At 40.6% G+C, this 60,948-nt stretch overlaps 4 protein-coding genes across 4 annotated transcripts; all 4 read right to left on the bottom strand.

Moving 5' to 3' along the window:
• Positions 1–240: 240 nt before the first annotated feature.
• LOC139300233 (Na(+)/H(+) exchange regulatory cofactor NHE-RF2) lies at positions 241–29,757 on the bottom strand. The gene is made up of 7 exons (XM_070923255.1): positions 29,494–29,757; positions 27,857–28,153; positions 21,846–21,860; positions 8,357–8,569; positions 1,532–1,685; positions 796–914; positions 241–697 (listed from the first exon to the last, which is right to left on the bottom strand). The coding sequence occupies exons 1-7, from the start codon at positions 29,698–29,700 to the stop codon at positions 539–541; spliced, it is 1,164 nt and encodes a 387-aa protein (XP_070779356.1). The 5' UTR covers positions 29,701–29,757; the 3' UTR covers positions 241–538.
• Positions 29,758–37,988: 8,231 nt separating this feature from the next.
• Positions 37,989–43,704, bottom strand: LOC139300078 (somatostatin receptor type 5-like). Its single transcript, XM_070923060.1, has 4 exons — positions 43,433–43,704; positions 41,201–41,929; positions 40,685–41,095; positions 37,989–40,508 (listed from the first exon to the last, which is right to left on the bottom strand). The coding sequence occupies exons 2-4, from the start codon at positions 41,882–41,884 to the stop codon at positions 40,425–40,427; spliced, it is 1,179 nt and encodes a 392-aa protein (XP_070779161.1). The 5' UTR covers positions 41,885–41,929; positions 43,433–43,704; the 3' UTR covers positions 37,989–40,424.
• Positions 43,705–51,695: 7,991 nt separating this feature from the next.
• On the bottom strand, positions 51,696–52,547 carry LOC139300773 (myeloid-associated differentiation marker homolog). Its single transcript, XM_070923958.1, has one exon. The coding sequence runs from the start codon at positions 52,545–52,547 to the stop codon at positions 51,696–51,698; it is 852 nt and encodes a 283-aa protein (XP_070780059.1).
• A 2,181-nt stretch (positions 52,548–54,728) lies between these two features.
• Positions 54,729–56,054, bottom strand: LOC139300644 (myeloid-associated differentiation marker homolog). Its single transcript, XM_070923799.1, has 2 exons — positions 55,788–56,054; positions 54,729–55,319 (listed from the first exon to the last, which is right to left on the bottom strand). Exons 1-2 carry the CDS (start codon positions 56,052–56,054, stop codon positions 54,729–54,731), a joined length of 858 nt encoding a protein of 285 aa, XP_070779900.1.
• Between the last annotated feature and the right edge of the window lie 4,894 nt (positions 56,055–60,948).

Genomic DNA, 60,948 nt, shown 5'->3' with positions numbered 1-60,948 from the left:
GTCCATGATGATGGGATACTGTTTTTTTAATAGTTGTTTATACTTACTTTAAATATAAAAATAAGCTCATTAGCTTGAAACAAGTTTCTAGGAATGGGGAGAATGGGATGATTAAAGTAGTGAACAAGTGATAGGGATTGAGGCAAATGTGTGAAAACTTGCTTGCAATACTCCCATCTGATAGACGTACATGTATGTGAAGCTTTTTAAGATGCTCTTTCTTCTGAACAGTGTGATTTTAGCAAAGTATGCACAGTTTTTGCAGTCAGTCAGCGCTTTGACGAGGAAAAATGTGGCTGTTAAGAGTCTCTGAAGTGGCTGAAAAAGTCAAATCCATTGTACAACTTTTTCCTTTTGTCACATTTAATTCCAGGAACAAAGTATCTTCTGCTGTATGGGGGATCTTGGTTCTTTCTCTAAGAAAAAACATGATCTAAGAGGGACGTTCTCCGACAACACTAACTCGTCCACGCCGAGGGCTACAAAGAGCTCTTATCTCTGTCCTTTGGTGTTTGAAGTGTCCTTGGAGGAGAATGTCTCAAAAGTTGCTGAACAGCTCGTATTTCTTCATCCAGTCCATCTGCGGCGCCTTCTTCTTTTCTTTGGCATGGACCTTCATCTTCTCTTCTGCTGCCGTAGCGCTTAGGCCCATCTCAGCGAACGGGTCCAACAGCCGGCCGCCCTCATCATCTGCCAGCTAGACAGGAGACATTAATGAAGATGGAAAGATGTTCAGGGTAATGACTTTCATGTGAAGGACCAAACACAGCACCAAATATGAATGCCCACACCCACCTGTGTGCTGTTGCCCTGGCTGCTGAGGTCGGAGTGTGTGGACCTGATGGACTGTGTGGTGGAGCTGCCGTTGATCTGAGGGTTGTGGGAGCCGTTGGATATGGACGGACCATCGTAGTCTGAGAAAACAAACAAACAACGCATGCAGAAGGCGCTGAGTGAAGAAAATATTGTCCAAGCCCATAAATTGTTGTTTTACACTCTCGTATAATCTTCATAATCTTTATACATAGATCATATTCAAAGGAATGCGACGTCAGTCAACAAATGGAAGTCTTGCAAGGTTTGTTGTGATGTACTTTAAGGTCTGACAATGTTTCATCTTCATCAATTCAGGAATCATGGAGAGACGAGAGTGAACGCAGTGAGCGTAAAAACATTTTGGTGGAGGACATTTGTGGAGAATAAAGTTTCCAAAGTAACTGAATGGTTATGATGTAGTAATGTATATTTTCTTTCAAGGAAATTAATTTGGAAATCAACAATTGCTTATAAACTCAAAACTCAATTAACTTAACTGTAAAATAAATAAAACTTTGTCTCTGTTTTCCAGTATCTAGTACCAAATTACATAGATCTTTCCAGGAAATGTTCTTAAAAAATGATGGACCTCTAAAATAAAAACCTCGTTCTTTGCAGTAAAATACGTGCTATCACTTCCTAATATGATATGACCACAACCTACTTCAAAGCTCAGATATACGTAACACATAACCTTTTGTTAGTGCAGTCGTACCTTTGAGATGGCTCACTGTGGGGACAACGCCCCTCCTCTTGAAGTGTTCGTCTGTGTCTGGGTCCACCACCAACAGCCAGGTCTCATCGCCTCCTTTCTTTATGAAGGCCACCACCTCTGCATGCCGCATGCCCTCGATGTTCACACCGTTTACCTGGAGAGCACAGAGACAAAAAGGAAAGGGGTTTTGGTAGGAAGGAAGGAGATATTTCAATTGTTTTGTAAGTTCACTGTTATATCTCTACACAGTATTAGTAGTAAAACATGGCTTTAAGGTGATTTTATATGCCCTCTGCCAGCCATAGTGGAGGTCCACAGGGATTTAGGCACTGTCTGTTGAAAGCAAAAGCCAAACAAGGTTTATTTTTGCATCAGTGTCTGCTTACTGAGAGTAACAATCCCACTTCATTATTTTAAAAAGTAATCTTTTCCATGGGGCATAGATAGTTGACAGTGTCTGTGAAGATGTCCACAGCAGGGGGGTTTCTCTGGGAGGCATTCTCCAAAATACAAAGACAGAGACGAGACATAATAATACTGAGACTCCAAAAAGCCCAAAAAGGCTGAATACATGAACAATACCAAAACATGTTGGCATGGTTGACCAGTACTGACCCACACCAACAAGATTCGGATTTCTGCTGGGGACTTCAAAGCAACCAAATCAGATTTTTCCAACTATAATCTCACCTGAACTAACCTACTTCAATCCCTCTTTGTTGACATACTGGATACAATGCTGAGAGCCTGTGCTACCTCAGTTGTCCAGCAGGTGGAGTTATGGAACAACGTACTGATTATACACTGTTCAACTTGACTCTCAGAGCGCCTGCACCACTCAATGTTACTCAAACTCGTGTTTTGAATTGTGAATTCTTGCAACATCGATTCAGGAGAGTGTTAAGAACAGCTGTTCATGCAGCTGTATGAGTTATGATTTACAACATTAAAAGAAGGACCTGCGCTACAACAATCAGAAAACAGAGAGGGACATAATGAATATGTGTGCATGCGACTGACCATCTATGTGTTACCTCTACCCCTAGCTAGCAAAACACAATAGCCTGTTATTGCTTGCTCTTATCTGGATGCTGCGTGCGTTTGGAGACCTGCGTTTCAACAGCTTTGTCTAGACTTTGGCTTCTCTGAGGCAGGTAGCTTTGCGCCACGCCAAGTTAATGTTGGTACACAATCAATTATTCATAGCTCTCCTGGGCTCCGGCTATTGTGTGGGTTTCAGGTGTCAGAGTCCTGAGGGTGAATTTGTTTAAAATTCACTGCTTATGACAAGATGGGACTTAGTAAAGCAGAGGAAGAGAGATCAAAGTGCAAACTCTAAACTAAAATGAGCTTTTAGCTCTTGTTTGTGGGTGAGGAAAATGGGGTGAAATAAATGTAGAAAATATGACTGTAGGCAAATAGGTGCTTTCAGGGAAGAAAGGAAGAGAAAACAAGATCAAGAGAGGGAGAGAGGAAGGAAGGAAGGAAGACCACACTGTAAATGAGTCAGAAGAAACATGAAGGAAGAGTGGAATCAACAGATGGAAAATCTCTAACATATCCTTTCTTCCCTGCTCTCATGACAGACAGATAAGACAGACAGACAGGCAGGCAGACATATAAAACAGACATCATCAGTCAGCCGGGGACACGGACAGACAGTTTGATACAGAGAGAACAAGCATCTTTGTGTTCGACCAAACAACAGGTGTTGTGTCATGTTTCACAGCCCTTCATTAACAGTCCATCCCACACAAGACAATACACTGTGCTCTCTGCCCACTGGGCTAATTAATACACGGTGTAGGAACAGTACAGACGCTTATTTCTCATGTGACTATTCCTCAGGGAACCTCTTGATACTAGTGTGTGTTTAAGTGTGTGTCTCATCAAAGTCATGGAGGGTCCAGCCACCTGAAGTCCACAGGCGCATTTTTGATGTGGTTCGTGTGTGTGTGTGTGTGTGTGTGTGTGTGTGTGTGTGTGTGTGTGTGTAACAGCAGCCACAGACTAACCTTGGATTGATCAAAACAAACAATTTCAAATCTGCACATCTGTGAATGACACAAGTGACTTTTAACTCCTCGGTCTCCAGTTGAGCTTTGCAAAGAATTAGATGTGATTTAGATGTTGACATGAGCTGAAGCCTGTTGAAACCCCAGGACATTGTTAAACAAGCTATTATAGACAATGCTTTATCTATAATTCAGCAATTCAACAACTGCACAGCATATTTGTTGCCTCAAATTAAATCAGAAACTGATTTTGGTAGATAAATTAGTGGGAATGTAATGTTCCCATACCAACTGTTATTTTTCCAGTGGAAAGAGTGAGTGGCACATTGATGCCAAATCAAGAGTAGAAAGGTTTCATGGTGATGACTCAGCAAAGGACACCAGTTCTTGGTTGAAATGATGGATATAGGTTCTTGCCTGACCACAATTAGAGTAAGACTATGAGTCTACAGCCATGCTAGCCGCTCTGTGAGGCTGTGCTGAGGCATAGCGGTGCTTTGAGCTAAATGCTAATGATGAACATGACAATGCTAATATGCCAATGCTAAAAAGGTATAACGTTTATCATGTTAACCATCTTAGTTTAGTGTGGTAGCATTCCAACATTTGCTAATTAGCACTAAACACAAACTACAACTGAGGCTGATGGGAATATCATTAGTTTTGTGGGTATTTGGTCATAAATCAAAGTATTGGACAAATTGAAACTTTGACTTGCAAGAGGAAAGTTAAGGTATCACCAAAGTTATTACAATCCATAATGAGGGTGAAATGAATGTGTGTACCAGATTTTATAGCAATTCATCCAATAGTTGTTGAGACATTTCACTTTTAACTACACATGTGAACCTCATGGTGGAAAGAGGACCAAAATCATAAGGATTTATCATATGTACAAGATCTTGTGCCAATCCATCTAGCAGATACTCAGATATTTTACTGGATAAGTGAAAAATGTGACGCAGTTATTGAGATATTGGACGGACCGACACTGACGTCCCCAGAGCTGTGATGGAAGTATGGTTAAAAACAACATTTCCGGGTGTGTGTGTTGTTTTTTGTGGGCTGTCATGAAATTAACCTCAAGCGTGTGTTTTGGGTACTATTGAAAAGTCAGCATCATGTTCTTTGATGTCACCCTCAAGTTTGTGAGAGGTCCAGAGTATGCACTGCTGAGCGCAGGCGGAGCAGAGAAACTGATGAGGCATTCACTGGTGTCATAGCTTCTGCCAAGCTGAGCTCTCACTACAAGCTGCTGATACACCTCCAGCGTAATGGGGCGTGGTGAGAGAAAGAGACAACGAGAGACAGCGAGAGAGAGAGATCTGTCATGGTTGTTCACCTCTCTAACAAGCTGCTGACAGATAACACAAGCGCTGTCTTGACGCATGGTCAGAGACGGTTGCAATTATCAACGTGTAAACACATACACACACACACACACACACACACACACATACACACACACACACCGGTCCCAACTAAACAAGAATCATTTTCTCGATTAATTGATTAACTGTTTCGTCTTTAAAATGTCAGACAATAACAAAAACTGTCCATCACATTTTCAATATGACGTCTTGAAATGTCTTGCTTTAATAAGATAAGATATTCTGTTTGTAATGACATAAAACTGATAAAAGCAGCAAATCCCCACTTTGGAGAAGCTGTGTTTTTTTTTTTACTATTTTACTATTATCAGACATCTTATTTCATTTCTATGTAATTTATATTAAGATCTTTGCTTTGGCAGTGTGAGCACATGTACATCATGCAAACAAAACTCCTCAACTTCATCTGTGTGTGTGCATGTAAATGTGATCCTCAGTTTATGTCTCCATGGAGAGTTGTAGGGAGGTGGTGGACTGTTACTGTCACCAGTGACCTGCTACAGGATGTTCCCACACACTCTCACCAGCCATCTAATATTCCAGTAGAGCATCAGAAGATCATCTCTTCTGACGCCAAGATTGCCACTGTAGTGTGACCAACAACATTTTGCCTCTTTCTGACTTTTATTTTGATTTTGAACTGCAGCTCTGCATAGTGGTCCTGATCATAGTTACAGGACCAGAATGATGGTTATTCATATTTTGTTCCATTAAGGACATATTGTCCACAATTTATATTTCAACCATTTCAAGTATATCATAAAGTTTTGACATTTTTCATACCTTACAGGCTGAAGTTGGCTTCCATTCATTGAGTTCACTAAGATTTGAAAATCAAATTGTGATTACCTACATTTGTTGGTGATCCTGTAGATACAGCGAACATTTCATCATCTTTGTGATGTCTCTCTAGAAACTCCAACAGCTAAGACTCAAGAGTTTGGCTGCTGAACAGCAACATCTTTACAGGAATGGTTTGACATGTAGGAAAATACGCTTATTCGCTTAGTTAGATGAGAAGATTTATACCACCACTAAGCTAACTGGCTGCTGGTTCCAGCTACATACAAGTGAGGGGTATCGAGCTTCTCATCTAACTCTCGACAAGAAAGCAAATAAGCCTGTTTACCAAAATGTCAAAACTATTGCGTTACTGTCTTCTGTGTTTGATTTTTCAACAAAATATCTTAATAAAAACTGTGAAGGATTATCTAACTTTCAAGTCTCTGCAAGTTGATTTTAAGATATTTTATTATGAACTGCTATCAAATGGAACCAACAGATGCCTGGAAGGTAAGAAGTTAGTCAAAAAAAATGAGAAAATTGTCTAAAACATCCAAAACCACAAGCAGGTTCCTTTACATTTTGGGGGGTCCTAAATGAACTCTGTCTAACTTTACTATCAGATCCTGGAGTCCTGTTTGGCCTGCTCTGCAGCCTGGTCTGGATCCTGATGTACAGCCAGTGAGGGCAAAGGTCATGGGAATGAAGGGTGAATGTTGTGTGTGTGTACACTCTCATGAAAAACTGCTTATAATGAAAATGATGATATTACTGCCAGCATGCTTTTTTTTTGTTAACCAGGGGAAAGTTGACTGAACACCCACACTCTTTCCTTTCATTTCCTCACCCCTATTGAAGATTTAAATAAATCACCTTCAACTTTTATGAGACTTAAATTGCCACTTAAATGTATTTGGTTCTGTGTGTGACAGAGACTTTGTGATAGTGTCTTAGTTTACCGTCTGACACTCTCTTCTTTCTTGTCTTTGTATCTTTGCTCTTTGCTGCTTTTTCTCTCTTATCCAACACGCACAGTCTACCTCCACTTCTCTCTCTATTTTATAAGAAGAGACATAAACACCCATCTCTCTCCCGCTGTCAGCTCCTGCGATCAGACTGATTTATAACTGACTCCCCTCTCGCCCATGACCGGCCTCTTCTCTCTCTCCAGCCTGACACACACTGAAGATTGAGTCCAGGCTTCAGGTCTGGTATCGTTAGAAACAGGGGCCTGACAGCAGACACAAGTGTGACTCCTGCTGTTTTAATTACAGCTTTAGACTCTCCTAATAGCTTTGTTCTAAGCAAAAGCTACTTTTTTGGACCAATGCAAACATTTGAGTGATGAAGCAGTTTGACAAAATCTCTATATAGTTGGTCCTGATGATCTAGAATCATACACAGATGACTGATCTTTATTTGCACTATTGTTGGATTTAGTTAGTCTCCAGCAAGCTTGTGCATTCAGCTGTTCTCTCTCTATCTTACATCTTGTTTTGTGTTTAAATAAACAAATAAATGAGTTACATTAGCAGCCAATAGCTACTTTCACTGGAAAAGGGTAGGCAGAACTGTGTGTTGGTGTGTCATGGAGTAAATGCTCAAGAGGTGGACTTCTAAGCGTACATATAGATTTATTTGGAGGTAATGGATTGAATAGTTGTGTGGAAATGTGGGCACGTGTGTGCACTGTGTAGGCACACAGCAACACACACCTACAAAGATACAGAAAAACGTCTCCAAAGTGGCATGATGAAGGCTTACAAGAGGCCTCTCGAGGGATATTCTCACACCAAGTCAATCATACAATTCTCTGACATGTACCAGACTAACCCAGAATCATTTATCAATAATCACCTCATTAGTGTGTGTTCATTTTTCATGATCTACATGTCTGCATGACAAGACTCACATAATACTCACTCACTTTTTACTAACCAAATTCCTTCCAGCTTATCAGCACTGCTGTGGAGGTTCCCCCTCACCCCATTAACATCTTATTATGTACACACATAAAACACTCCGAATTGTTCCACCACCCAGACACACACACACACTTTGGGGGGTGTAACGCTGTATCTGTTTATGTCACACAAACATCTGTAATTGTATCTGTATTCGGACCTGCACTAGAAGTTGTTAGGAAACATCTAGATTGCTTAATTTTCTGTGTTAAATTGTTTTCTATTGCCATCGATACTCCTCATGTGTATGTATAAGTTTGACCGTTACAATATTTGAACCACCTAAATGTATCAAACAATAAAAAACTGATTTGTAATTGAACCCCATATAAACAAACTAAACAAAAAAGAAAAAGGAGGTCTAAACTAAGTCTAAATAAAAGCTGTGTACCTGTTAATGGTCTTAGTGGAAATGAACACTGGAAATAGAACAGGAAGTTTTCATAGTCAGAAGCGCATTGTGCCATATCGCATGCATTTTCTTTACATAATGGGAGGAGGCCCAGATGAATGTAAAGTTGGTCTGAAGAGTTTACAATAAAAAAATGAGAAAGCTATTGACAGAAATCTGAAAAGCTCCATTGGTGTGTTTTTGCATGCAGTTTTTGGTGTGTTTTTGCATGCACTATTATTAATATTACTGCAAAAATTCTGCTCCTCCTTCCGTCCTACCTCAATCAGCCTGTCTTGTGGCCGGAGCCCAGCGCGGGCCGCAGATGATCCCAGGTCCAGGGAGCGGATGTACTGTCCGGGCCGGGATCGATCACTGTGGAGGTTGAAGCCATAGCCCGCCTCGGACCGCACCAGGTGGCATAGACGTGGAACGAGCTCGGACGGGTCCACTTGGGGCCGTGACTGGGACTGGGCCTGGGTGTGGGCATCATCCTGGAAGACAATGACTTTAATAAGTGAAATGATCCTTTTGCATGTTCCTCTCAAAGTTCAAACTAAAACTGATTCGGTTCAAGCTCGAGTTGTAATGCTTGCGTCGTGGTAATAACTTTGGTTATTTGGTAATTTTTTCTTATCAACAAGTCATTGTGTACAAACATCACCAGTATGACTCAAATGAAGCAGTGTGCTCACATAACATTGCATAGTTCACCATTTATAAAAGCAATAACATATTTTATGAAGGGAATTACTATCCAAAGTTAGACAACTGTGGTTCAACATTAGAGTAGGGAGAACAGGGTAATATAGGTGAAATATAAAAAAAGGTTCACCCGTCAGTTCATGATGACAAAAAAATGTGAAAGAACCACAAGAGCTCCATGGAGAGATACGATCACTCTCAGCTGGAAGTAGATATAAAACACACCACAACATTGGTATTTACATTGCTTAAAAGCCTATAAAAGAGGTTTAAATGGTGCAGCATGCGTAGAAAGATTGAGGGGCATTCTACTGTCTGCATGTGAACACAGCAGGTGACACATAGCTTTGCTATTTAGAACAACCACCTTTCAAGCCCGTGGGGTGAAAGTTTTACACAAAAAATGTGTGTAGAGTGTCACTTCAAGGCACTAATGGTTACTGTATTATAAAGGAATGCAATTCTACTGTGAATGAGATAAAATACACCTCAAAGAATCTCACTACCTGTACATCATTCTTTGTTAGTTACAGATTTATTCTCCTTTTTATGTTTTCATTTTGCAGTGTCATTCAGTCATAGAAGAGATGTTTTTATTAGTGTATTCCTTTCTGGAGGGAAACTGTCCATTTGCAGCACATCACTGACAGCTCTAACAGCCTGCATGAAGACATTTATAGAACCTGTATAATTGTGCCTCGAGCTCTCCAGTGTGATCACACTGAATCTCCACCTACACACAGGAGAAAATGTGCAGCGAGCGGGATGATAGCTGGTGGCCAGCTCTGTAACCTCAGCTGATATTAACTGTAGAGGTACCAAACAGGTAGCTGGGAGTGGGTGTCAAGTGACCAATATGACCAATATGAGTCTACATTCAGTACACATGTTGTGTGCACAGGACAGATCTTCAATTGTATTACGCAACATGAGAAGTCTTTTGTTTCCACTGCATATGTGAAGCTACCGTCATGGTCCAGCTTGTGCCTGCTAAAAATACATATGGAGTATGTGGGCAGGGTGAGAGAGAGAGACAAAGGTACTGTGGTGTGTAGAGAGGAGAAGATGGTTTGTGATTTATTCTGACAGAAAGAAAGAGGACAACTTTTTTTAAAACTGTTTTTTTTTTAACTTATCAGTAATTTCTCCGAACTCTATCTCCCCTTCAACTTCCTGTACGATTGTTGCAAATGCATCTTAGGAATCGTGGCTGAGCCTCGATCACCACAACAGTGCCTCCAATTCTACCCCTCAACTGTAAAAACATATCACAGATGGCAACATATAATTTCAGGCACTGAATTCTTTAGGGTACTGTAGCAGTCATCTAGGCAGCTTGCCCTGAGAAGGAGGGGGAGAGAGAGAGAGAGAGAGAGAGAGAGAGAGAGTAACAACAACTCCCTCCTGATCCTCCTTTTCCTGGCTGGAGAGGAAGTGCCTGAGTTGGGCGAGAGGGGTAGATCTTCCAAGGGAGAGAAAAATTTATCTAAAATGAAATGTATTAGCATGCTGGGATCTCGGCGAAAGGAGAAAAATGACAGAAAGAGGGAGAGGAGAAAGGGAACAAGCAAGGAGGGAGAGAGTGTGTGTGGGAGGGACAGAAAATTAGATGCAGCGAGAGGATTGAGAGAGAGTTCAAGAAAAGAAACCGTCAAGTTAAGTGCATGCAGAGAAACACAGCAGGCGGATAAACAGAGAGACACAGAAAAATCAAGGCGACAGAAGTTTCCAGTTAGTGACGATGGGGAGGGAAAGAGTTTGCAGTGGAACTCCTCTAACATAAACAGTGAGAGTATAGCACAGCTGGGAGTCATTATGTGGGGGAGACGCAAGTGTCTGCCAATCTAACCTCCAACTGCCTCTCAATGTCTGTCCGCACCCCGTTAATCACCCCCTGGGGCCTGTGCCATCTCTTAGAGTCTGAGTCTTTGACGTTAGAGTGCATTTTGGATTCTTCACACATCTGTGGGTTTGATCTGTGCAAGCTTAATTGTGAAAGTTTACACACTTTCCACTTTACTGATGGTGGATGGAGGCAGATGTCTGACTTGTGTGTGAAAGTGTAAAGGACAGAGTCCTGGTTTGAAAGATTTGTCAGCAAAAGGGGCTTGGAGGGCCTGAAGTTACCACACAACCTCTCCAAACTGAGAGGCCATCAAATGAACTGTGGTCATCATGTTTGTTTGAACTGTGGGTGTTGAAAACTTCATGGTTTTTGTGAAAAATATGTTGATGGGAAAGACAGAAAAATGAGACGTAATGCTTTCCCCCTTTGTCAGCAAACTCACTTGTCATCAGGAAAGTAGTCAGTTATCAGCATCGCACATTTTTTTCCAAACATAGTCCCAATGGGAGGAGAAGCAGTAGGAACCGCTGGGAAAACACAGCATCCATGTTTTGTTCCAGGCGCATGAATGTTACTGCAGCACTACTCAAAACAAGTTCACATGGAAAATTCTGCAATAAATCAGAGTTCTTTTCTATAAGGAAAACAATATGGACTATTTCATACCCAAAGCAGAACATTATGGAGTGTGATGACCCAACACACACACACACACACACACACACACACACACGTACTGACCTCCTGACTGTGGCACACTGAGAGGATATGCTGTCAAAGTACCATCCCATGAATTCCTTTAGTTTCCTGTCACAATCAGCCTTTGTTTCTGCCGGTCTCTGTGAGTACATGTGGGGGAGAGAACCGCGTACACACAAGACTTGTGTTTGACTCTGTGTTTGGGTTACGCAATTTTGATTACATTAGAAATTCGACATTTTGCCACATTGCAAAAGCAATCGCAAATAAATTTGAGCTCAATTCACACAAATAATTCACTGTTCACTAAACACTGCCCACCCTAGTTACTGTTACTATGCCTGGCAAGCTTTCAGTTTTCACACGCCACATAAGGGGTTAACACGGGCAGATTTACAGCTCGAAATTCTTGGTGACGTACATTTTTTTAAACACCTTTTAATTTCTAGCCAGCGACTGTCACTACCACATTTTACAGCCGTAGCTAACTGGCTGATTAAACTAACGTTAGCTTCTCCAGCTGACATGTTTTAATAAGAGAATCTTGTTGATGGCTCCATACATGATATTGTGCTAAAAGACTGAGGCTAAAGCTGCATGTTTCAGACAAAGAGTCAGCATCCTCACCAACAGAAATTGATCTTACAAAATGTAAGATCAGAGTATTATTTCAATCGGGCACAATCCTGTTTACATTTATTCATTTGGCACGTGTGTAGGCGCTTTTGTCCAAAGCAACGTAAATGTGGTCCAATACAAGTCACAAGTATGTAGCTACTTAGATTACATATTTGGACGAGCAAGACAGAGCTTAGATGTATACTTTATTGTTGGTATTTCACTTTTAATGTCACAAGAGAACCACTGTATGTAGTAAGCTAGTTAGCCGGACATGTCAAACACACCGTTTGATCTATTCATTACACTTACACTTTTGTATTCGCTTATTTGTACTCATGATTTGTCATCATTGATGTATAAAATAAAATATTGTTTCTTGCAGTTGTGGAGTGTCCGCATGTGTTTGTGACTGTATCTGTGAGTTTTGATGGGACCAGTCTGAGATGATGTGGTGTATGACTGAGAATGAAGACACACCAGTTGTTGTTATGTTTAATTTGTGTCTATCTGTACACACAGACGCATGTGTATATTTCCCTCTGCATGTGACCGCTGGCAGTGCTGTTGGCAGTTGATGAAACTAGATCGCAGCTTGTTGAATAATTGAGCGGTGGCCTACTGCGATGGTTGGATCATGACCGCTCTTAACCCTTTCACAGCCAAGGATGGTTGGCTCACGGCTGGCACAGAGCACAATGAAGTGTGTTTGGGCATGCATGTGTGTTTGTGTGCACGTGTGCTGTAGTACGTGTCTTTTAGTCGCTACAAAGAAACTTTAAATCCAGTGTGTGTGTGCATGCGTGCATGTAAGGCATTTTGTCAACAATGCTTTCACTTGCATGCTTCCCATCGGGGATTATCGTTAACTTAATATCCCCATTCTAATAAATCAGGAGGTCAAGTTTCCTTTGAGCCCTGAGTCATAAATATGCAGTTTTTCCTGCTGCGTTTGGTTTGCTAAAGGCAGATGTGACAAGGTCTTGCGCACGACTTAGAGTGCCAGCATAGAACATCTTAGAAACTATTTTTGGTTTAACGTGTTTGTATTGCAAACAAACTTACCATTGTAGATAAATACTGAATGCAAGCACTAGGTAAAGTAAAAGAGAACCTTATAACAAGCATGTATATGTATTGAGGTTAAACACACAAGAAAGCATTAATTGTATCAAAGCATTTTGAGGGAAAATCCAATCTGCAGTTAAACAAAAAGCGCATTGAAACAGCTGATGTAATTTTTTTATGACTTTCCATAACTCGACGAGAGTTCTTCCATGACCTAAAAACTGTATCCCAGTTTGTTAATGTTATTTCTCAGCTCGGAAAAATTCAGATGGAGTCGACAGCCTGTTTCCCAGCTGAACTTGGTACATGTAGAAACTATCATAAGTCTACAGTGTTCAAAACAACTGAAAACATTGACTTCTGCTGCAATAAAATGTCAATCAAGTTGGAGGATACATTCTAGTGTATTCCTGTAACAAATGACCAATTGTTTCACTTTTGGACAATTGGCTTGTCCAAGTATGTTTTTAAATAGTAAGCATCCAAATGATCCAAATGTGTTTGATTGCATAACATATTAATTACATTTTTACAAATACTGTACTTAAATTGATGCTCCTTTTTCAGCTGGTGAGGATGCTGACCTTTTGACTGGAACATGCAGCGTTAGGGTTAATAAAAAACAGATTGCATCTCTGCATTTAGATTAACAAGATGATTGAAATGCCCACAAAGGGACGTTTCCTGGAAGCAGCAGAACAGCCTGGTGGCTGTCGGCCCAAAGCCGAGTTTATCTACAACACCTAAGAAATCTAATTAAAAATGGGGGATTGAATGGAAACGTTTCTGATGTTGCATGACGCCGGTGAAGTACAAACAACAGTTGCACGTGGGACTTTTTCTGATGTCATGGTTGATAACCAGTTGCCATGAAGACAGCAGTGGAACCAGTATAACCAGCTCAATCTGTCAGAGAGAGGAGGTGTAGAGCTTTTCAAAATGAGGTGAGAGAAACATATAGACTGCATACATATCTTATCTCTAGATTTCATGGAGGTTTAAATCTTTTGAAGAGTTTTGTGCATACTGACATTGCCCTGTGTATGTGTGACAGCTTGATTCAAAAGTGTTACCAAAGCCCATATGTGGATCATTTAAAAGGGATTTACCAAATTAAGAAAATTGCTGCGTGTCAGGCATTCTGGCCATGACAGCGCTACCCTCAAACTGAGTGTGTATGTATATGTGTGTGTGTGTGTGTGTGTGTGTGTGTGTGTGTGTGTGCCACATGCAGCTGCTTTAAGTGTTGCTCAATCAGAGAGAAAAAGAGCAGATCTGGCCAGTTCACAGTGGGCGAGAAAGAGAGAGGAGTGGGAAGGGAACAAGAGAGAAAGGAAATGACAGGCAGCTGGAGAAAAGCAGAGAGGGATTTGGAGCTTGTAAAAATATAAAATGATGATGGGGATAGGAAAAAAAGAAGGCAGGAGTGAGCAACAGAAGAGAGAAGGACTCAGCAAGATGAAGAGAAATCGGGCAGGCAGAGAAGGAGATGATGCACAGCATGTGGAGGACAGGAAGAAAGGCTAGAGAGAGCAGAGAGAACATGAGGACACGAGGACTCACCAGAGATCTTGATAATCAACAGTTTGTCCCAATGATGTTGTGGTGTATTGCGTAACTGCTCTGTGAAACGAAGGCTGGCTGTGTGTGTGTTTGTGTGTCCAACGCTGCTCTACCAGGTCATGACCTGCTGAGTCCCCTGCTCGGCTGCAGTGTGAGTGTGTGTATGTGTGTGTTACGTATGATACCTGCTGTTTATGTGTTTCCTGAGATCATAACTCAGGAGTGAGTGAAAGGGGAATGTTGAATGTGTAAAAGCAAGAGTGAAAACTGGAAGGATAAAGTGAGGAGCAGGAGTCAAGGAGCAACATGATCAGATTGGAAAACTGACATACTGTATTGTCATACTGTACTCTGTTGACAATAGTCAGATCGGATCACAAATTCAGCTGATTAAAAGAATAGTTTGACATTTTGGGAAATATCCCCATTCAAAGAAATGTCAGATCTCATTTGCTTTCTTGCTGAGAGTTCAGTATGAATATTGATACCACCTTCATATCTGGAGCCAGCAGCCGGTTAGCCTAGCTTAGCATAAAGACTGGAAACAGGGGGGAACAGCTAGCCTACTTCTGTCCTTGTAGCTCACTAATTAAGACATTATATCTTGTTTGTTTAATGTGTCCATAATCAAAGTAAAAACTACAATTCGCCATGATTACGGGGAGTTGTGTGCCAGATTATTTCTTTGCCGGGAGCAGTAGCATCCAAGAGTCTCTGCCAGCCAGGAAATTGTCCTAAACAGACATTTTAATACTTCGGTTTTTGTTGGAATTCAACAAACAAGATATAACATGTGAATTTGTGAGTTTTAGAGGTGTTGCTAGGTGGATTTTGTTTCATTTGGATGAATCCAGGCTTATTTACCCCCAACTTTCTTGAGTTCTTTTGCTTTCTTTATACTGAGCGACGCTAACTGGCTGCTGGCTCCAGCTACATATTTATCGCACAAATATGTGAGTGGTATCTTCTAAACTAAGTCTCGGCAAAAAAGCGAAAAATAAATTTCCCAAAATGTCAAACCACTTCTTTAAAACCAACCAAGACTTCATTTCATCAACAACAAAATACAAATAAACAACCAAAAGAATATGCATAAGGGGATGACATGTTGTAAAAGTCAACAGCTGAGTACGGACGAGTCATGGCTTATGATTCAACATGCTGCACTGTCACAATACTCCTGAGTCAGATTTTCATATCCTGTATCAGTAATCAGCACGAATGAATGTGGTGTCTTTGTGATGAATTGGAATACAGTAAAATTAACTCAAGTCAACCTGCACATTTCTTCCTCCTCCTGAGTGAGAGTCTCTTCGTGTCTTGTTGCGAACTTCTCAACTGTCTGTACTTATTATGCTTCTGAAGGCCAACACCATGCCTTTATTTTCACTGCCATTCATACAGGAATGTGCTGCAGGAATATTTATTTTCTCAGAAGTGCAGTAGTAAATTTATGAATGTCAGTTCCTTTTAAATATAGAGGCAACATTTCTCTTTTCCTAGAAGGTTCAAAGACTGAGAAATCAATGTTAGAGGCAAAAGAAATAATGCAACTGGGCTACATCAAGAAAAAAATGTATTAAATTCCTTGCATTCACTATGCAAACTATGAATACAGCTAACAAGAGAAATGTGAGTTACTAGCCTGCAATTGCATTGTAATGTTGAGAGAAAACTTGAAATAAGCTGCATGTAAAATACTTTTGCCATACTGACCTAAATATCTGATGAAGCAGGCATGGATGTTGATGTTTGTTGTCACCTGTCACACCTGTTCAAGATGCCTGCAGCTGAACAGTCAGGATGAGTGAAAAGCTGCAAAACCCCTGTGAGTGCAATCATACAGTAAAGGGTGTCGTAGCGCCAGGCTGAACTGTCACTGAGCTCAGATGAGATCACGATAGATGTGAACGCACTCAGCTTGACTTATTGTATGAATTATTAGCGCAGAACAAGATGCTTTGATGCCTCCCCACAACCCTCCAAAGTGTCACTTCATGCTGTAAAGTCTAAAGCAAACTACAGCAACTACAGTCTGAGGGACCCTTTGATAAAAACGAAATGTGTAAAAACAAGCTGTATATGTGCACAGAAGTTGCAGTTTTAGCTCACTAGCTACATGAACTAAATGCTCTGCTTTGCACAACAGTAACGTGAAGAATCAAATAGGTCTCCATGTTGCTGGCATTTCTCTGCTCTGGCTGTTCTCAGGTCAGCTGTGGCTCTGAACAGGCCGTGTGTGGAATTGCTGAGAGGGATTTGAAGTGTTACTAGGGATCTACACACACCAACACACTGCATCAACATGAGATTTTTGAGTTTTGTGCAGATCACATATTGGGAAAATTAGTGTTTTTGTTACTCATTGTGTTGTTCTCCAGATAGAAATGTGTATTTCTCATTTTCTGTAAAAAAAAAACACAGCCTATTAATAGCCTCAGCTGACTGCTTGAGTTTAAATCTGCAGCAACCACATTTAAAACTAAATAGGACCATAATTAAGCTACTTTCTCATTATGAGGCTTTTGTGACTTATGCCATGAGTGCTTTGGCAACACAAGTGTCTGTACATGTCACGCTGATTCGGCCTTTCTGTGAGAGAGAGAGCACAGCTTTAGTTTCCATGAGAACCTGCTGCCTGAAGTTCATCGAATTTTCATGGACCTGTTTCATGCTGCTGGTGGACACTGCAGAAGGAAAAGGATCAAAATCACTGATGTAGACAAATAAATCATCCAAAATACTTAATGTCCTCGTCCAGATCACTGACCTACATCGAAACTGGCTCTTTCCTTCATCGATCCACAATGACTGTTAATCAGCTGTTGCTAATTTCAGCCTACTGTACAATAACAGTGTCTGAACATATCTGCTGGTGTCTGTTTCCTTTTCACGGTCAGAGCATATCATGAGGAGGTTAGTGAAACTATGCAAAGACAGACAGAAAGAGCGAGCGAGAGAGGAAAGAAGGCAAACCATCTGTCTCTCGCTATCTTTCTACACTCTACATTCTTCCTTCATTTATTTTACACAGAACTCTTCCAGCCTCCATGTCATGGTATTTCATGTCTTCTTTCTGCCCAAATTCTTTAACGCTTTCACTCTCTCCATTTTCTGCCCCGCTCTTATCTTTGAGAGCCTCATGCTACAACACATTCACATGTAGGGAAGTGGTATTGCATTTAAATGTCAATTTAAATTGTGTGGGCTGCTGGCAATGCTGATATATTCAGCAGTTGTGTGCTGCTATGACTGTGTGTGTGTGTGTCACAAATGAGGGAGTGAGATTTTAAAGTCTATCATTAGATTAAAATGTGTTTTTTTCCATTAAGTTCTTGTCAGTTTTTCCCTCTACCTCTGTTTTTCACGTGTGTGACAGGACAGCAGTTGATGTTGGTGATGTAATGTGTGTGTCCACACCCCTGTTATCAGTGTGTGGCAGATATCCCTCGTCCCTTGGTGCAGTAGAGGCTGAGAATCTAAAGAGTATAAGGTGGTGGTGGGGGTTAAGTGTTTCTATGTAAGAAATGTGTGTGTATGAAGTGTGTCAAGATGAAACAGTTAATTTTGTAAGCAAAAATGATCTGGTTACAGCATCTCAAATGAGAATATTTACAGATTTTCTTAGACTTCTGTGATGGTAAACTGAATATATTTGGGTTTTGGATGGTGGGTTGGACAAAAGACATTTGAAGTAGAGCTACAGCAGACAACATTATCTTATCTTATCTTGCTGATACACGTACCAGTATTATTGTGTATGTCGGCTGATAAGTGTCAGTAAGGGTATCATTTTAAGGTGTCACCTTGGACCCTGTGTCCATCTCTGTCATTTTATAGACCAAACACTGAATGATAAAGAAAATAATTATTAGTTACAGCTGTATATGTGTGTGTATTTAAACCTCTGGGCTCCAGAGAGGTGAAGAGGTACTTCACATGTGACAGCATAAAGACACAAACATGCTCTGTGGGGGAGGCCTCACAGATGACATCAGGCCAAAGATTTATGTAGTTCTGTGTGTGTGTGTGTGTGTGTGTGTGTGTGTGTGTGCAAGAGAGAACAGATGGATTTACATTTCTCTCTTCCACTTTCCTAAGCATGATGAATCAATTAGAGGGGATTCCTGTCTACTGCTACACGTCACACATCCTCTCTCATACTTTAATGCACACTAACCTCACCTCACACACATAAACTAAACCTCCCCCTCTTGTTTGTCAAGCATCTCTAAAATTCCCAGTTGATCCATAAGGATATAAAGCCCCTCTCCCATCACATCTACTTGACTCCCCTTAACAGAGAAAAGGAAGGCTACAATTAAACTGATCCAAGATGCTGATGTGAGAGCCGAGTGAAACAGAGCAGGGCCAGTGGGACAAAACACCAACGCCTGAGTGTGTTTTTTAAAGTGTGTGTGAACACTGCGTAGATCGCTGTGTGGGAATGTATGCTGGCTCACAGCTGTGAGTGCAGCAGTGAGCAGATGCAAACTGAACATGTGTAGGGACTGAACACGGGCGAGTGATCAGGAGTGAGAATAACAGTGAAACAGCTATTATGAAACAGCAACATGGCTGAAGTCGAGTGTGTGCTTGCAAAATCATAAACACACAGGATGCAGAGCTCTCTTTACTGCTTTCAAGGACTTCTTGATCAGCAATGATGAGGTGTAGCAATGAAGAATTTCTTGCTGCCTGCCTCTCTCTTTCTCTTTCGTATTTGTTGGCGACGCTGTTGTGTGGGCAGCACATCGATCAATCCTCGGCCTGGCTACAGCCGACCTACGCTCCACTGATATTCCCACATCCAACAACTGATAGTTAAAAGATGAGATCAAGAAAATGGAGATAGAGAAGCAGAGTGAGGGTATGTTTCCAGACATTATTTGTTGGGATAAACCCCAAAATCTGTTATAGGAACTGACCAAATATCAGTGCTAATGATATCAAAAAGGGATTTTAGGTATCAGTCCCAGATGATTCAAAGATGTCAGGAGATAGCAGGCCTGTTTTCCCATATTCTGACCCAGTAAAGGCTATACAAAAGTAGTGCAATCTATAAATAATGCTGAAGATTTGGGTCAAGCGTCTTAATTACAACAGTTACAATTTGTGGATAGGAGGAACTCATTAAAGAAATGTTACAGCTTCTTAATAATAATTAACTTATTTGTACTGCACAGAAAAAAAGCAAAAACAGACACAAAAAAGATACAGAAAGAGTTTCGTTGGAGGATCTGAGGTTGAGTGCAGGTACACATCTACACAAAAGCTCACAATGTATGCTGGAGCCAGACCATGGAGTGTTTTAAAAGTAAAGAGTAAAACCTTAAAAATCAATTCTAATCAACTGAAAGCCAATGCAAAGAGGCTAAAATGTTAGTTATGCAATCTCTATTTCTTGTTACTGTTAACAGACTGGTTGCAGCTTTCTGTATAACTTGAAGCGTGAGCAGGTTTTGCCAAACAGGCAGGTCAACAGCAAGTTACAATAATCAGTCATAGATATGACATAGAGTGATATAAACTAATTTTCAAAACATTAGGAAGTTGATTAAAAAAAAGTACTAAACTATTTTATTGACCTGATAATCAAAAGTTGGATGAGAGTCAAAATAACTTCTAAATTTATGACACAAGTCTAAACAGAGGGAACCAGATGTGTTTAATGGCCCGAACAGTATTATTTTAGATTTCTCTTCATTGAATTGGGGGAAGTTATTAGACAGTTTTTAAGAATGTCAGACTGCTGATTTTACAGATACATAAAGTTGACAGAAAACAGAAGGGGACCAAGGAGCCTTGAGGTACTCCACAGTTGAGAGGGGCGGTAAACTGAGAGATAAACCACTCAAGAGCAGTGTCTGCAAGTCCTACAAAGTATTTTAGAAGACAAATTAAGATATTATGATCTATTGTATCAAATGCAGCGCTTAATTTAAATAAAATCAGGGCCAGCCCTTCAAGAACATCACTGCTCAGTGCCATGCTTTGCTTGAAAACCAGACTGAAACTTGAGAATATGGATAAGGAGGCGTTTCTTATTATTTTATATCAAATTACATAAGCACTGTAACTGAATCCATGACACAGTGACAAAGACAACATTTCAACAAGTCAGAGAATTCATTTGGTTTGGTGAGTCAAACTACGTCTGCAGAGAGACAGTCAGGTCAATGTCTTCTGGGTTAACAAGGACAATATTTGAATATATTATCAGCTCTGCAGATAATACATGGAGTCACACAGCTGTGTTCTTTCTCTCTCTCTCACACACACACACACACACACAGAATCCGGACCCCTGCATCTTGATGTAACACAGTTGGTATTCAAAGGAGGGGGCAGGGGAGGAGGTCTTGAACACCAGCTCCAGATGTTAGTAAAAAGAATTGCACACTCACTCACTCTTACGAATGTACGGTCACAGAAAAATAAATATGTATGTAAATCCATATTTCATCTGATATCTTACATGGATAGTTTTATTCTAAGAAAAAATAAAATATTCATTTTAAGTAACTGGGTAAAGTTTTGTTCGCTGACATGCCAAGTTAAATAAGGGTTAAACAAATGAAATGCCTCCTCTTTGCCAAAAGGGAAACACTAGAAGAGGATTTCTGACATTGTTTCCATTCTCCCACATCAACGTCAACTGTACAGCTACTGTCCGGCCCTCAAAGTATCATACACATACACATACATATCCTCGTTTTGTCAAAGCAACAAGAAGCAACCGCACATTTGTATGCCCCTTACAGTACGTCTGGGTAGCAGAAATCGAGCACAGCTGATCACACAGGCCGAAGTGCTGACTACCTCCAGACGACTCCTGTGCTGTGTACTGATACATTAGAGCCGACAGGCAACATCTTTTCCCTATTATACTGTGCAAAATGAGAAACTGAGTCAGGGAACAGCACAAGGAAGAGATGTCAGCGAGCCTGACCTGAGCCATCATCTCATTTTGTATTGTTATGAACTAATGGCCAGAGATGATCATGTTTTGGTAGCAGGGGCACAAAGACCACAAGCCAAAGGGACATTTAAAGAATAACGTGCCGAACGAGAAATGAGAGCAGTTTGCAAAGACATGGAGGAAACACTGAGACAGATGTTTGCTGCAGTTGTAGGTCTCTTTAGTGCTGAAAATCAACATAGAGAGCAGTGTTTCTGGCATGTGTATGTGTGTCTGATGCAGCACGTTCTCGGGGTCCATCACTGCTACAGAACCTCTAATTTGTCTTCTGTTTGCTGTCAGCAAAGACCTCTTCTGTTGCTTTCTCTCTCACAGATCCAGGAGTGTTAATATTTGTGTTTATTCAACCCTGACCCCATGACCTCAAGCCTTGACCCTTACAAACTGTGGTTTTCTCACGCAGATCTATTTCACTAAAATACTAAAGAAGATACCCGAAGATGCACATTTTTAAGTATTTACAGACGTTCTGTGTAGGAGGATTTTTTTTTTGAAAACTGTGTACTTCATCTCCATGTTGGACTTGTTTAGTCTTTGCTGGTGTTTAGATGGAAATCAGAGTTTGTTACGGTTTCACCACCTGTGACACACGTGTGTCCTCCCATAGCCCAATGCACAAATATGCACATAAACACATACACACAAACTAAATAAAACATATAAAACGTTATTTTGTATTACATTCTTGACTGTGCAAAAACACATGAACACACACACCCCTCCTCTCTCTCTAACTGTTTTAACAGATGTGTGTGAGTGCTCTACAGGGAGCAGATGATCTCTAACAGGCCTCTGCAAATCCTACACATGATGTAGTGAAGTTTATTACAACACAAAGTGCTGTTCACATGTTAGTCTGTATGCTAGCAGCTGGATCAATCATCTGGACTACCACAACAGTTTCATACAGATTCTTTGTCTGACTGAGCCAAAACATTATATGAGCTCCAAAGCTCTTGGAAATAAAGGTCAAACTCATGATGGACATATCAAAGAGAAACAAAGTCTTGTGTCCTGAGATGCATGTTTCTGCAAAACGCCATCTACTCCCTTCTCTCTTTTTCTCTCTTTCCCTTTCTCACACAATTTACATCAATCCTTTCCAGTGCATGAATCCTGATGCTGACTGTTACCATAGCAACAACTTTCCGTGTACTTCCTAACAAACCCAGTGTTATACCAAACAGGAGTGCAGCAGGACTGGAAAGAACAACAACAAACGACCGCCATGTGTTTGTGTGTGTGTGGTGGAGGCCTCACCACCAACAGAGAGGGAAAATTCAGGCCAGGGAGAGGAGAGCACCAGAGAGACAACACCTGCCCCAAAACAAGCCAGGAAGATGATGACTTCTCATACTGTATGTCTCTGTCAATCCGTCTGTCTGCACTGCATAATATTTGCGTTACATGTTAATTTAGCCTCCTCATGAGTTGAAAAGTTGTCCAATTAACATGCATTTTAAGCTGGTTCTGCTTTTGAATGATTGCACAAAGTTCAGTTTGTGTGAGGATGTCAGCACCACGACCTCCTGCACAGAAATGAATGAATACAAGCACACACACAATGAAGATGGAGGGATGCAACTTCTGCTGGCAACAAACCTAAAGTTAGAGTCAAGAATATCAACAGCCAATTCCCACATTTGAGCACCTCATCATTTTTTTTTCTTGAAAAATGACTTGATGATCAATTATCAAAATAGTTGCAGATTAATTTTCTGTGCATGTGTATACATTTGCGAGTTAAAAAAAGGTTCTGGTGAGAAAGTGACACCTGACACTTTATCTTGAGCTTCAGTGTTAATGACACACCTAAGTGCATGTGTGTGTGTGTAAAGTGGAGAAAGACAAGTGCGGAGACAGAGCACTGACACCTCACATGTGTGTTAAGGTAAGACAATATACCCCAAACTGGAGTCATGATGTTCTTGCCCTTGAAACGTCTCTGCCTTTCAAGCAGACTCCAGCATCAATCATTGTTTCTGTTAAATGTGTTCGATGCAGTCTGCTGGCTTCCATCGGGCCCATTAGCCAATGATTGAGCAAGAAAGTGAACAGAAAATTGTTGGAGAGATGATAGCTAAGAAAGTGACTGAACTGAGCCTCAATTTAACACAATTTCCTCTAAACTTTTCACAGAGAGATGGACTGAGAGCATGTCTTTAAAGTGTTTTTTATACGTCTCTTTTATAGAACCAACTTTAATTGACTTGGGTTTCAATTTCAATATACTTATATACTTAACTATGGAAAGTTGATTGATGGATATTAACTTTGGTTGGATGAGGACGACAGCCAGGGCAATTTTTGATGTAACTTTAAACTCAGGGGTTTGGTGAGCAGACTTAAGAGCACAAAAGGCAGACTAAATTGTTGAGTGTGGGTCAAAAGTAGCTAAATAATGAGTGATGTGCTCAGTGACAGCAACATTTCTCTCCAACGTCGGCCCTTTTGGCTATACACAAGCCCATACGTTGACCAGGTTTATATAAGGATGTGTAACAATGTTGGTCATGTTCAACAGTAAAGGCCTATTAAGGCCTGAACATTGGATTTGCAACAGCCCATTATGACTCGACTGTAATCCTGTTGTGCTGGAGAGCTTTGGTGAAGAAAGCAAAATAAAGAAAATAGGTTTTTGTTCAAGGTTTATAGTTTGTGATATTGAGTTAGAAATGCAGTAAGAGAATGGAGAGGGTAAAAACACAACCTATCTATCTATACATACTGCGTATTGAATGTAGATGCAAGAATGTGCACACACAGACACAGAGGCAAACAAAAAAGAAACCTTGGGGATGAGTGGCCATAAAACAGAGGAAATATACAGGCAGTGTCATGTAACCTGGGGAACACACACACACAAACACACACAAAGCCCTGAGTGGGGAAATTTATTGGGGAAATGTGCAAGTGATTAAAGTTGCAGAAAAGGTTCATGTCTACCCACAGGTTTCTGCTGTGACCATGTACATGCCTGTAAATGTGTGTGTGTGTAGAGTCTATGTTATATGTCCTTCAGGGCCTTAGACTGCAACCTGCAAGAAATTCTGTTGCTTTCACAAAGAGGAGGGGAAAAAGAAAACAAACTGTAAAACTTTCTCAAGTTTTGCTGACACAATTTGGCATTCGAGTCCACTGCCATATTTCTAATATTGACACACACAGTCCTCATTTTCCCTCTGTAGCAGGGTTCAAGTCTGATCCTGTGGGATCCTCTGACAAGACCACTTCTTCTATTTGGGGGATAATAGTGCTTGTAAGTTTTGGAACTATAGTTCCCATAATTTTGGGGCTTTGGGGGATATAAACAGGAAGTAAAGTGTAATATCGCCATGTAGTCAGTTAGCTGTGGGCTCCAACTTGAACCCATATTTTTTAGCCTATATTTGCTTATATTTTGGTAAATCGTCACCATTAAAAGTATGCCGAATTAGCTAGCAGTACCAGTTTGCAATGTACCCATGGATGTGGGTGTGGATCAATGTGATGATTCTCAGGCAAGTACTGGAGTTATAAGGAGCTTTTTCTATGATTTGTAAGTGGATTTATGGATATTTATTCCTGATGGCCATCGGAGACAATGTACATCTTCGGGAAGTGCAAGTCATGCCTGTGTGTTCATATTTGACTGAGTTACGACTCAGAGAAGGAGTGCAAATTTTGATCCAAATTGCAGCAAGCGGATGTTAAGAGTTTTAAAGTACCTTAACTGCCTCCATGAGCTGTGTGTCACAGTTGCTGCTGCAGCTCCAACAGTTGAGTCTATCTTCTACTCTTTAACTCTCCCCCTCTTGTGTGACTTCACTGCCCTGCAAACCTTTGCTTTCCCCACTCCCTCCTGCCCCACTGAGGGGGGCCCACTTCCTGAAACTTCTTCCAACAAATCTTCAAGGTTGTTATTGGCTGCTCTCAGTCTTGGGTTCCCTCGGTCCAAATGCTGTCTGCTCTCTGTCTCTCCATCTCTCCCTCATTCTTTTTCTCTCCTGCCCATTTCTTGAAAACAAAAAGAAACATCTCAGCAAACTGAGTCGACTTTTACAGCTATGAAAGACAGGCTGCCACCAAGAATAAGAATTAGAAGGAGCAATTCATCTACATTCCTTTCAGCTATGATTGTTCACTTGGTGATTAATAGTGTTATCGCTGTAATCGCTGATCAGTCTGTTTTCCCCTCTGCTTTTGTTGCGGTAATTACAGTGCATTAATTGCCAAAGCTCCTCGCCAGCCACATGGACGAATGACTACTACACACAAGAAATAATATGCAGCATCAGTGTGTAGTGTCAATACTGAGTCTGCATATCTGTGGTGGAAGAGCTTCCTTCGAGATGGGACGGGAAACAGAGACATCCAACTCTTCGCAGACCAACAAGGTACCAATCGAGTGACAGGGGAAGGTTTCAATGCTGCAGCTCGAACAGGAGGTGGTTTATGGTCAGTCAAGCTTTTCTTTTTGCACTGCCTTTTGCACTTTTGGCTCATCCTGCCACTTCTTTCCATTCTTTCATTAGAGCCATTAAAGACTGAAACGAGAAACCTCTAAGCATTTCCTGGGCCTTAGCTGGGCCAATCCGACCCCACCAAGCACTGGGATTTCTCCCCACAGGTCACAAAAGCCAGAGCTGAACAAAGACGCACACACATTTAAGATTTAGCTGATTGGCCCTGTCACTGTGGTAGAAATAGTGCCTGAGTGCTGCGCACATATTGGCAGGGCACACCTAAGTGAAAACACATGTTGTGTAAATGCAGAAAGCAGAAGTTGAGCTGCCTCGTCCCTCGCTCATAGGGACCATGTGAAACCAAAGCCGATCAGATCTTTGTGTTCCAGGAGAGACAGAGCGGACGGAAACACATCCTGTTTTCAACAGGGAAAAATCAAACAGTGAATTAAAAAAATAAAAATAAAAACACATCAAATGACTATTGAGCATTATGTAACCAACTGTGACAACGAGTGTGTTTAAATAAACACCGGAGGATGACGTGAATATCTATAATATGAAGGCATTCAGAAAATCACTGCGTTGTCCATCGCCAGATTCCTAACTTCTGACGGGTCCCACCCGCTGACCTCTCTCGCCCCCCTTTGACCTCTAACATAACATCTGGAAGGCTTTCAGCTAGCCATGTTCTCCCCTCAGGACACACACACACATTCATTCACATTCATAGACAGACATACATGCATGAGAGGCTGCGGAACAGGATGGAAACTTGCATGACATCTACTAATCTAATCTGAAACTGGCAAAGCAGCAAGAAAACAAGTCTGGGGTGGAAGCATGTCTGAGCGGAGGAGAATCTGTTCAAAGAGTTGACTCACTACCTGCAATCTGTTTGCTAATGCATTTAGTATTTTTAACTCTTGTGTTTGGGAGTTGACAAATCTCTAAGAATGCTTTGTTTGAGTGTCTGAAGAAACTTCTGTTTTCAGGCTAAAGCTGGTTATTAGTTATTTGTTATTTGAGGCCTTATCATCATCTTGTTTACACGAAGAAACTGACTGACTGAACAGAGGATTGATTCTACTCTCATGTTTGTATGCTAAATATGAAGCTACAGCCAGCAGCCGGTTAGCTTAGCTTTGCACAACCGGCTGCTGGCGATAGCTTCTACTTTACTGTGCGGACAAGAGAGCGGTGTTGATCTTGTCGTCTCACTCTTGGCAAGAAAGCGAATAGCAGATTTTCCAAACGATTCCTTTAAGTCATTTTGCAAGTAAAATCACTGTTTCCAGCAATGTGAATATTAGCTGATTTATTTTGTCTTATTATTTTGTTAAACAGAGTGTCTTGATTTGACTTGACTGTAAACTATTTCAATATGTCAACTTGGGATTTGGGAAATTGTGATGGGCTTTATTTAATATTTTCAGACACTTTATAGACCAAATGTCTGATTGATTAATCAAGAATTATAACTGCCAGAAATATCCATAATGAAATAAATGTTAGCTGCAGCTCTCAATAGCTGTTCAGGTCAATAGAGGTCAACAGATATTACTTTGAGGTCAGCTTCCATGAACCTGAAAGTGAGCCTCAGCTTCACTTCATACATCCAGCAAACCAGGAGAACCTCACATTTTAATAGATCAATACTCCTTATAGATCCACCTATAGATCCCCCCTTAGAAATCACATACCAGTAAATATTGAACCAACAACAGCGTTACAGAAAGTAAAGAGTGCACAGTCTTTACAGTAAGTAGAAAACAAACAAAGATGATGATGATGATGATGATGGTAACAATGTTGATGCTATGACTCTTAATGTCCTGGTGGAGGGCCAGCTTACCTTCTTCGCAGCTTTGGACGGGGACCTCCTGGTGGGCTTCTGCACCTGGCTGCTCGGTGAGACCGGCTGCTTGGACACCGAGCCGTTCTCCCGCTTCTTGCTGGGGGAGGATGGGACCGAGGACGGGGGAAGGGAGGGGGAGGCTGGGGGAGAGGTGGAGGAGGAAGGAGGCGCGGCCCCGAGGACGGCCATCTCCTCCGTGGCTGTGAGGCGCAGGCTGCGCAGGCTTTCATGTGTCTCTTGGTCCACCACCAGCAATCTGGTCTCATTGTCCACGGCTTTGATCCGCTGCACCACCTGAGGGAGGGGACGTGTGACACTTGGTTGTAATTTACAGGTCATTTAGTTTGACCAGCAATGAAAGAAGAACATAAGTGTCAATGCACAATAAATTAATGCCACAAAGAACCACCACAGACTGCACCTATAAAAGAAAAGTCCAATCACATCAAAGAGAACATTGTTTGGATAACTGGTCTCTCTAGAAGCATCCAGTCAGTGCTAGAACACGTTTTTAACACATTCTCACTTTTCTTAGACGTGTGGATGTGCCTGTCAGAGTGGTGATGATAGAAATATACAAACATTGACCAAAATGTCAGACTGTATGTACTATAAGAGGGCAATTAACTGTTTTTCAAGAAAAAATGCCAAACATTCGATGGTTCCCGCCTCTCAAATGTGGGAATTTCTTGCTTTTCCTTAACTTAACTTTATTTTTTACTGTTTTTAAAATGAATTTAATCATTCACTGAAGCCCAAGAATATTATTCTGATAAGGAAGAGTCCAAAACATGCTCTGAATCAATCCTTCACATCATTCATTTACATATAAATCATTTTATAGAAGCATCTTTCAACATACTGAGCAGAGAAGAGATTTCTTTCAGAAGGTGTCTCTAACGATTAAGATGTTGACCAAAATGTAAAGCACCAGGGCAGCAGAATTGTTCTGAGAGCTCAAACACAATAATGATCTGTTTTTATCTCTGCTGCAACAAAGTTACAGAGAAATCTAATATACACAGAGGTTGTTGCTGTTGCTCTGTGTCTGTGAGCTTGGGAAAATGATTATCTGAGCCTGTTTTCTCTATCTGACCACCAGCCAGCATGCAAACAGAGGTGGAGACAGTTTGTGACTGATTTATATTTAGACATTTTGAGGCATCTACAGGACTTAACATGTAAACAGTGACTTGCTGATTTTCACAATGAGAGAAATGAATGTCTGGAACAATATGTAACTCAACAGTATTCTCAGCCTGCCTGAAGTCTTTTGTCAGTGCATACCTTCTGTCAAAACAAAGGGACAGTGCAGGTTAGTCATATGAAATGGATCATGTGATTGGAAAGTGGCACTGTGGCAAAAACAGGTTTTTAATAAAAGTTGCACTTGGTTTCATGTGGGCAAACTCGTCAGGGCTAAAGGGAAGCCAAAAAGTTTCCACAGTAATAACTCGCACGCTGTATTTTCTCCACGCCAGGAGGAGGCTGCCTGGCTGGCCTGATTGTTACTGAAACCGTCCCTCTGTGTCAGGATGCACCCCCGCCAGTGTGACCTGTTGATGCACCACCGCACTGGCATCAACTCCTGGGACAGAAGGTAAAAGCACAAATGCGAGTGCACATGTACTTGCCTGGTGGTGTGTCTCTTTCTCCACGTTGACCCCATTCACTGCAACCACACGGTCCCCGGCCCGCAGCCCCGACGCTTCTGCGGGGGAGCCGAGCTCCACTTTGCGGATGAATTGTCCGCTCTTCCCTTTCTCGCCATGCAAGTGAAATCCATACCCGTTCTCCGCTTTTGCCATGAGACAAAGCCGTGGTTTCCGCTCACTGGTCATTTCCTACCGTCGTTTTAAACCTCCTGCAGTGTTCAGATCAAGTAAAACAATGATAAAAAAAAGTAAAGATGAGAGTTTAGGGGAGCGGGCGCAGGGCTAAACTTCCACGGAGCGAAAACATATCAGCCCGATGCGCACGCTTTCCCCCATATTAGAGAAACACACAAAAACACAATGTAAACAGCTCCAGATGCACCTCAATAGAAGAAATCCCACTGTAAAAGCACATGCAAAAAAAGGCAGCGAACGTAAACTTTAAGACAACGATGCGACCAGTCCTCCAGATCGTATGTCTTGTGTCAAGCCGAGGCGCACTGCTGGCGACTCCAAAACTGATCCGTCGCAGCGCGCACAGACTTCAGAGCATCTGCAGACGTGTTGGAGTCGAAAAGATCAGCGAGCGCTCACCTCTCCGTCGACATTTATCCATGACAACTGGTCGGAGAATATGCACGCAGTTATACTGTGGTTTGCGCAGGGTTTGCGCCTTGTGCGCAGTAGCACCACCTCCCTCTCGCCCGACTACCTGTTTGTTTCTGTGAGGAAAGTGAAATATTCAGTGAAGACAGGGAGGACTCAAAATGATACAACACTGCCCCGAGGTGGCGCAAAGTGGTTGATGAGGGCGATACAGACTCCTGCCTCAAAGTACGCAAATACACAGTTCTGCACACTGTACCGAGTTGTTGCCATGATGGACTATGAAAGAAATGCGATGATGTAAATTGTACATAAATCTTCTCACTTCTCCACTGATCAATTAACAAGATTCAACTGTAATATTTAAACCTGTTTAAACCTATCACATTAATAATGATGTGTATATAGTGATATCGCAAACGATGATATCATCACCATGTTGTAATGTTGCAATGTTGTAGTTCCTCGCTGTGACCACTGGAGGGCAGTGAACACTCACTCAGATTTCTATGAACACGCAGGTTAACAGTCTTACTCCTCTACCGTCAAGGCAGACATAAAACCATACTGACACTTCCGGTTAAACCTTTCAAAATAAAACCATACGATATCGTGTCCCCCGCAAGTAAATCATGATCCACAAAAAGGTAGTATTATCTTGGAGTGCATGACATGGTGTGCTATTGGTTGTTAACAGAGTGTATATAATTAATACAGATATTATTGACATCAATACTAACATGACAAAAAATAGCCTAATTTATTAGACACAGAATAATAACAATCTGTAACAACATTCATTCAACTTCAGTTGTTATTCCCACTGAAAAATTTAAGTTGTAATCTGTGTGAAGACTAAAGAACCATGAAAATGGTCATTTTGTTCTGTATGCGTCGGACTGCTTCAGTTTGATCACAGTTTGTTTATTATTTCCACCTTGATGCTGGGATGAACAGCTCTACAGTAACAGGTTATAAACTGGTCTCCAGAGCAGAAAACTGTCTTTAAAACAACACATTTTTGACAGAATTATATCAGCCATGTCTGTTGTTGAGCTTCATATGTTCAGGAGTAAATATGCAGTTTTGCAATATGTAAACCTCTCCTTCATTCTTGATGGACAATTAACATCAATACACATCCAGTTAGATCCAGTTAGAGCTCACAGCTTTACTGCAATGACAAACAAACAGCCAATCTCAGTTTGTTAACATTGTGCTACAGATGTTCCTGTCCACAGCGATGGCTCCGTTGGCTCACAGCATCATTTCCTCTATCAGCTCCTCTGGGGAACACACACAAGCAAATCAGTGTTTATCTGCTCTACTGACTCGCTCACCATTTGTTTTTAACTCGTACACCCACTTGCTGATAGATGGTCTAATCTTGATGATGGTTCCATTTAATACACCAGTTTCCAGCTTTTCAATCAGGCCAGGAAGGATCCTCCTTTTCATGGGGGACTTAATTAATTCAATTTCAGCAGAGATAACACATTGACACAACAGTATTTTATGTTGTTATTGTTTCTGCTTGGAGGTTTAGTGTTAGCGTGTCCTGAAATGTGACAAATCCAGTTGACATTTCTTTGACCCCAGATGAACTACCAGCAGTGAGATTAGATGATCATTTTGAATAATTTTTAAAGAGAAAATACTACAATTCCCTAGTTCCAGCTTCTCAAACATTTTTCTTAGTTTTCTACAATTGTAAACAGAATATTTTTGACTTTTGGTAGGACAAAACATGACATGTGAAGACATCACTTTGGGCTCTAGGAAACTGGAAACCATTTTCTTCACTATTTAATATATATCAATCATAATCAAAATCATTTAGGTACATTTTTGAAGATGCACTTTATGAAATCTGCATGGGGACACAGTGAATAGCTGCATTCCAGCACACAAGTGACTCAAAACCTCAGAAACTCTATGAGGTCCAGGGTAAGACATAGACAAAGACAATAAGACAGATGTTGTGATGTTTTTCTTTACAGATGTTTTGCCCCCCCCCCCTCCATGTTGCACATTCTTTTCTTGAATTTTGCAAAAACTGCCAAACAGTGTCTTTTTGCCAAGTTTCGGACCCGCCAAACTTCTGACAGATGTTTTCCAGCACAGCGAGCATTTTCTCAGTCACGATGATGTGTATACATCAAAGATATGTGGCACTGAAATACTGAAATAAATGAAAACACTATGTTGTTAAGGACGTACAAGCTGCTTTGCCCTGTGGGTGTTTTTGAGATCAAAAGTGGCCGCCTGATATTCGGAGCACAAGATTTATATCAATTACAAGACTTCCGTGAAATAATGGGACACGTGCACTCACTCAGTCACGCACATGAACACACACACACACACACACACACACACACACACACACACACACACACACACACACACACACACACAAACACTCCCACACACACACAAGCCTGCATATTGATGAAGAGATTAAACGTCAATTACAGCGAGCACATTAATCATGTTTGTCGAGCCTTGATTATGTTGAAAGAGCTCTCAGTTTCCTGTTGCCCTCCATATCTGTCTCCCTGCAGACAGAGAGACATAAAGACTGGAGAGTGCAACATAATAATAATAATAATAATCGGCTTGCGGGGGAGTTGGGGTTCATTGATTGACAGCTCCTGGATGTGTAAAGGGAGTTTAGTGAAGCGAAAGGTATAGAATAACAGATGGGAAGCTGTGGTGATACCACAACCTTTTTTTCTGTTGTAGGTCATGGATGGGTTTGTCAGTCGTCTGTCAGCAACACACACACACGCTTGTTTAACAGCACCAGCCAGGTATTTGGCTCAGTGGCCCTGTGCTTATATTAAAAGAGACAGAGGCTGCCATCAGAGGAGAATCCCTGGGGGGAAAGTCCAAGTTTAGTCTTTGTTACAGCTTCACCTAAAAGGCTCCATGAGTCAACAAACACACACAGTGTCCACAACAGACAATGTTATTTATAAGCTCCAGGTTTTTTAGGCATATGACACAACAAATGTCTACAAATTTTAGCTGTTCCCCTGATACAGTTTATTCATTTAGCCACAAATTTTCAATGGATGTATCAACTTCAACAAACAAAATGTAAGACTCAGAGAGTTGTAGCTCTCACTTCATCATTTGTCAAATCTGTATTAATGTTAAATTTTCCAATGTATCATCCACCAAACTGGTTCCTAAGCTTTTGAACGGTCTGTTTTATATGTGCATCTTCTGGTAAAAAGTGTAGAAAAAGTACAAACATGCTTTTTACCAGGTTTAATTGCTTCTGACACACTGATGCACTCCCTGCAGCGCCTCTCCTCCCACTGCTGTACAGTTTTACAGGGTGTCACCGAAATATCAAATGGGCGTAGGTGAGAAAGAAACCTGTGTGAGAAAAAGGCCACTTTGTCTGCTCAAAGCTCCAGCCTGCATGGTGCTATGATGTGGACTGATGCTATGTGAACAAATATAGAACATGACAGTTTATAGTCCTAAAACCATCATCACTGGATTACTCTAGCAGTCGCAGTCCAACGTCTCGGTTGCTGTGACAATATTCCTTCTACTATATGAGGCTTGTAGCACTGTATACTATTTTCTTGAGATGTTGTCTTAAAAATGACTTTTTCCAAATTCTGTCTTGTTCCTTCAAAAACAGATATGTTTAGATATATAACAGAGAGAGGTAAACTGATATTGAATGACAAAGAAGAGATGGACTTCATGCGTATATCTTTGGTTTGGTTTACTGGAGCAACTTTCTCTCATGCATTATTGAAATGGGAAGAGGCATCCTGCCTCTCCCTCTGGCAGAGGGAGGGAAAGACACTGCGGGGTGGAGAAGGGCACAGCTCTCAGCTTTAATTAGCCACACAGGGAAACCCACTCCATGTCTCTACCTTCTGATCTCCTCAATGCTCCTCGCTCCTCTACATGCAGACATTTGCAGCCAAAACACACTACAAATTGCAAGAGAAAGTGTTCTTGACTTTGTGTGTGTTGCGCCTTTATTGAAGTCTATGATTTTAGCAAAACATCTGCAGGTTTTTATTTTGAAAATGTTCTTATGAAGTGGCAGTGAAAACAGGTATGTTCATTTTCATAAATGCCTGAAGGTTTTAAATGTGCTTCAGCATCACCTCAACTTAAGAGTTTGATGTTTTTGGGGGAGCTTTTGCATCACTGTAAGAAGAGAAGAAAAGTTAAGTTTCAGATGTCAGCGACCTGTAGCGTCTCTTTCACCTCCACCAAAATAAATGCTTAAATTCCTTCCTTCACTGTCACTTCATAGACTGACATATTGTTTATTTAGTGAGGCAAAATCCTCTCAATGACTTCACAGTGTCAACAAGCACATCTTGTGTGTCCATAAAGCCAGGTGTGGTCCGTTTCCTGGTGTCTGATTTCCTCCCAGCAGCACTAGAATGTTGATGATAGGACGTGTCCCCGCTCAATATTAGCCTTAAAATGAATTCGATTGATTTCCTGGAGGTGATACTGAGCCCAGAGCACGAACATGACACTGCATGATCATGAACACCTTATCAAAACTACCCTAAATAATTAAATCAGTTTTCATGAATGTGATGTATCTAAAGCGGAGCAACTTCATGAGGTATTGAGAATATTTTTGACTGATATGCTCGTGCTGCCTTTAATTTTCGATCCCTCTTTGGACAGGTTTGTTTATTTACTGCTTGATAATGTATGTGCTAGTTTCACAGAAGAAAGAGATAAAAAAAGATCAAATAAAACATCTCACAAAACCCCCCCACCACATTTGCACAATAGATACCTTAGCTGCATCAACTACCAGAACTTCCAACACCGTCTTTTTCACGAGTATACACCTCATTAGCACTTCATCATACATCATACATCATACTTTTAACGATGATGGTTATGACAGGAAATGATACAATCAGTGTGTGTGTGTGCTGACTGGTCACACTTTCAACAAGGCAAGAAAAAAGGCAGCTCATAGGGAAGAGGATGATGGATGCTAGATGTGGTTTGTGCAGTAATTAACTCACAAGATTAATTTTGCTTCACAAAGTTAATCATGGGTAAATTATGGGTTAGAATGAACTGCATCAGCAAAAATGGGGAAGAACTTTTATAAGTGCGGTTTACACAAGAAGAGGATGTCACTTGCTAACCCTGTCTGTGATTCTCAGTACTGAAGACACTGGCTTGCTGAGTGTATGTCGTGAAAACTGCAAAAACATCTTTGATATAGAGGAGGGGGACTGGACAATGCAGTATGTCAGGCTGTCATTGGCCCGCATACAAGCTGTGACATAGTCGGTGCCTCTTCAAGTTCCACTGAAAAATGGTATCTGGAGGCTTCAGGTGTTCTTCTATGAGATGAAATGAAAAGGGTTTTTATCTGAATTCATCCCCAGTGCGCGGTCTTCAGTGCAAAATGGGAGAATTGTATCTGCCAGCATCCGTCATCCAAAGACTTTGCATCCATTTAAAGCAAACTATCAAGCTGTACATTGTATTGCGTTTAGCAGACTGTTTGTTTGGGAGCCCCGTCTGGGACTGTCTCATCCACCGCGTAGGCGACATTTTCGTCCATTTGTAAACACATAAACAACTAGCCCTAGTCCCGGTAGGTCCCGTAGAAAAGCTCGGAGAGGTGGCAGTGCGCTGCTCTGTAACGGAGGTGGGCCAGACATGCATTTACCAAAACAACCATTTTGTCTTCATCCTTGAAGTCTTTCCTCTTGTAAACCAAAGAATATTGTAAACACTACTGAAAAAGCACAAATCTCATTTGTGTGTGTGCGTGGAATAGGCTTGTCGGCCCTTGTTGCCATTGGTGGAAAAACTACACTACAACTGTTCAAGTAACTAGGTGTTTTTCACCGTTCATGCCACAATGCTGGCTGTAGCATGGTTACTGCAGGGCTGATGAGAAATGGGAACAGGTGTGTGGATGGGAGGGGCAGTCAGGTGATGTGAAAAGGAGGGGAGTCCGAGGACATCTGGTGGACAGCTAGAGGACGGCAGGTCTGGGGAGTTGTGAGCAGGGGCAGGAGACAGGGGCTGAGGGGAACTGATTATGACAGCCAGAAATAACTGGAGTTACTCACTCTTTTGGGATTATGTCAGATGAAATATGTCCATTGTGTTGTCTCTGCTTCACCTTCTAAAACCAAAGTCAAAAGCTGCCCAGAGCATTAGCAGGCATGTACAGTACAATTGTTTATTCTTTTAGTAATACAAGCTAATGGGAGGATTAAATCAATGCCATTTCTGCACAGAGATAAAAAACAGCTCTGAGATTTGTTGGCTAATTAGTCACAATGGGAGTCAACGAGGAAAATATAGAACAAGTGAGTGTATGTGTTTACGTGTGTGCATGTACTATATTCATTATTTCATTCAGTAACAAAACATTAATCCCTTAAACAAATGTTAGACTTAGACTCTCAGAATGACCTCAGAGTCAAAACACAGTTGTAGTGTAACATGCTCTTTTCTTTGTTTGATGATAATACTGGTTCTTTTGCTTGACATTGAGGTTGATGGAACAAAGCCGCATGACCGTAAACACCAAGGTAACCAGAAGCTGCAGAAGGCACAGAATTTGTTTCTACCCCCACGCCCAGCTACGACAACAGGTTGTCAGTAAACAGACATGGAATAAGGGCTGAGAAAGAAAGTACAGTATATGTTATAGAGCTACAGACGAGGGAAGGTGAGTTTAAGGAGCAGCAGAAAATAGAGAAAATAGCAGTCGAAGAGGAAAAGGTTCAGGGGGAGAAGATGATGGATGTTACTAAAGACGCATGTGGTTCATAGGCTATATTATAAGCGTGTCTGAATGAACGCTGCATTAAATCCTGTCAGTGATAGTGTGATATATCACAATTCCACGATGGAGACCAGAATTTCCCTTCAAGATGCATTTTCACTCTTTATTTTGGTTTCGGGGCCCCAAGGACACTAAAATGTGAGCTCTACTTTGAAGAATAGGACTGGTAAAACTATGGCACGTAACTTATGGCACTGTCAACAGAAAACGTTTCATTTACAACTTCAATCACTCCATAAATGTGAAGTATATATATATATTTTTTTTTAAGAAGTCACACATTGTCATTAGTTTTATCAAGATCACTGTAAATGAATGTGTTAGCTTTTGTTTATGTTCAAGTTCAGTGTCTAGTACTCTTTATTATGAGGAGTACATTATGATTGTACCTTCTCACTGGAACACAAAATACACGTCTTTTTAAAAAATCCAAAAATAATAAAAACATTGTATAGCCACCATGTCATTGTCCTAAACTGAATGACTTATATAAGATCATAATCCTTCTTACCTTCATGTATCTATACTTAACTTTTTTAAGATGGAAAAAGACATCAATGAATCAATGACCGACAGAGATCAATTCATCAAACTTCAAAAAACCATACGCTTCATTTTTAAATGTTCAAAAAAGGGATTTTTAAAAAAGCAGGAGGGTCCCTAGAGGATGTTACGCCAGAGCACGACAGGCACATTTACTTCTTGGTTGAGTCTCATCGCTCTCATCAACCAAACTTAATTGCAGCTTGAAAAGTGTGACTTTTTGACATCTAGTGGTGCTGTGGAGCAATGTCTTGATGAGGGGGATTTGTTTGAACTTTTTCTTTGATGAAATACACCTTTCTGCCGAGCCGACTCTTCCTGCAGTGTTACATCCTTCTTGTGAAGCTTGACACTGGTAGGTGTCAAGTGATGAAAGATTTATTCCATAGGCTTGTAAATTATTACAGCACACATAAAAGATGGAGTAGCCCACGTTGAGGTCATGGTACCCAGAGGCTTTTTTAAAGCCTTAAAATAAGTTGCACTCCACACTGTGTTTTGATATGGTTGCATTTATTAAAGTAACAGTGAAAGGGCTGCTAGATCATTAATCTGGGAGAAAAACAAAAACAAAACCCCACCACCATTAACAACAGATACAAAATCAGCTCACAAGGAAACTTTGAACTCCTCCCTTAATTTTGCTGATATCAGCTTTTCAGATTTTTATGTAAATGTTTTATTTTGGTGGCAAGTCATTCTTCTAAAGTCGCATCACATAATACATACAAATACGTTCCAATGACCTGCCCTGAGAACAAAGATTCTTCTTCTTCTTCTTCCCTCTACTTTTGCAATAAAACTACTTTAATTTCATTTACAAAAATCCAAAAAATGACACAATAAAGTGCTTCAGTCCGCAACATAAACTTGCCATAATATTGATAAATAACAGCAACAATAAACATCAACTGTCTGCTCATGAGATAGATGCACACATAAAAGCTTTTTTCATGCAGGCACACGTCAGCAGCCCTACATTGTTGTGTGATTAATCCAGGGTGAGCATGCAACACAGACTTGATTTTTATTAATTTTATTTTTATTTTATTAATATTATTATCATTTATTAATAGTCACGACAGCGCCTTTAACAGAATGACTGAGTTAGCATTTTTGTTATATGTGTGAGGATGTCAAGACTCCCTATTCAAAATGACCTATTATTTTAAAATTCACAGTGTTTCTAACACAAATCAATCCCTAATCTCCTGTAAGGTATCCATATTTCCTCAGGTCCACCTTTTTGAAAGACGCTCAAACTGACCATAAACATTGTTAACATGGTCTTGCTTGGCTCGAGTTACAACGATGGAGATGCCACAGTGTTGTCCAGCAACTTCCAAGTAATGTTGGCATCAAATGTCAAAAGCTCATAGTCCAACAGCTGAACGGCGAGTCAGGGTGTGATAAGGTGGAAATTTTCACCATGGTGTCTAATCCAGTGGAAGTTGATTTAGAAAGAAGAGAAGAGATAGATCCACTATAGGACAATACTTGGCTGTGCTATTTCAAGGCATTTTTTCACAGCTTCGTAACATTGAAGTCAAAATTTCACTAAAAGCTTAACAAGCCAAAATAAATATAATTGTCATGATCAACATATTTTAACCAGACTTACAGTAACCAGCAGAACAGTGCTCACTCTAGTTATGGAGTACAAATTAAATACTGTACATTTTCAAACTAAGAAAAGAACAATGGCTGACTTTCAAATGATAGCTAGTGTGAAATAAAAGCCTGACGCCCAATGAAGTCACTGAGCAGGGTGAAATTACCTGTACTATAATGGCTCACATGGTAAATTCAGCATGACGTACATCTCCACATTACTCTGAGTTTCTCTTTCTCAAAGGAACAGTTCCACTTTTTAATACACTGATTTGCTTACTAGCTGAGAGTTAGATGAGAAGATTAAAGTCCCAGTGAAACAGAAGTTGGAGCCTCTTTAGCTTCAGTAATGTGACGTTTGCTCTGCTAGCTATATGCTCAAGTGTGGTTTTGTGTTATGGATGGGGTTAGCTAGTCATTCCAAATAACATTTGATTGGACAAATTAACTGCTTCTAATTTCAAGATGAATAATCAAATATGTCCTAATAAATACATTGGCTATCTGATCACTGGTGTGTTTTGGAAGGAAGCGGAAAAGGAAATGATTGGAAATGACAAACCAACAAGGCTGCGAGACGTGCGAGACGCATGTAACTGGCCTTACAATGGATGTAGCCTTATAGCCTATTTAACGGAGAGTGAGACAGACATGAGAGTGGTGTCAATCTTCTCATGTAATTCTGCGTCAGAATGCTAACAAGCACATTTCCAAAAATGTGAAACTATTGCTTTCACAGAAATACTGTTCTCACTCATTGATTAATTTATAATAATAAAAAATTCCAGTCATTACGTGTGAAGCTAGCTTGTGCGGTCAACTCAACGCTTCCTGCACCGATGCCTCTTAGTGATGTGGAATGTACATTATACTGAATTATCAAGATAACAGGTAAACATAGAGGAAGTGTTGAATTTACATTAATATCAAAAACCATCAGCAGAAAATGAAACAAAAAAATATTGAAAATAAAAGTTCTCTGCAGTTAAATACAGCTATATGAGAAATTACAGCACTTTAATGTCTCATGACTGTATTTCGTATTTTACTTAGCTCTTACATCATTACATAAACTAATGCTTTGTACAATGCTGCCATTTTAGTAACAGTACAAAGATATAAAGAACAAATGCCGTGCTCTATGATGTAAGCTCAATGTAGTTTTCTCTCCTACTTTGCTCCTCTTGTCCTCTCCACAAATGTCCCAGTCAGAGAGGGAGGATCAGCAAATAAAGACCAGGAATACCAATCAATAAAAGGTCCAGGAGTAAATCGTCCCCATGTGCTAGTGCAGTAGTACATGGTGTGTCAGCTTGAAAACTCATAGCACTGACTGGCTATTCACCGCTGATTCTGAAGTTAAACGCGCACTGTCAAGGTCCCCAATAACCTCCATCTGGGCAGGCTGCTGAAATCGACACAGAGATTAGGGATACAATAAAGACAGAAATATAAACTATTCGATGCATCAGAAGCTGAAATTTGAAATGCCTGACTATGCCTGCTCTAAAATGTGGTAATAAAGAAGAATGCCTTTTCTCGGAAATTGCAAGGATCACATGAATACTGTTTGTGCCATACCTGAATGCTCTGGATTTTTCCATTCTGTGTGTGATTTCTGGGTGAGAAAACAGGATTGTGGTTTTCCTTGGGTGCCTTCTTTCTCCCTCCCATGTGGTCTGTAGTGCCAACACCGTTTGGTTTGTGGACGCAGAGCACCTTCTGGAAGCTCTGCTTGAAGTTGTCAGAGAGGAAGCCGTAGAGCACTGGGTTGGCGCAGGAGTTGACGTAGGTGAGGATGACCAGGAAGAAGTAGACTGCAGCGGTGGTTTTGTTCTCAGGGATGATATGAATCAGATTGACAATGTTGGTAGTGAAGAAGGGCAGCCAGCAAAGTACAAACACCAACACGATGATCACCACCATGCGCGTCACCTTACGCTCCGACTTGCGGCGGTTAGTCAGGCCTGCACGCACACCTGCTGACCTCACCTGAAAGTGAGATGGTTGGTTGAAAAGTTTTATGAGATTATGAGAGCAGAACCTCACAGAATTGAATTAAATGCCAATACAAACCAAACTTATCTATCCCATTACCTTGATGACAATGAGCAGGTAGCAGAGGCAGATGACAACCAGAGGACCAAAGAAACCCAGGATGGATGTGTAGAGGATGAAGACAATGGACCACAATTCACGTGGCTCAGGCCAGGTTATGTTGCAGGTGTTGAGCTCCTCCTGAACATGTGAGTAGATCGTGACCGGCAGCACAATCAGAAAGGACACGACCCACAGTATGCCATTGAATACCTTGGCCACCTGTGGCTTCCGCCATTTGGCGCTGCGAATAGGATGAACCACGGCCAGGTAACGGTCGATGCTCATCACCGTCAGGCAAAAGGTGGAGGCGAACTGGCTCATGGCGTCAGCAGTCATGCACACCTTGCAGAAGAAATCCCCATATGGCCAGTAGGACAGCACACTATTAGTGCCTAGGAAGGGGATTCCCAGGATGTAGAGTTCATCCGCCAAGGCTAAATTGAGGATGTACATGTTGGTTACTGTCTTCATCTTGGCGTAGCGAACCACCACGTAGATGGCCAGCGTGTTACCCAGAAGACCCACGATGAAGACGATGGTGTAGACGACTGCGGTGACAACATCTAAGGGCATTGGCGTGACCACCTCTGAGATATTGTTGGGGGTGGGGGAGCTGGGGTAAGGCTGGGAGGAAGACAGGCTGACATTCTCAGATATCGACATCCAATTGTAGTCATCCATGTTGAAGGAGGTGCTGGTGTCCGTTTGGATTACAGTAGAAAATGGCTTATGAGATAAAAGACACAAATTTACAATTATTATATGAAATACTTACTAACTAACAGGCCATGCCTTTTGTACCTAAACACTCACAACAATGCATGGGCTCTCTCTGGGCAAGATGCCCGTATTTACCAGGAGAGAAGAGAGACTTTCCACTGAATTGTCTGGGCAAGCGTCCAACCTGCCGTTTCTCTTAACGGAAAGTTGCACTTTAGATGAACATCAGTTCCCAGTACTGTCGCTGCTGTTGGATAAGATGTCCATAAGACAGAAACAAAAACCTGCAGCCAAGTGGCAAGTAGCCCACAGCCTTGAAGAGACATTAACACTGTTGAAGTGGGCCAAACATACTCAGCAAAAGCTATCAATTTTTGTGAAATCCCTCCGGTGTACAAAAGCTTGTATTAATTGTGGGGTTTAATGATATTCTGTAGGTCTCTATTTCACCATACAAAAATGTGATGATATGCATGTTGAGCTGAAAATTGAAACACAATAGGTTAATTAAGGCTCAACAGGAGGTGAGGTACACAAAGGATGACTGATTGACTTTGCTCTAACAAAGCTAAAAATGTTCCACTCCAGTCGACGTGTCTTTGCCTAAATTGTCTCTGGATCTACATATTTCCATTGTTTTTGCTGCCATCAAATAATTTGTCACTTTGCTTTGGGTTTGATGGCCAGCTTGGTACATCTATCTTAATGAAGACATTGTTGTAGTGGGACAATTATTATTATTATTGTTATATGTAGAGTGTAAGTGCAGTGAACTTCAATCTGTGAGAAAACTAAAATGAAGATATCAGGAGTGCACCTAACTGTAAACCCTGTAACATGTTTGGTATGAAACCTGAAGGGCGTGAAGGTATCCCTAATAGACGTAAATGTATGAATGCATTAATATAAAGCCTAAAATGAGAGCAATGTCCAACTGGCGCTCTAATAATTGATGTGAGAGTGGCCGGTAGCTACCTGTATGTCTTCTCCTGGTGCCTTGTGGGTGACCTAAAATAACAATAATTTTATAACTACCAGTTGTCAGACGTTGCCACCCGAGGCTGTGAAATGTGTTGCACAAATAAATGGTGTGACGTGTAGATTCACTGAACCACGCTCCAAAACACGGGAGTGACGCGCAGCCCGCAGCATGTTGTTGAGAAAACAAACACTTGGAGCTCCTGTCCCCTTCAGGCTGCGTGGAGCTCTGACATTTTTGTCCAGCAAACTATAATAGCTATATAGCCCACAGACGTGAGAGCCATTTGAAGCGTTCACATGCCTGGCTCATTAAATCTGAGTTTCCTAAATAAAACTTTAAGGCTCATGACAAACCCACATACTGTATAATAACGTCCTCTGTTGGGAAATCAATGAGTGAAATAAGCTGTGATAAAAAAAATGAACTCACAGCTACATCCTTCTCAAACACAGCAAGAGTTTAAATTTCATTTCATGAACACATCGCTTTCTTGTGAATGTGACATTCGTAGATGGGATTCAACCTACCTGTCGCCTTGTATCCTCTCCACTATCCGGTGGCGTGATGCGCGTCTCCCGCAGTATTCATGCGGTTTTGAAGCCGTGCACTTTCTCTGAGGTCAAAATCAACTCTCTCGCTCTTTTCCCTCACAATTGACTTTTCATCTTCAGGCATTTTCTTGGTGTCAGCACGCTCAGATTCCCACAGTCAGATGCGCAAGAGCCAACATTGTCTTTTGATTTTCCAGGATTTCCTCTCAGGTCCGTTCTGAATTGAATCACTGTGGTCCTAAACTGATGAGGAGTCACTCACGGGGTCATGTAGAGCCTCGACGCACTGCCTGTATTTATGTGGAAAACGTCACCCCGCCTTTGCATGTGAAAGTCCCACCCCTGGATGTTTGTAATCGCCTCACAGCGAGACCAGTTGTAGGTGTGAAAGCTTACATTGTAGCCCTCCTTTTCTCTCCTTTGCCTGTGCAGCAGAGGCTTTTATAGCCAGCCCTCCAGTCAATCATAAAGTGATAACTTTTTTCCCAACTGTGTGAGACAGAGAGAGGCACATAGAGGATTGAAGCAGATCCTATCTGGGGGATAAACCACCTTGATGGTGGCCCGGAGCACCTGAGACGGAGGGAGAGAAAACAAGGCTGAAATTGGAAAAACGGTGGAGGGAGGACGAGATTGCACGTTGAGGGAGAGATTTGATGGTAATTGTCTGGGAAAGCTGCCTACTTTTAAGCCATTAACTTCATGCTGTTGTCATCCAGGTCAGTGCAGCGTTAACAACAGGCTGCCACACATACAGGCACACACACACACACACACACACACACACACACTCACACACACACACACACACACACACACACACACACACACAAAAGAAATGCCACACTCAGTTTTGTTTTTGGAAAGTGTATGGAACAGGTGTGTGTCTGTGTGTGCATGTTTACAGTATGTACTCCATTCCTGCATTTTCCATCAGTCTACAGCATCAAAGGGGGTTAAGAAAGGACAATGGGAAGTTGATGAGGTCTTATTCTTCATGGGCCCTGTTTGGCAGGTCCTAACCAGACCGAAATAAGAAGATTTATGAGACTATAAGTAAACACAGTCACACAGCTGTGTATAAAGGCGTGCCCTGAAGGGACAGTGGTGTGTAGTGGCACTCAGGATGCCAGGATGAGAACACGACTCATTTACAGAGTGTTTTCTCCCGTGCGGGCAAGGCCAGCTCTCTTTTTCAAGGTTACAACGGCTATGACAACAAAAACTCTTAACGGCGCACAGATTGGTGGAATTTCAAGTACACCTGGCTACAAGTGATGTAGCCTAATACAACAGACCTGCTATAAATCCTGTCTAGGTAGTGCTGTTAGTCTACTCTCATTGATATAAATGGGGTGGACTACACAGGGATGCTTGATAATCCATGAACCTGCCACAGTGCAGTCAAGATGGTAACATATTCTTCAAGTTCCCATTTTAAAAAGCTCTTGCTATTTGTGTCCTTAAATGCCCTTTGTCTCGTCTTGCTTATATCATATTCTGTTAGTGTGCTTACATTCTTATTACATTTGCTGCAGTGATCTAATTTCCTTGCATAAATTAGTTTTGTCTAAACTAATCTAAAAGAATAAACTGCTCCACCATGTTCCCCACATGCTGGGTGCACATGATGTAAAACATCAAGTATTGCTATGAATCTTTCTATTATATTCTATTTACAGTTAAACCCCAAGGGAATTCTGATAGACTGATCAGTAAATTGCATCCTTATAAACTACTGTGCTGTGTCGTGTACTACTACTCTATCCTACTAGTGTAGTTGTACATGAAGGACACACACTGTAGTGCATGCACAGTACTCTATCTTCAAATCAGAGTGCCCCTGTGTCTGCCAGTTGTTAAAATATTTCTCAGAGAATCAGACTAATCACTGGATTACCTTGAAAATAAGAGATGAATTGTTTTTTCTCCAACCAGTTCTGTTCTTTCTCCCAGCTGTCTGTCCTCCTCTTGCTCAGATAAGTCACTCAGGCTTCAAGCAGTTTGCATGCACCTCCTGCCTTTCTGTATCAGGCTTCGTCTCTGTGGGCATGTATACTGAGATCATTTCAGAGTGGTGTTAGTCACCGACTTCGTCTGGCTGAGGACATAAAAATGGCAAAAATCGATGGGAGAACTCTCTCAAGGTAACAGGAGTGCGAGTTATGTGTGGGGTGTTTGTGGCCCAACCAAGCTGGATCATCATCAAGAAGAGACAGAAAGGTGTGTGTGTGTGTGTGTTTGTGTGTGTGTGGAGGGGAGGGTTGATTGGAAGAGGAGGAAATTAATGAGATGATGTCCAAAGTGGTGATTCTGTGGCTGTCGCTGTGTGTTGAGGTCAGAAGATGAAATAATCTTAAAAATATATGGACAGAACCCTCTATGAGATTGTATCATGGTACGTCCATGTGTCTGTTGTGGGAAATAGCTGTCTTCTTGGAGCTAACTAGCAAGGCTACTTATTACCTTAATGTTGTTTACTCTCTGCTTCAGTTGTCAATTTTCAAGTTGTAAAATGAGTCAAGAAGTCATGAAGTGACATCAGGAAAGGCACGTAGATTCACTTTTGTTACAATTGTGGCCGAGGCAGCTAATGTAGCTGTTTGTCTGCACACAGACGCCAGGTGGAGCTGTTGACTGCGGTGGACTGGACATGCAGGGAGGAAGCATCTCTGTGCTGCTAGTGCCATTAGCATGCTACAAGCTAAAAGGGATGACACATCATTTTAGTTTTTTTTCCCTTGCAAAATGCTTATGTGTTATCAATGACTTTAACACTAAAAAGGATGCAGTTGCAGATTTTAGCATGTTTAATGGAATTAAAAGAGACGCTATCAATCCAATGAAATAGCTTTTGAAATTAGGATCTGAATGGAGGAATATAAAGGCTTAATACCTTGAAGTACCAATTTGATTTAAAATCTGGTACATTTTAATAACTTCTCTACGACACAATACTTCATGGCTCAAGGTGTGTTGGTTGTTTTGTTTTTCTCCAGTGTGACTCCACGGTTACTCCCATCACCCTTCATATCTATATTTATAGAGAGAGAGATTGATAGATATGTAGATATATATGTAATATATCTGGGGATCTGGTTGAAAGAGAAAGGTCTTAAAATAAAATGTTCAAAAGAGAGCAATGTGTTTTCTTCAGTACATTCCTCAGCTTTGTATAAATTGTTGCTGCAAAAAAGCAGCTGTCTCTGTAAGATTATGACCTTGTTGTATTGTCCATTGTTTTGCGTACAAAGATTGTTTCTTGACTGCAGACTGAAGGTAAACACTTTAATATTCTAGGATCAAAGATTTGACTGAACACTGACCCGTATCTTCTTCTAGCTGATGGTAGTTGACTAATTAGGCCCTAATTTCCAGGTCAATAACTGGTCTTTGACTGTGAAAGCAAAGCAATTCTTCTGTGTGTTCCTTCTGATTTCACGTATTAAATCCAACAGGATAAATGGAATTGATAGAGCAGTTTGAAGAACTATTTTAAAACTTCAAGACAGTATGGATTAAATTATCTCCTGGAAACGTGCCCCCAAAAAAGTCCAAACTGAACATCACTCAGACATCAAAAACATTCTTTCAGAGGCTATTAAACTCTTTGCTGAATTCCACAGTTTGAAGGCATTTGAGTTCACATTCATGTTTCTTTTTTCATTATGCTAATACATTGTAGTACTTAATATCCCTGCTAACCAAGCCCCTTTCTCCCCTGAGGGGCAAATTGGTCTATTAGGAATGACTGAAAGGCTATATTTTGCCACCAAAATAAAAAGATGTGACATCATAATTATAACTTGTCAGGGCACTACTTTTAAAGCAGTTCCTGTGTGGATGAGGGAAGGATTTTCCAAAAACAGACATATTATTAAGCATTTATGCAACATTTGGCTTTTACAGAAGTGACAATGTCAGCCTGTATTTAACCCCCGCGTCTACAGAAAGGGAGGATCTGTACAAAGTGGATGGATCTCAAAATAACCACTCCAGAAGTCAGGTGTGTGTGTACACACGACAAAAATGTTGAATAAATTGATGGCGGAGACCGGAAATAGAGTATAATGGCCCTTGTCCCCAAAGGTAGTGAAGTAAAGTAAACATCTTACAGAGCTGACAAAATCCATGGTTGTCGGCTAAAAAAGACTGCTTTTGTTTACTTCTGTGTGAAATCAAGGACCCGTTGTTTATTTCAGAGTAAATCTGCGCCCGTTGTCATTGTAAACTGCATACATGTTCGAATAGAAACTTGACAGGCTGGTTTAAACAAGTGCTGTAGAAACTGTCGTCATTTTATTGTAAAATAATTATTAGCACCAAACCAGGAGGATACAAGAATATCCGAATTTCTTTCATTGAATTATTTCTCTTGTTACACACACTGTAAAATCTGTAGGAAATGTTTCTGTGGAGAAGCACAAATGTAAAATGATTAAAGATAACTTTGTTATGTTATGATAACTTTCTTCCTTGTGGGTTTCATTTAAAATGACTGAGAAAATGAAACAGCTCAGTTGAAGTGCATAATTGGGGTTCTGACACTGGCAGGTTCATTTTAAGTGCGTACAGTGTGAACTTTATACATATAATCAAAGCTAGGTTATATGTTGTAGAGTTAGATGAAAATGGTTCTGACTGACTCATAATTAATCAGTAAAGTCACTGCAGAATCATTCAAGCCAAGTAGCATCATTGTAAATGTGTTTTTGAGTACAAGACAAGTTTCAACATTTTAACAGGATGTGTTGATGAAAGGAAAAGTTGTCCCCATACTTTATAAAGCAAAGTTAGAGTGAGTTGAGGTTTAAGGTTAAAGAAAGTACAGCAACATATTGATAGAGAATTCTTGTGTTATTCTGCTCTGTGGCAGAGCGACAGCCACGTGGCAGTAATAGATCTGAACAGAGCCCACTGACAATGACAGGGAATATGTCATGCAGGAGCTTGCATGCATGAGACACACACACACACACATAGATTATTAGCATTATTAGATCCCCCAGCTGGGCCATGTTCTTTGTATGTGGATAACTGGGTTAGCTTGATTTGATTGTTGATGGTTTGACATGGGCCAGGACAGTTTCAGTGGGACTGCTGTCAGAGCAGACAAGTCCTTAGCTCAAACCTTGAAGGTTGAAAAAATGAAGCGTTGCCAACAACAGCAAGTTTGATGAAGTGATCTCTGTCTGTCATTGATTCATTGATGTCTTTTATCATCTTAAAATGTAAAAGTTAAGTATGGAGACATGAAGGTAAGAAGGATTATGTTCCTATATAAGCCATTCATTTTAAGATTGTGGCTATACCATTTAAAACAAAGAAAATTTAAAAAAGGGATTAAAAAGGAGTCTATTTTGAATATAGAGTCTATTGATTTTTTCCCGTGACACTCTTGGAGGTGGTGCCAACTAATTTGTGGTGATTCAGGTTCATGATGTCCTCCTCTGATTGCTGCACAGTTGAATCAAAGGCCACTAATAAGAGGAGAAGTTTAATAGAAGATAATGACTCCAAAAAACGGAAACAGACTAGGTGTGAGTTCGAGTGACTCATTCGCTCTCACACTTATGTCCACGGCTATCTGTTGTGTTCACCTCAGTGGATCACAGCTGCAACTGATTTCAGCCTGATTTCACTGGAACCTGAGGGGTGATGATTCTTGTCAGTCAGTGATTGTCCCAGAGGGCATCTGCAGTATTTTTGGAGGATGAGGATGAAATGCTCAGCCTTCTTTTTTAGTAACAGAAACCTGAGGTGATTTTTTAAATGAGTCAGAGGCTATTTGGTAATAAGTTGAAAATCCACTGGATGTAAAGCAGTGTGTTGGTTTGCTTTAATGAAGAGTGGGACAATATAAATACACTCTACCTGTCATGTATATTTCATTTTGTACTGGTACTGTTAATCTAATTATTTGAATTACTGAAGGGATCCTTTTAATACATTTTTTGGTGTCTCTTTTATTTTTATTTGTCATGTTATCATATTGTCGTGTGTCTTATATATTTTATTGGCCTGTATTAAATAAATAAATGGCGTATAACACACTATAATGTGGTTGTGAGCAGATATAAAAGTGTTTATTAATGTATCTGTCAACAGCTATAACTCCTCATGTGGGCACCAATAAGTGGAGGCTGGTGTATAAACAAATAATGATAATGAATGACAACATTGTAAAACACAATTGTAATATTGTCAAACATGTCTTCATAGGAGATGTTATTATTGCTGACTAATACTGTATATAATAAAGACTTTAAAATGTCATTATTGCTGCATCCACCTACATTATATTAATTTATTAAATGTTTATATACTGCTTATATAATATAGTATATAATTCTGGCACGACTGCTTTCCATTAATTACCATTATTTATTCAGTTTAAACGACACTTAATGACAGAACCAGAAGTTTAATTCCTCTACTGATACTAATGATTGTCATTGTAAACCAGCGTTCCCGCTGTTTTTGCATTAGAGTCTTTTCAAGAGAACAGAGTGAGAGGAGGCATGAGGAATGTTACTGATTTGATTAACATACAGCAGTGGTTCCCAGCCTTTTTCTTCAGGGCCTCCTATTTTACCATTGTATATACACTAACGGCCCCCACTGTCCCCCAACCACATACAATTACAAAAAAGGGGTAGCCTACTTCTTTTGAAATATCTTTATGTATATTTTATCAAATTCATTGCATAGAAAACATTAACAGTACAGAATAATGAACTGTACAGTTAACCTAAATAGTGAAAGTATTGTGTGTATACAACTCTGAACAGGCTATTTCCTGTGGATATTGTAATGTATCACACGATTCTTTCTTATGGGAACACAATGTCCATATTATGATTTTCTTTTAATTTCATCGTCATACATACATTAATGGTCCAAGCATCTTTTATTTTATTTTATTATAAGATTTCAGAAAATCAGCCGATGGTGATAGCGCTTTTGAATAGTGAATTTAATAGTAGCAGTGAATTAAAGTCACAGGAACCATGCAAAAACATGATGGTTGATATAGAGAATAATGTGTAAAGTATGTATAATTTATTGTATGCAGAAAAACAACAACAAAAGAATTAACTTTTAAGACTGTTCTGTAGCTGCAAACCAGGACTGCAAAGTTTAGTTTTATGTTGAAATTTTCATCTGAAGCTGGATCAGACAATGTGTGTTTTTTTGTCCCTTTTGTTATCCAAATAAAAGCAGACCCTGCTGTCTGCAATTTGCTGCTATGTCTGACACATAAAGACTATTATATTGATTTAAATGTGATCTGTCTTTCTGACAGACTTGACATGAGAAGAAAAGCAAAATTCCCACGCTTCAGTTGCTCCATTTGACCTGAGATCACTCACACAGATTGGTGTGGCAGGTGGCACAATAGCTGCAGGATTACGAGTGAGATTTGGCCGACGTCCTTCTAAGTTTCCGATTGGTTGACGAAGAAAAGAATGAATTGACGTCATACTTTCTACAGTAGCTTTCCATCTCTGGCCATCACATGGCTGATGAAGAAAAGAAGCTGAATAAGAAAAAAGAAAGGCAACACCTTGCAACAAATCCAACTCCTTATGCTGCCTGTTGATTAAAGGATTTTCTTTTTCACTTTTCCCACGCATTCTTCCAAAGTGTGGAAATATATTGCCATCTCTCTCCTCCCTCTACCTCTCTACCTTTATCTCATCAGTCTCTTTTCGCTCTTTCACTGGTGTTTCTCTCTCTTGTTCCTCCTCTTCCCACCCCATCTCATCTTTCATTGGCTGCTCTGTTTGCCTGTCAGTGTTCATGTTCTGCATTCAGTTTACTAAAGCATTGGACAGTGTTTTTCATGCCACCAGGATTAAAGGAATAGTTTGGCATTTTTAGAAATACTCTTATTTGCTTTCTTGTCAAGCTTTGAACGAGAAGATTGATACCACTCTTATGTTTGATCACTCTTTGAGTATCAGGATCCAAAGTTCTCCCAGGCTATTTTTTATTTTTATGACAGTGATACGACAGTTTTAATCATTAACTAAGTCTACTTATTTTGCCATACTATATTGGGCACCCAACATGTCATTATTGTAATATATCATCTTTGAGAGCATTTGATAAAAAGTATTAGTAGAATATATGTATGGCATTGTGTCTAAAACAACAACAATTAATCTCTCTAAAGAAAAGGCTCAATTTTTAGAATTCAATTCAAACTCAGGACACATTTTGTTGTCAATTCATTTTAGTTTTGGTTACTGACACAGAACACAAGGCGTATAGAGAAGACAGTGTCCAGGGTGTATACAATAAAGTTGAGGATCGTCATGAAGGTGACCACCACCAGTTTATCCCAGGCACAGTGGTGGCCACAGTTACTGGGTCTCTTACCGGTGCGGAAACTGTACAGTGGCCAGATCACCATAGCTGTCATGTACATCACTGCTGCCAAAATGTTATAGACGATCACCAGCTTGTCAAAGGAGAATGGCAGAAAAGAGGTGAGCTGTCCAAGTGTGAGCAGGATTATGAGGATGGCAAAGATGAAGCACACGGAGTACACTGCCACGCACCACTGCAGTTCTGGGACTTTACTGGAGACCTCCAGAGATGTGAAGATGAGACAGGCGAGGAACGTCTCCAGCATCTTCATTATGCCGGGCAACGTGGAGAGGAACCCGCTGTTCTGCCCTCTCGGACGAAGGCGGGTTAAGGCCACTTCGCCTGCATATACCCCAAAACACACCCAGGACACCACGGAGGCGCAAATCTGGCGGGGGCAGGCGCTGCAGGTGAAAAAGGTGGGGTAAATGATGGAGGTGGCAAGGCACATGAGGCTTGCCAGCATAGCAAAAGCGGCGGTGGAGTCATCCCAGACGAAAGGTAATTTGGTGTTGACAGTGGTGAACTCCAGGATGAGAATGAGGAAGGTGAAGAAAAAACAGAAGCACCAGGTGAACATGCACCACGCCCAGTAGGGAGACGGGACGCATCCCACCGTCGCCACCAGGCTAAAAGACATACAAGTGAGGATGGTCGCCATTGTTCGCATGATGCCCACAGGCTGGGTGAGTGCCCGCAAGTCCACATGTATCATGGCTGGACAGGATGAGTCAGTGTGACCTAAAAAATGGTGTTTTGCTTCCAAAGTCAGTTGATTCTCAGTGCATCCCTCAGTACAGCAAAGATCCCGTTGAAGAAATCCATGTAGGCAAGAGCCCAAGCAGGTATTTTCTTTGAAACTGAAACTCAAAATGTGGTGGTGTATAGTCAAACAGAGCATCCTGGGCTTATCTGTGCAGTTTATAGCCCCTGTTTCACTCAACGGATTGGATACTGGTTGGTTGTTATCATGTGCACCTCACGACGACACACTGGACTCTGGTCCTCAGCACAAGCAGTGATCAGAAGCTAATCTCCAGCTCAGGACTCAAGGACTCTTATCCTGTCCTTGAGTTCACTTGATTTATTATTCCTGGGTAGGACAAAAGGGATTTTACGGAATAAAGATTATATTTAAGGTGCTAAAAAAGTTGAATGTTGAATGTTTTAAAATCTGCCTTCACACAAAACAAACAAGAATACAGTATAATGTTTTAGTGTATTTACTTTAGTGTTATGATCATATTTCATTACATCAGTGTTTACATTGCATGCAATCAAAATCAAAATGTATGCATTATGAAAACACCCATTTTGTACATTGCACCAAAGACCAAACTTTTTTTTTTTTTTAAATAACCAAGCATTTATTTCAAAATGGATGTATGGTTTTATTCTACTGTCTCTCCCTCTCCATCCTTCACCATCTTTTCCTTCCTTCCACCTCTGGTTCTTTTTCTCACTCCCTCTCTTTATTTGTGTTTACAAGATCATCATAATATCCACTCCTGACTCTCCATTCTGACTCTCTAGAGAGCAGTAATACCTTGACTGGTCAAAGGTTATGTAACTCCCAAGATTTTGCATGGTTGATACTGATAACATTAAGATAGGAAAACCAGGCCTCAATCATGACCAATTAAACAACCACCTACTCTTCTTTCCCTTCATCATTAAATGTCGCAACACAGAGGGCTAAATATATTTTTTGACAGTAAGAGGTTTGTTTAAACCTTTTTAAATAATATTGGAGCCAATTGTACTTGCTAGGACCGCTAACTAACAATTGTTTTCGTTATAGATTAATCTGCAGATTACTTCTTGGATTAATACATTAATTGTGTAATCTATGAAATGTCAAGAAAGTGCCCATCACAACTTCCCAGAGTCCAAGATAATGTCATTAAATGTCTTGTTTTGTTGTCGACTTAAAGATGTGAAATTTACAGTGGTAAATAACAAAGAAAAGCAGCACATCCTCACATTGTTTCACTCTTTTTATTTGAAAGAGGATTATAATTATTATTAATCGATTATAAAAAATAGTTTCTGATTATTGTTCGGTCGAGCGACTATTCAATTAAAAAGACTCTACATCAAGGTCTTCGTCATGCACGTGTTTTAAACATGTGAGTTTGCAGTGGCTATTGACAGAAATTATAGATGCAGGCAACCCCCCCCCCCCCCCATTATTTAAAATGGGAGTGGAGCTGTGAGATTGAAACATATATAGTAACGTTTCAAGGTATGCACACTTTGACACACCTTTGCAAACATCCTTTGAGAAGGACAGGGTGGGTCCCACTGTATCTACTTAACCATTAAACAGATTATTTAATTATTAAACAGATTTTTCATTTATGATTCATTCATTCTGTCACAATTGCAATTTGTCACTGAGGTGGTCAAACAACCAAATAATAGTGACATCCACGGTGATGTAAGCATGCACAATAACCCACACACTTTTATCACATTTTATTCATATTTCACATGCTGAGGTTGAAGAGAATTCACACTAAATTAGTTTGCAACTGAGACTGACACGGTCATATAAATACTGTATCAAAATGAGAGAATTAAAAAGGATCAGATGAAACTCATGGAGGAAGAAAAGGGAAAGAGAAAAGATTGGGACATGCCTGAAGTTCAAAATTAGACACGTCCACTGTTGTTTCATGTCCTCAGAGAATGCATCACTGTGACAGATAAAAAATACTCTCACTCAAATGAAATACACAACAAACCACAGTATGTTGGGGTCGTCACAAAGATCTGATCTAATCAAGATCTGTGAAATAAAATATGTTGTACAAGAGATGCTTTACAGTACATACCACTCTGCTACTCATGTTCAAGTGGAGCCAACAGCTGAAATATGAGGCATATTTGCAACCTATGTTCTACTGACGAAGAAGACCAGCCTAAAAGAATAAACTGTATCAATAATGTAAGCGACAAGGTTGAAACAAGTCATGAAAGAAATAACCACTAAATTATTCCATGGACATGTAACCAGTTTGGAACAGTAGCTCGGCCTGGGATTGTTCTGGAAGCTGTACAACGGCCAGACGACCACAGCTGTGATGTACATCAACACAGCCAACACGTTGCAGCCCGTCAGGACTTTGTCAAATGGTGCGGGGAAGAGAGACAGAAGGCGGCAGATGGTAAAAATGATGACAATGAGGGCAAAAATGAAGCATATAGAGTAGACGGCAACACACCACTGGAGCCCTGGAAACCTCGAGTAGTGGTTGTAGTCCAAGCAGATGAAGATGATGCAGGCCACAAAGGCCTCCAGAACCTTGAGGAGGCCTGGGACTGAAGACAGAAATCCACTAATCTCACCAGGTTTAGCCCGGGTCAGCCCGACCTCAATGGCGTACAAGATGAAAGCCAGACAGGAAGTAACCGTGGCACCAATCTGTCTGCCGCAGGAAGAGCAAGTGAAGAAGATGGGATAAATGATGGATGCTGCCAGCACCTGTATGAGAGGAAGGTCAAAAGTAAGTGTCAGATGATTCCTTCTTTAAGATACTCTATAGCAGTGCTCACAAATGAACTAAGTGTGGATTAGGAGAACATTGAGAACCATATTATATTAATATTTTACCTCTTACAGTTTCAAGAATATATAACCAGTGTTTAACTACAACTACATGATTGAATTTTGTGGTGATGTGGATTTGGCTGCCTTGAATACTTCTCTGTTTAGGTTTACATTATGGTTTGGGACTAAAATCATATTGTGTAACGTGGTCTCTCAAAAGTACTGACTCAAAGCTCACATGCTGCATTACTTTAAAATGTGCTCATTTATTTTGGTACCTCTTCAATTTAATTTACTCTGCTAAAACTTAAGACTTCAATATTTCCAATGACAGTAATGTTCAGTAACATAACAATATCTGTAGACAAAGACAAATAACAACAGAGTAAAAATGGCACCCACCATTAGAGTAGCCAACATGGCAAAAGCAGTAGTGAAGTCATCCCAGGAGATGGGCACCTTGGTGCTGAGACTGGTGAATTCCAGGAAGAGTATGAGGAAGGTGACGCAGAAGCAGAAGCACCATGTGAACATGCACCACGTCCAGAAGGAGAGACTACTGTGTTCCACTGACGCCACCAGGCTGAAGGAGATACAGGTCAAGATCAGCTCCAGTAGCCGCACAATGCCCACGGGCGCAGTCAGGGTCCTGAAGTCCAGCGTAACCATGGTGATTGTAATCCTGCAGTCAGTTTACTGTGGTTCTGGATAGATTTTCACTTCGATAATCTCTCTCCTCTATCCTTGTTGATATTTTTTCGTGTATTCTTTTGAATAGCTAGTTGGTTTCCGTCAGTCCCTCATGCTGTTCTGTTCTGCCTGAATGTCTATGACGATTGAGCCAAATGTTTGGCGCAACAGGAGTGGTTGTATATGGGGGTCCGTTGTTCACTTCCCTTTGCTTATCAGTTGTGTGCATGGGGCTTGGTCAATGAAAGATATCCTACGTATAACCGGAACTGCACTTTATGACACAGAGCTCAGGTTTCTCACTTCACCCTATGGCTCATAAATTCTGTTTGCCAACTTAGTGGCTAGCACACCCATCAATAGTTCAAATCTGTAAATGCGTTACAGGAGGCTTAAGAATACAGAATAGTACAGTAGCAAATGTTAGGATAAAATATTGGTCTGTAGCTGGATAAAAGATGTAGATGTGGTGAGATACTGCAAAGGAAACTAGGATTTAGGATATATACGTTTTTTTAAAACATGGGCTAATCTACTAAAGGCTATACAATTCTGGTCCAAATTGAATGTGGAATAAATCCATTAAAGGAGTTCCAAAATCAGGCTCTTATATCAGACAGAACAATTGGCTTGTGTTGTACATATACATATATATGCTTTCTCCATTTTGGAAAAACTCAGAAAAAACTATCTTATAATAATAATAACTATGAGGTGCTTCACTTTCATGCCAACACTCAAAATGGGAGAGTGGATATAATATTTTTTATATGAAGATCATCTCAATTCGGACTGGATTTCTTAAAATGAGAGCAGGGTTTAATGGTCAACCAATGGCACAGCCCTTCATATCCACCCACCCTGAGGAACCATCCATGAGCAAACTACCTTCCAAACAACTTCTGAGATGTTTTCCATTGAGTGTTGGTACAACATGATGGATTATACTGTATAAACACAGGTTGCTTTTATGACTAAATGACTGTTAACAAACACATTATAGTACCAAGTATACAGCTAGCCTATTAATGTCTGTTAAAATTAGAACAATAGTAAACAATGTATTACAAATAACTCCTTATCATACTGATAATAGAGGCTTTCTAGGCATGGCACTGCAACCACAAAGGGAAAGATAAGTTGCTTACAATGTCATTATTAAGATAGTGCCGCATTCCTTGAACTTTATACAATCAATAGCACTGAATAGCATGCACAGACATGAAACTGAGACCTGGACCTGGACCAGACTGGTTTTGGTCTCAAGAAACCTCACTGACCCTGATTTGTTGGGACTCAACCCAGAACCCAAACCCAACCCACCATTATTATGGTTTAGTTAATTTAGAAGAAAAGCTTAAAGACAGCTGTATGCCTTTGAGATTTTTATTGGAAGCAATTGTGAAACTGTGAAAACAATGTTGGAAAACAAATTCAGTGACAGTGATTACAAAAATTACCCAGACAATGAGATTCCATAACAAGAGTTTGACCAAAGGTATTGCAAAAATAAATTAGTACAGCAACAAGGAAATTGAATTCACGATTCCCTGTCAGCGTATTTACATTTGTGCCACGATGAAACAATGTGTCACCGGCAAAAGATCAACATTAAGGCAAAAGGGATAGGAAGTAAAACACTAATTAATCTGGTAAACATACACACAAGAGTCCACAAGAGGTCAGAATATTCAACGGAAACCTGAAACTGTCTTCTTGCAAATCTTCCTGCAGCATGAAAGATACAATACAATACGATACAAGATCACAGCTATTTTACATTTATATTGCTTTCACACATCTGGTGGCACGTCACAGTTGCCATTGATACCACAAGTTTGTGTGACCTTACAACAGTGACACAGCCCCCTCACTTGTTGCATATTGAGTCACACTGCTGTGGTCTGTAGTTTTTGAGGTCACAGCAAAAAAGTGTCAAACTGACTTTTGTTCAAAAAGTCTGTTAAATGGTCTCTGTTAATATTGTTAAATATGCAGTGGACTTTCCCAGAGACATGTTTCTGTAAAAGCAGAACTGGCTCTAGTCAAGGCCGGAGTCATCAAATATCCAGTCAGGACTTAAGGGGTAAAGGCTGGGAAGTTAAAAAGGCTCCAGTGTTACAATCTCAGCTTGTTGCTCGGTTGACAGATGTGAATCTTAAAAGGCTAAAATCTGACCCCAGAAGACACAATCGTGAAATCAACATCATCTAAACTGCTGCTGTTGAAGACATTTTGTAACCATTTACATTGGTAGATTCTTCTGATTTCTCAATAGGAAAACATATTTTATATTAATACCATCCAGTTTCTTTGCAGCTGAGACCAACATGACGTGATTTGTATATTAACAAGAAAATACTTTCAAACTAACAAAAGTGGACTGGAAAACGACTGGATTTTGATCGATGGTCCTGCTATTCAGCCCTCCTCCCTGCCTCTGTGCCTCCTTTGTCCCTTCTTTGCAGTCACTCCCAACTTGTCTTTCACACCCAGAACACCATGTATTTAACCAACACTTGTATGGAAGGTATACCGTGAAAAGAAACTGAAATGAAAGATTGAAAACACAAAGAAACAAATAAAAAGGTGGAGAGAGGCAGCGCTGCCATCAGGGTGTGTGGAGGAGGACAGAAGAGGAGAGGAGGCGATGGTGTTGTTGAAAGATTATTTGTCCGGTTTGCAAAAGAAAGTCTGCCTCTCCAATTGAGAATGACAAAGATTTCCAGGTGGAGGAGTGTTGTGTTTTCTACTTTGGTCATTTCTTTTATGAATTGATGTTGCATCTTCTGTTTTCTTAAGCTCTTACGTGAAATTTAAGCCGTCACCAAGAGTTGAAATAAAGTAGAAAAACATCTGCCTCAAATGCTTCAATAACCAGGAAAGTACCGAAGGCTTTCCCCCAGAAATGTGCCTGTGAATGATCCAGAAGAATATGTGATTAGGAAAGACCTCTCTGCATGGATGCAAATGTGTTCTGATATCCTCCCTGCTGAAGGGTCCTTAAAATGACCCATTTTCTGCTGTCCCTGTGTGGAGGGGAAGGAAAGCTAGTGTCTAACATTACACTGTTGCTATTGTGCTCATTTTCTGTGGATTTGTGGATGGCGCAGTGCATTCCAGATGTGGCCGGGAATGTTCTTGTGATAGTCCTGTGACCTCTCAGTTTCCTCAGTCCAGTCTTGACAGTCATCAGGGCTTCATGTGTCAAAGTCATGTGTTTAGAGGTGAATCATTCAAGCTCACTTAGTGTGTGGGAGAGAATGTCTTGAGCTTACACTGACAAATAGTATTGCGAAAGAGTGTGGTAAGTTTCCTTGAAAAACACCAGGCGGGATCGTATCCAAGACCTCCTGAGAAATAATGAGCTCCAGAGAAGCCCTGCTTGCGTAGAACAGAACCATTCACATGTTGTTCTCCTCTGCATTCATTAATCATTGAATTGTTATTTGTCTAAATGTGTGATTTTCCTTTTCCCCATTTCAATACCGTTAACTTCTTTTATTCCACTACTTCTGCTTGAGGCCATTTCTATTGCAACACCATAAATGTGCAAAGTAAAGTGATTCAGTAAGCTATATACTAATGGGAAACAAAATCTCCTGGAATGTGAAACTTAGGTTGGGTACTCTTACAGAATGTTGTAATTTGCCTAACAAGCAGTACAACTTGTGCAGTGAAACATGGCAACTTCCCATTGACACAAGAAGTCTTTAGGTCACATTTAAAGGCCCTGCATATCCATTGTTCACCCACATGGGTGATTTCACTTATTTTGGTTGATAAGACCTCTTCTCAGGTTTGTGAGAGTTGTACTGACTGTTTTATTGACACAAAATCAAACAACAACAGCAACCAAAAACCTAGATGTCTGAGAATTAATACTGGACTTACATTTGTCAGGTGATCGGAAACACATTTTGCTCCCTGTCTGCTAGATGTACAAGGAAATAATATGTCAGAGTTGTGTATTTGTCAGCTTTTTTGGAGTTCTTCTGATCCACTGGTGCTCCAAGCAAACAAACAAACACGCAAATCTTGTTTCTTTAATGAGTTGCAAGTATTATCACTTATAACAAAGTTAGGTGGATTACACTTTTAACTAAACCTACTGCCATGCATGCAATGTCAAAATATCAGAAAATCCTTCTTCACTACAAAGTGCAAAAACAGCGACAGCCAATAGAGAGCCACTCCATTAAGAGGTTTATTTAAAATGTACTGTTCTTAAAAACATTGTCACAGAATGGGTTCTGAAGTGGTATCACCTTGCAGAAGATGGAATACACCAGACAAGTACAGACATAGACAATTACTTATTAATGAATAAGACATAACAGTCCAACTGAAGAGGCAACATGCATGTGATAGCACTGCCAATGAAGCATGCCACTTGCTTGTTTATGGTTCGTTACTAAGATGTAAGGAGTCTCCAACACTATCATAAAAACCCAATGACAGCCGGATCGTATACGTGATCCAGTTGTTTTTTTGGCAAGCATGGAGGTTTTTTTTTTCCAACCACACACTTCACATGTTTCTCATTAAGTGAGTCAGACTGAGAGAAAGCTAGACCACAGGAAGCCAACCCCCCCCCCCCCACACACACACATACACAGTCACAGTGTTTAGTTATATTAACTTTATGCATGTATAAGTTCTTAAAGGTGATTTGTCCAGGACTGCTCTCTGAAAGAACAACTGATCTATGATACAAGGCATTATATAGGTCAACAAAGAACACTTTGTTCTTGACAAACACACATCTCTGTCCTTCTCTTTTTGTTGAGTTCTGTATTTGAACAAACAGTGTGATACTATTCTGCAAATTTTCTTTCGACCCACCCAGTCACATGGAATAATGGGAGGAGGA

The sequence above is a fragment of the Enoplosus armatus genome, chromosome 17 (genome assembly GCF_043641665.1).
Source record: "Enoplosus armatus isolate fEnoArm2 chromosome 17, fEnoArm2.hap1, whole genome shotgun sequence".
Taxonomy (NCBI): domain Eukaryota; kingdom Metazoa; phylum Chordata; class Actinopteri; order Centrarchiformes; family Enoplosidae; genus Enoplosus; species Enoplosus armatus.
This window is presented reverse-complemented; position numbering and strand designations above follow the sequence as displayed.

Excerpts from the sequence above, each read along its gene's own strand:
- LOC139300233 (XM_070923255.1), bottom strand. The coding sequence starts at position 29,700 with ATGACCAGTGAGCGGAAACCACGGCTTTGTCTCATGGCAAAAGCGGAG. Across the intron at positions 28,154-29,493 it reads AGAAAGAGACACACCACCAG|GTGGTGCAGCGGATCAAAGC; the intron begins GCAAGTACATGT and ends CCCCTCCCTCAG. Across the intron at positions 698-795 it reads GCCAGGGCAACAGCACACAG|CTGGCAGATGATGAGGGCGG; the intron begins GTGGGTGTGGGC and ends TCTCCTGTCTAG.
- LOC139300078 (XM_070923060.1), bottom strand. The coding sequence starts at position 41,884 with ATGGATGACTACAATTGGATGTCGATATCTGAGAATGTCAGCCTGTCT. Across the intron at positions 41,096-41,200 it reads ACCTGCTCATTGTCATCAAG|GTGAGGTCAGCAGGTGTGCG; the intron begins GTAATGGGATAG and ends TCTCACTTTCAG. Across the intron at positions 40,509-40,684 it reads GAAAAATCCAGAGCATTCAG|CCTGCCCAGATGGAGGTTAT; the intron begins GTATGGCACAAA and ends CGATTTCAGCAG.
- LOC139300773 (XM_070923958.1), bottom strand. The coding sequence starts at position 52,547 with ATGATACATGTGGACTTGCGGGCACTCACCCAGCCTGTGGGCATCATG.
- LOC139300644 (XM_070923799.1), bottom strand. The coding sequence starts at position 56,054 with ATGGTTACGCTGGACTTCAGGACCCTGACTGCGCCCGTGGGCATTGTG. Across the intron at positions 55,320-55,787 it reads CCATGTTGGCTACTCTAATG|GTGCTGGCAGCATCCATCAT; the intron begins GTGGGTGCCATT and ends CCTCTCATACAG.